This window comes from Mytilus galloprovincialis, chromosome 6 (genome assembly GCF_965363235.1).
Source record: "Mytilus galloprovincialis chromosome 6, xbMytGall1.hap1.1, whole genome shotgun sequence".
Taxonomy (NCBI): Eukaryota; Metazoa; Mollusca; class Bivalvia; order Mytilida; family Mytilidae; genus Mytilus; species Mytilus galloprovincialis.
In genome coordinates this window covers 83,601,953-83,664,270 of record NC_134843.1, presented here as the reverse complement: position 1 = coordinate 83,664,270, position 62,318 = coordinate 83,601,953, and the positions used below count along the sequence as shown (strand labels likewise).

Here is a 62,318-nt window from a genome sequence, read left to right as displayed (position 1 = left end):
AATTTCTTTAGGTTCACTAATTATATTATAGTAATACGAGTGAAAACATCACCAAGGATTCATAAAAATGAGGTCAAGGTCAGATGAAACCACAAAAAATTTACATTGACAAATGACCATGAAATGAGGTCATCAAGGTCACATCAACCATGCCAGACAAAAAATATTTACCTTACAAGCATTCCATAAATCATTGACCCATTGCTGTATCTGATAAACTGAGAAAACTAAAAACTTCACTGTCCAATCTAATGAACCATAAAAATGAGGTCAAAAGCATATGAAACCTGTCAAACAAACATGAACACCTCACAATCATTCCATGCACCTAATGTAACTATCAAGCTTATTGCTCATAGTATCTGATAACAAGCAATACAAAGTCCCCAAACCGTTAACATTTCATTGTCTTGGAACAAAATGCTAACTTGATCTATTATTTGTCATGTTGCAATCTATATAACAAATATCAAATCACTATTTTCAAGCATGATGAAATCATTAATGAGTGTTGAAAACTGATCATTTAAGTTAATTTTGTAGGTCCAAGGATCATAACTCTGCACAAAATTATCAGAATGGAACAAAATTTCAACTTGATCTGTAATATGTCATGATAAAACAATACACCTAATATCAAATCAAAATCTTCAAGCTTGATGAAAAAAAGTAGAAACTGATTTGTCTGACTGAAGGATGAACAGAGACAGACAGATGGACTGCAAACATAAAGTTTTTCTTGGCTTTATCCGCAGAATTAAAATGGAAACAATAAAAACCAGGTCAAGGTCAGAAGAAACCTACCAATCAGATGTGTACTCCTTACTTTCTATCATTACATACACAAAAATTTCAAATTTGTTCTATTTTATGTGGTAATTAGCATTAAGAATAAGTTTCATAACATTTGGTTGTGGCAAACTTAGGTTCAGAGAACTGAAACCTATTTGTGGACATACAGAAGAACAGATGGACAAGGGTTAAACTTAATTCCCTCTCTGCTCTGACTGGGACATAAAAACCATTTTTTTCAAGCAGTCATTAGACTATGGACATTTCCCAATGAAACTTTGTAACATAAGGTCTTCTGCCTTCTGAAATAAAAAGCTATATACAAATTTAATGTCGCTGCCCCAGATAGTAAATCAATACTGTTGTCCATCATATGGGGATTTTTGTTGCAGGCGAGACAAAACTTTAACCATGCTGAACCAAAATGTTGACAACACTATCAACGGAATCTAGGACTGCTATGTCTCACTTTTGCAACATAAATGACGTAAATAATTAATTTGGCTTTATAGCAAAAAAGAAAAAAACTAATTTTTTATATGTGTATTAATGATAAAATTCACATATTGACCAATAAATAATCTTTTTATAATGAATTAAATTAATGCTTAATTTTGGTCACAAAGTTGAAACGTAAATACATAAGACAAATTGTACATATTATATAACATTAAAACAAGAAATATTTAAAGTTTTGTTTCAGATGCAAGTTCCACAGCCTAATTGTCGTATGGTGATTGTATGCAGATCAATGTATACTCCTTTTCTGAAATAGAGAAAAATATATTATTCAGCAATGTGTTTCATAACGTGTATTCTAAATGAATATTTGTTTTTGTAAGATTGTCAGTCTTTGAAAAATTTCAATTGTCTTTTTTAAATAAAATATTTATTTAATAAATTGAGCAGTGTGTATGTTGTGAGGATTCTTTATACATTTTTTACCTCAATTCTAAAGAGTTGAACAACATTGTTCAATTAAATTTATTCACTCTAACATTATTATCTTCAGTTTAAAACATCACTGTGTAGTTTGGATAGTGTTTTTTTCTATTAAAACCTTTTCAATCTGTCTTTGGGAGAAAAAATTTTGAATAGTTTTCTGCATTGCATTACCAGGCCAAAACCCTTAGAGCAACACAATTGTGCATAAATTCATCTTGTTCAATCATACAAAAGGACTTGTTGGGGCTCAGGAAAAGTTTTATTTTGGATCTTTTTTACTGGTTTCTAAATATAAAGCATTTACAAAAATATATAAAAAATTCTATAAAGGTAGTATCACTATGATTGAAATTAGTGACAATATGAACTTAATCAATCTAAGAAGCATCTCATGCATGATAAGAAATGAGATGAAGTGTTGATCACTGTCTCTTATCTGTAAAATAAGCTGTAGTTGGAATAAGGATAAAAAGAGGAAGAAACACATGTGCGTGCATGAAAAAATATAGAAAAGTGTGTGTGCTTAAGTATAAATCGTGACATGTGTTTATATAAAAACATTGTTTGTGAGAATTAGCTGTGAAGTTATTAATTTACAATGTGTATATCTGTAAGCAGTAAGTTTCTGTACTGAGCAAGAAATGTAAGAAAATATGCATGCATACTATAAAACTAATCAAAATTAACTGCAGGATGATAATCCAAATAAACAATGTCTTAACACAAACTGTTCATATTTTCATAACATCATAAACATGTTAGAAAAGATTCAACAAAACTAAACAAATGGAGAAAACTAAATTGAATTCAAAGAAAACCTCAATTTGCCATCAGTAATAAATCATAACAAAATAAATGACCATAAATGTACATGTAAAATAAGACTTCAAACCAAAATATAACTGAAGAACTAGAATCAATCAAAATAAGGAAAAATTGTTTTCATAGAAAATCAAAACTTAAGGTAACAATTGCCCATTCTCAAAATTGAACTGTCATACAATTTTGCAAGCATCCATTCAAGTACCTTGTATACTTATGGGAAACAACTCTTACACCGCATCAGGATTCTGGATGACAATCAACAAATATTCATTTTCTGTATAAAAAGAGAAATATACATCTAAAGCAATGCTCTCAATTAAATGCATAGTTTTGAAATCATGCATTGTAAAATTTACATTGAATTTCTACATTACTTTTACAACATCTGATATTTTTTTATATCTTCATTTGGTTAATAATATAAATAATTATATAGATCTCATTTATTAGATTTCAATATTTTTTTTTTGTCTTTAAATGTTTTAATTATTATTTAAACTTTTTTAAATTTGCATAAAAACTATTTTTTGTTTTATTAGATGAGTTGTTCAACTCAAGCTTAGCATAACAGTTTTGATTATCTAGCCTAGCAACCACACAAAGTTTTTAAACACAATTATTAAAGCATGAATTACACACATTAAATTATCATATTTGTTTAAGAGTTGGTTTGGGAGGATGGAAACCCCTTTCTTAGAGTTTTCTTCTTAGTTTACGCAACTACATTGTAAAATCCCCTTTTAAATATTTCTGGATATACACCTAAATACATGGAGAATGAAGGGAAACAATAACGAAAGCTAACATTTCTCATGCTAACTAACAACACAATATTGGTAGCAAACTACAAGGTTATGATGTCCAATCTTTAAAACCCAATACAGAGACATTCGTAAATGAGAGCTGAGACCCATAGTCTTTAAGATAGTTATTAATCTGCTGTGAGCTTGGCACAGGCAATCCTCTCAGAATTTCTACCCCCTTATCATAATAATATATACCTTTATATAACACAAATTTTTTTTAAATGTCAGGGGGTGAAGAAATTCGGTTATATGCTGATTTCACGGCTGTCAAAACCCACTAAAACTTGTTATGTCGTAAATCTAAATTGATTTATCTTCACAATGGTGTTTAACACGCCTACTAAGATAAATCAATTAAGATTTACAACATGACAAATTTTAGTGGGGTTGTCAGTCGAGAAATCAACATATAACAGAATTTCGTCACCCCCTCGACCCCTGACATTTTTCTAAATTGTGAGTTAATTACCTTGTGTTATATAAGGGTGTTTAGAAAATTTTCTTTCTGAGACCAGTGCCTGTGGAGCTTGGTCATGGTAAGTAAAAGTATCTTATCTGATTAGAGTTAATCATCATGTTAATAAAATTAGTAAAAGCAAAAAATAAAAAATCAATCTGTGTTATAAATATTGTTAATATTGTTAAAATGTGTCATGTGTATGTGCACACAAATATATATAATAAATATACAATATACATAAGGCTACAAAACCTAAACCAAGAGCACATTTGAAAGCATATAAAACACTAATTTAACTAGCAAAGTTTGTTGTAAGTTGTTAAATTTGTATGTTAAAAAAGAGAAAGAAAGTCATGGTTTGTTTGTAAAGCATTAAAGTGGACAAAACATAGGCTCTGACATGTTATCATGGTTATGAAGCATTTAAAACTTGTGTATAATATCAGAATATTGTCTTTCAAACTAATTAATGAGTGACAAAGACTTTCTTTTTTAAGTTCTGATGATTCAATTATGCAAATTTTTTTAACCACTGACAAAATACAGTGTTCAATGTTTTTACCTGAATCATCAGAATGATACAATCAATGCAAATATTCAAAAGACTGTTACTATTATCTTTCTTGAAATATCTACTTTAATAGAAACAGACTATGAAAATGATGTTACTAGACTCATTTAATAAAACAATCTAGCTGTACACATACCAGGGGCAACCATAATTTCATGTTTTTTCGATCGTATCCTAAGGAATGTGAGGTCATTCTGTGGATCAATGTCACGGACTGTACTTCTGGCTTTTGATGTCAGTTGTGTGATCAGACCAGCATACTGTACTGTTGTAGAATTATCAAGGGTTGTTCTGATGGGAATACCTGAAAATAGATTAGGTCATACAAACATCTGTAATTCTTTATACAATTTTTTCAGGTACAAGCGATATGAAACCACATGTTTGTAAATTGATGATCATGAAGAACTTTAACTTGAAAATATTTTTTTTTCACTGATACCCTATTTATGTAAAAATCTGACTGAATAAAATAATCTGTTAGTAATATGAATATTGAAAGACTTGAAGCCCATTTTAAATGGTAAACGTATACATGGTATAAAACAAAGTGTTGAGTCCAGAAATAAATTCAACGAATCAATCACTGATGGTGGTATTCATGGTATTGATGTTTACAGGGTTTTATTTAGCTTTTGGAAAAGATGTACTTAGAATTGTTGAAAATATACTTCATAAGATGCAGGGTAGCAATTCAGTGGTTTTTTTTATCATTTGTAATCAAACTGAACAGTTAAAATTTTCAACACATTTCTGGTCTATCATATCTATGAATGATTACAAAAAAATGTGCATTTGACCATCCATTCAACAATGTTAGATATATCTGAGCATCATACCTTCCATATTAACAACAATAGTTCCAATGACCCCACGATGGCCTTGAATTCTCTTTAATGTTTCTTCTACTTCAGACTGAAATATAATAATAAAATAATGTAAAGATAAATTGGAGGTGAGTTATTTAATGTAGATGTCATATGAAGTACACTTTAGAAGTTTAGAGATTTCAAAGAAGTTTGGCAAGAACCATGGAGAGCCGTGAATCTAGGGGTAAGTGCATTGGACTAAATGTACTAACACAAACGTTCCTGGTGTGATTCCTTTTTTCCCATTCTGGGACGCAAATTTTCCGCCAGATGATATTTCATTCAGATAAAATTTTGCTTATCATACATGTATGTAAACACAAATTTCTCCATTTCCACACACCTCTCGAAGGCTTCAAGAGGTGCGTGGGAATGGTGAAAGAAGGGTTCTCCAGGTTAATCATGTTAATGGAAGAATCTACCAGTACATACATACATTTTTTACAATACTCGCTAATTGCTATAGCAATGACTGGCTTGTTATGATGTTATCAAATATTAAATACATGAACTTTTTGTATATCCATTTTAGGTAATCTTGTTTACAACTTGTCATTCAGTTTTACAAATGCTGTGTACATGGTGTAAGAGTTTAAATGTGGGTTATTTTTTTACAGAAAAAAAAGTATTGACATGCAATTCCAAGGGCAAAGATCTGTATACAAATCCTTGATGAGTCATACATCATTACATGGTCGATACTGCTCACCTGTTATCAAAATCCCTCATGGTTACAAATCAATGTTAAACAACTTTTGGTGAATATGTCCTTAACGGCGAGTTACACTAACGATATACAATCAACATAACTGGATTTTTTTCTCTCTTAAAAATAAAAGCTAAAAGGTGTCAAAAATATGAAAGTGTAGAATATTTCGTGTTTTTCTCATCTCTTTTCATTTTTTATATCAACTGCAAGTTAAGTTTCAGTGATTTAAGAAGATGGATTACTAAATCATCCTAAGTTTAAGATAAAGTGTATGTTATGCTTACCATTGTTGTGTGTGTTGTTTATGTTGTAGACTTGCTTGTGTTGAAAAAGATCTTTCCTTGGTTACAACTTTTGATTTGACATGCGTGAACTTGATTTCCGTTCTAATCACAATATAGCCTCCAAGAAAAAAATGATTATTTAATGATCTTGTTGTAAATGGTATAGTCTAAAAAATGTCTTTAATTTATTGTTCATGTTTATGAAATATGAGTGTAATAGGCCTATGCCTTTGTGTTCTCTTTGTAGGGCGCTCTTTGTACATAAGAAAAAACTATTATTTTTCTACTGTTTTTTATTTACAACTCTACATCTAGGTACCAGTAAAAAATGACAGGTGCGCGCGAAATTTTAAATGAACATTGTTCTTCTTGTAAGAGACTGGAAATTCTTATTGGAAGAGCTGGGAAGAAATTATGGAATAAATTTTTATTTTAATACTTAACTCTAGGATAGGTATCAGTGCATCGTAAGCCTATCTGGCTGGCTGTAATGTAATATTGTATCGATATGTATCTATTGTATATATACAGGTTGCACTATAATAAATCATTCATTCATATAGATCGAGTCAGAGACATATATATACACGTATATATAAATCCTTGATGGCGCGTAGCAACCCGGGCCGTACGCAAAACGCAGTTGCGTACACATCGAAAATTTGAAAGAAAAAAAAATGGTAAACCTAGTTAGAATAAAACAAGAGTAATAAAATAAATTAAAAAGTATGTTAATAATCACTTTCATTTTTGGAAGATTTAAATAGAAGTAAAATACAGAGGCGGATTTAGGGGAAGGAGGGCAGGCCCCCCCCCCCCTTTTTTGAGAAAAAAATTGGTTGCTTATATAGGGAAGCACTGAAGCGTGACTGGAGCGGGCCCCCTCTTAGGTCAGTCAGTGGGCCCCTACTTATGAAAATTTCTGGATCCGCCACTGAAATATGACGTTCTAAAGACACTGGTGGTAAGCGACAATGGGAGACAACTCTATGGATAAGCACGGCTTTTCTTTTCCGATATTCGTGCATGCAGTAAAAGGTTTATATGAGCCAAACCCTTGTCTCATACATACTAATCTTCAGTGCGTTGATAGTGGAACAAAATTTGATGCATCAAAACATTCCAATTTTCGTAAAATAGTAACTTAAATTTGTGATTGTCGTAACTCTTCAGAACGAATCAGGCGAGCCAAGAGTTTTAAACGTCTCTTATATTATATGATATATTTGTGAAGATTTTGTTGTTTTTTTTTTACATACAACGTATAATATAGCAATTTCAATCTGTGTAACACTTATCAATTCAAAATTCAAAATTTTAAAAAGTTTTCAAATATTATTTTTGGTGAATTTTGATTAAAGTTTGATTTAAAATTCCAAATTTTTAAATGTTTTGGACCGAATAAAGCAAGTCAAGAGTTTTAAACGTGTCTTTTATCGTATGAATGTATTATATTATATATTTGTCAAGTTGTTTTCACCAAGTAATAAAAACTAAAAGGGGTGAAGTGTGGGAGGTTTTTTTTTTTTTTTTTTTTTTTTGGGGGGGGGGGGGGGGGGTACCTTTAAAGTGCGAAACGGAAGAAAAAAATTTAAAATTAACCAAGAGGCAAAATTGGACATCACATGAAATAACAGTATCCTGTTTTTTCTTCTTCAGATTTTAGATCTATTGAAAATATAAACCTATCTAAAACTATTTGAGGATGTACCTACTAGGTGGATTTTTTTTTTTTTTAAAATATACAATTTAAAATTGCATGATACATTTAATAAGTCAAAAGAGCAATTAGTAAGAAATCAGAATAAGCTAAAAACATTGATAGATTATGGAGGTCGTTATATATCGAGACTAGATCATACCCGTGAATTCGCATGCCCCGTACCTGAATTAAAGAACATACGCTTTATTTTAGCCTGGATATTTAGAAATCGTTTTGTCGTTTGATGAAATCAAGCTGATTATAAGGGCTCAGTTATGTCCAATGACGAAGTTCATGTATGATTATTACCCGTGGTTATATCAAGTTAAATCCTGAATACGTCTATTAATTGATACCATGCCAAATTGCCTTCGTTGAAATTATTCAAGGCAGTTGCTATTTGTCCGGCTAGCCTTCTTCATACTAGTATATAGTTTTATGTGGATAACGAATATTAAGAAAAAAAATCATAATCATATATACCATATATTTCATATAAGAAGAGAGAAGAAATTACTTGTAAAGCAAACTTGGTAGTGTTTGACTCGTGCATTTTAAGTTAACGTAAAGGATTTTGTCTAGCTGAAAATTGTACAAAATTATTATGTTTTAGCTGTCCCCCCCCCCCCCCAAAAAAAAATATAATTCGTTAGTGGGTCGGGGTGACACGGTGTGCTCCTTTCCCCAAAGTCCTCTTTTCTGTTTTGCTCCTGATCCCATCTTTGTCCCGTGTATTTTTATTACCCCACTTTTTATAATCCTATATCCAACATCCCCACTTCAAGTTTTTAACCTCAATCCCCCCTATATACCACTTCAAGGGCTGCTTGCAAGATTCATTTTCGGAATATGACTATGGTAAATTTTATTCAGTTAGACATGCAGTGGTAAATGCCTTTCTCTACTACTCTTGCTTTGAACATCTAGTCCGGGGCACCATTTACACAGCTGTAGCAAGTCGAATAATTTTGTAAAACTATAGTTCTCCGATCAATTATCTTATATTTCCCATTTTCCTTGTGATTTCAATTTTTTGAATCCCTTTTATAAGATTATATCATTCTTTGAAGTTCAAACTATCGTGTTCCATTGTCAAATTCCGAAAACTGAAAAATATATCCCAAGGATTGATATGCAGGATGAAAATAATGTGTATGTTATATATGTTTATATTGTATAAATGTATTTGATTTCATTCAACAAATTTATTTATGACCTGCATGTATACGTGTCGCTTAAACACGGTTGTGATATTAATCATCCGTGCTATTTGCTCTATCATCTATGGGCATATGCAACTATTCCAGTCATAATTAGGTTCGATAACTCTGTATGTGACTGGTTTAATTAGGAATATGTAAAATGTACTGGTTACCCGTGTAATGATTTAAAATATATATATATATATAGATATTTCATCTTTGTTACCATCCATCCGTGGTTTCCTTTTGTTAATATAAAATATTATCATTGAAATGATTTCATAAACAATCGTATAATACTAATATTATTATAATAGAAAATTAGTCTAATATATATATATTAGGTCTTGTCAAAACTTACATCGTGATTAGGCCACGTTGCCATGTTTGTTTTCTTTGATCACGTTGATGACTTAATTAATATCTCCACAATCTAGCTTTATCCTTAATTATCATACGAGTTACAATAAACGTGTCATATTTAATTGCAATACAAACAGTTAAATCTAATTGAAATATGTGCATGTGCAAAATAAGTGTCGAACATCGTCTACGTTTGAAAATTATTTGGTCGCCATTTTGTTTTATGTAACTTCGAAATTTTATCGAAACAAATAGCACGTATCCACTTTAACAGAGGGAAACAATGTTTAATTCTATGCTGCATTAAGGTAAGACAATTATTGAAAAGACATGCATCTAACAATTTTTCGATTTTCATCGTTTAAATCTTCAAAAATATATATTCCCATGTCGCCCCACGCTATCAATGTACATGTAAACTGCATGGTTGGTGCATGCAAATCTTTTTTTTAGTGTGAGATACTGTTTCTAATAAATATATTGAAGAACATGTGAACAAAGAAATTTCTAAAGTACAAAAAGACACCCTTTGATAAATATTTGAAATATTACTTTTTGATTTATAACTAAATGAATACCGGCATGTCGTGTCGTTGTGAACCTCCAACAGTGGCCGCCATTTTGAAAATATTGCTGAAGACTGCAAAAATAAGAACTTTTCAACCAAATTTCGAAGCAAAAAGTTTAATACCTGAACTGATATGGTTTGCGATTTCATTTAAATGAATATGTTTTCGATCTTTTTAGGGGTTGGGAGGATATAAGTAACAATAAATTAGTTGAGAAAATTGATTTTACAAAAAGGTCCCATTACAATTTTATCGAGAATTAACGAAGATGTCAACGGAGGCTGTGTGGCTATGTCACCTCAATTTTCAAACTTATTTCGAAGCACGAAATCATATTTCTGAACTGAAACTTAAAACATATTTAATTGTAAATAATTATTAACTGTAAAAGGCGGGGTTGGGAGGGAAAATATACATTATAACAAAAAAGTTATGACCGTTTTATCTATGTACCCCGTTCACTTTCATTGATAATCAATCGTCCATTCATGATATACAACTTGTTATGATATTGTAATTATTATGTTTATTTATGTTGGCCTAATTTGTGTTGTATGGCCTGATAGTTGTTTACCAAATAATCTTATAACTGTGCAGTTTAGGAATCGCTGGAACAATCACAGAATGATTGGAACTTTCTAGAATGATCCTTATAAAAGATGCGTAATTTAAACTTCTACGTTATTCCAGAAACTTCCGTTGTAACTTTCCAGGATTTTCGACAATGTTCCATTATAGAGTGTTCTAGAATTTTCCATGACAACACTATATATACAGACACTAAAGTTAAACTCTCATAATTAAACTTGGACATAGACATTGATAGACATTAGTATTCACAGCATTTGGATTGACATTTTTATTCTACAAACAACATCATACTGGATTATGACATTAGTAGTGAACGTAATATTCAAATTGGATTCCGAAAGATTTCCGGATACAGATAAAGATAACAGATTGGACTCATATTTTGACAGTTAAGTTAACAGTAATATTTGTGTAATACCTTTTGTAAACATTTGTATAATAAATCTTGTTAATTTTTATAATTGATTTGTGTCTTTTGTTGGCTACAATTTAAAGGCGATTTCTGGCCGTAACAGAAATTGGGGGCTCGGGATACTGAAAATATATTATTCAAAATTTATTCAATATTTTTATTATAACTAGCCAACAAAATTCTACAAAATGGCATTTGATGCCGGTAAATTTTTGAAAACGCCAGACCTGGAGAGTTTTGATAATTTAAAGAAAGACGAATTAGTGTTGCTTGCTAAACATCTGAAGTTAAATTTTAAAGTATCTATGAGAAAACAAATTATAAAAAATTTGGTTATAGACAAATTAGTTGACGCAGAAATTTTAGGTGAAGAGGCTCTTGAACTTAAGGTCGAAAATGTAGATGCCTTTAAATTAAAACAGCTTGAATTAGAACATGAATTTAAATTAAAACAAGCAGAACTGGAAATGAAGGAAAGGTTAGAAATGGAAAAGAAAGAAAAAGAAGATGAATTTAAATTAAAAGAACTGGAAATGAAGGAGAGGGAGAAAATAAAAGAACTTGAAATGAGAGAAAGGCTAGAGATGGAAAAACTGAAAATTGAAATAATTAAAGAAGAAAGCAACTCTAAAGGTCAGTCGAAATCAGATTGTTTTGATGCAGCAAAAAATATACGTTTGGTTCCCAGATTTTGTGAAAAAACAGTTGATAAATATTTTCCACAGTTTGAGAAAATTGCTCGTAATTTAAATTGGCCAAAGCCGTATTGGACTACAATGCTACAAAGTGTTTTCGAGGGTAAAGCCGCTGAAATATACTCTGCACTTCCATCAGAAAAAAGTTCCAATTATGACACGGTGAAACAGGAAGTTTTGAAAGCTTATGAGCTAGTACCAGAAGCATATAGACAGAAATTTAGATCTTATAAAAAGTTTGATTCACAAACCTATGTGGAATTTGCTCGGGAAAAAGAAGATCTATTTGATAAATGGCTTACTTCAAAGAAAACAGATAACAATTTTGATAACCTAAGACAATTGATGTTATTAGAAGAGTTCAAACAATGTGTTCATTTAGACTTAAAAACACATTTAGACGACAAAACTGTTGAGTCAATACATGATGCAGCTGTTATTTCAGATAATTATACTCTTTCACATAAAAGAAGTTTCAAGGGTCAAAATGTTAATACTTCCAGTGGAAATTACAAAAATCAAAGCACTGAGCATACTGATAGTAAGCCTGTTCCACAGAATAAGAGTCAGTCCAGTTATAATATGTCTAGTCCAAAATTTGATACTTTTGAGAAGAAGTCACTGACTTGTGCTTATTGTAAGAAGATTGGTCACCTGATGGCTGATTGTTTTAGACTCCAGAAGAAGAATGAACGAGATAATAAGCCGAAGACCAGTGCTTGTACGACACCTTATATTACCAGTACATTGGAATGCCCTGCGCGTCAGGCTTTTAAGTCCAGTTTTTGTGATTACATGGAGGAATACCAACCCTTTATGTCTGATGGGTTTGTTTCTATTGTTGATGATACCACTCTTCAGCCTATTAAGATTTTACGGGACACTGGAGCTTCTCAGTCTTTATTGTTAGAAGGTGTGTTGCCTTTGTCCGAGAAGACTTCTGTTGGTGCCTCCGTTTTGTTACAAGGCGTAGAGTTAGGTTGTATAGATGTTCCTCTCCATCGTATTTATCTGAAGTCAGATTTGATAACTGGACCAGTTGTTGTAGGTGTTCGTCCTAATCTCCCTGTTGAGGGTGTTACCTTATTGCTAGGAAATGATCTAGCTAGGAACAAAGTGGTTGCTGAACCAATTGTTACCAGTGAACCGGTGGTGGATGTTAAATCACCTGAAGATGATGCTGAATTGTATCCAGCTTGTGTTGTTACTAGGGCGATGGCTAGAAAACAACAAAATGAGATTTTGCAAGAAGACAAGTTTGATTACATGGACCTTTCTGACACTTTTATAGCTGACATTGAAGGTCCTGGTAGCTCAGAAAAGGCAATTACAAGACCACCTAATGTTAATAAGAATGTAATTATGCCATGGCCAGACGTAAACAGCCATTCATTAAACAGAAAGAACCTTTTGGAAGAACAAAATAAAGACCCTGAGGTTCTTCAGCTCAACCAGCGGGCTCAACCACAGGAGGAAGCAGACAAAGTGGCCGAATGCTATTACCATCAGGACGGCATTTTAATGAGGAAGTGGAGGCCTCCTGATGCTACCCCAGAAGAGGAATGGAGAGTGGTACACCAAGTGGTGGTGCCTAAAGTTTATAGGCAAGAAATTATTGGTCTTGCCCATGACACCCCCTTGGCTGGACACTTAGGTATAAGAAAGACTTGCCGTAAGATCTTGCAGCATTTCTACTGGCCAAGACTTAGAAATGATGTTGCAGAATACTGCAAATCCTGTCATATATGCCAGGTTGTTGGTAAGCCTAACCAGAAAATACCACCAGCACCACTTCTGCCTATTCCAGCCTTTGACGAACCTTTCAGCAGAGTTCTAATTGACTGCGTTGGACCTTTACCAAAGACCAAAACTGGAAATGCGTATTTATTGACAATCATGTGTACATCCACTCGCTTTCCTGAGGCTATTCCGCTAAGAAATATCAAGACACCTACTATTGTCAAAGCACTTATCAAATTTTTCACATTAGTAGGACTTCCTAAGTCTATACAGTCCGACCAGGGATCAAATTTCATGTCAGGTTTATTTCAGCAAGTCGTGTACCAGCTAGGAATTGCTCAGTATAGATCAAGTGCGTACCATCCAGAATCTCAAGGTGCCTTAGAACGTTTTCATCAAACATTGAAGAACATGATTAGAACTTTTTGTCTTCAATTTGACAGAGACTGGGATGATGGAGTTCACTTTCTACTTTTTGCAGTCCGAGAGGCTGTTCAAGAATCCCTTGGATTTAGTCCCTTTGAGTTGGTATTTGGCCATACTGTAAGGGGACCGTTAAAATTGATTAAGGAAAAGTGGCTTACTGAACATACTGACTTGAATCTTTTAGACTATGTATCTAGATTTAAAGAAAAATTATATACTGCTTGTCAAATTGCTCAGAAAAACTTAAAAAATGTACAGAACAAGATGAAAATATGGTATGATAAAGATGCCAGGGACAGAGTTTTTGAGCCTGGTGATAGGGTACTTGTATTTTTGCCAGTCCCTGGACATCCTTTACAGGCTAAATATTGTGGTCCTTATACAATAGAGAGTAAAATTAATGATTTGAATTATATTGTAAAAACTCCAGGTCGGCGCAAACAAAATAGAGTGTGTCATATTAATATGTTAAAACCATATTTTGAGCGTACTAATGTTCTATGTGATAGTAAACCAGTTGCCACTTTAGGCATGGTTAAATTTGAGAACAATCATGACAAACCAGATGTAATTGAACCACCTTTTAGTTCTAAAACTTTGGAAGAGACAGTTAGATTGAAAAATTCAGAAATTTTGTCAAATTTAGACTCAAAACTTGCACATCTGTCTTTTGATCATAGAGAAGAAATAAAAACTTTGGTATTTTCTTTTAAAAATCTTTTTCCAGATGTGCCAAACAAAACCACTGCTGTTTGTCATGATGTTGATGTAGGAGATGCTTCTCCAATTAAGCAACATCCTTACAGGCTCAATCCACTCAAACTTGAAGTTATGAGAAAAGAAATTAAATATATGCTTGACAATGATATTATTGAGCCGAGTAACAGTGAATGGAGCTCTCCTTGTCTCCTTGTGCCAAAACCAGATAAAACTTTTCGTTTCGTGACTGATTTCAGAAAAGTAAATTCAGTCTCAAAATCTGATTCCTATCCGATTCCAAGGATAGACGATTGTATTGACAATATTGGTCAAGCAAAATTTGTGAGCAAATTTGATTTATTGAAAGGTTATTGGCAAGTTCCATTGACACAGAGAGCTCGTGAAATATCAGCTTTTGTTACACCAGATGGCTTATTTCAATATACTGTAATGCCATTTGGCATGAAAAGTGCTCCAGCTACATTTCAAAGAATGATCAATAATGTTATAAAAGATTTAGACTGTTGTTATGCTTATATTGATGATCTTATTGTATGTAGTGATAGCTGGGAACAGCATGTAACACATTTGTATGATACTTTTGATAGATTGTCACATTCAAATTTGACTGTTAATCTTGGTAAAAGTGAATTTTGTCAGGCCACTGTTGATTATTTAGGGCATACAGTTGGCCAAGGTCAAGTAAAACCTATTATGGCTAAAGTGGAAGCTATTTCCAAATTTCCACCTCCTACAAATAGAAAACAACTTATGAGATATTTAGGCATGATAGGATTTTACAGGAAATTCTGTTCAAATTTTGCTACTGTTGTTCAACCATTGACTCATCTTTTACGAAAAGATTCTAAATTTATCTGGAGTGAAAATTGTCAAAAAGCTTTTGAAAATAGCAAATCACTTTTAATTAATAGTCCAGTTCTGATTACTCCAGACTTTGAAAAACAATTTAAACTTGCCGTTGATGCAAGCGATGTAGGAATTGGAGCTGTTTTATATCAAGAGACAGATGATAATGTTGAAAAACCTATATCATATTTTTCTAAGAAATTAGATAAACATCAGAAAAATTATTCAACTATTGAAAAAGAGTGTTTTGCAATGTTGTCAGCACTTCAACATTTTGATGTATATTTGAATCCCACTGTTTATCCTATTCTTGTTTATACTGATCATAATCCTCTCACCTTCATGCATAAAATGAGAAACAAGAATCAGAGGTTGACTAGGTGGAGTTTATTGTTACAGGAATATGATGTAATTGTAAAACATATTAAGGGTAAAGATAATGTAATAGCTGATGCTTTATCTAGACCTTATTAAATCACTTTGTATATATTATGTATTTTTGTTCATATTATTCATGATAAGTTTTTGTTACACTAAAACTTCTTTTAAGGGGGGAGGTGTTATGATATTGTAATTATTATGTTTATTTATGTTGGCCTAATTTGTGTTGTATGGCCTGATAGTTGTTTACCAAATAATCTTATAACTGTGCAGTTTAGGAATCACTGGAACAATCACAGAATGATTGGAACTTTCTAGAATGATCCTTATAAAAGATGCGTAATTTAAACTTCTACGTTATTCCAGAAACTTCCGTTGTAACTTTCCAGGATTTTCGACAATGTTCCATTATAGAGTGTTCTAGAATTTTCCATGACAACACTATATATACAGACACTAAAGTTAAACTCTCATAATTAAACTTGGACATAGACATTGATAGACATTAGTATTCACAGCATTTGGATTGACATTTTTATTCTACAAACAACATCATACTGGATTATGACATTAGTAGTGAACGTAATATTCAAATTGGATTCCGAAAGATTTCCGGATACAGATAAAGATAACAGATTGGACTCATATTTTGACAGTTAAGTTAACAGTAATATTTGTGTAATACCTTTTGTAAACATTTGTATAATAAATCTTGTTAATTTTTATAATTGATTTGTGTCTTTTGTTGGCTACAATTTAAAGGCGATTTCTGGCCGTAACAAACTTAAGGGAGCTACCATTCGATTTTTATGGGGGGGCTAGGATGAAATTTGAAAAAAATAGGCAGGACAGGAGTTTTGAGTAAAAAAAAAGGCAGGATGAGCATCTTGGCAAAAAAAAAAGTCAGGATATCATGACAATTTGGGTAAAAAAAGTCAGGATAAACTAGTAAAAAAAAAGGCAGGACCGAATAGAGTAAAAAATAAAAAGGCAGGACAGAGATTACAACTAAAAAAAAAAGCAGGACAAAATTTTTCATCCTAGCCCCCCCCCATAAAAATCAAATGGTAGCTCCCTAAGTGTAAAAGTCACGTGATGACCGATATAGTTGGATATGATGTTTGAATAATATCGGAGTGGCTACTTGTCCGGCCATTGCAATGCGCATGTCATATAATGTGAATTCAGGAGTGCGTGTAATATTATTTTATCTTCAGTAGCACCAAGGGGGCGCGTGTAATCCGATCACTGATTTTCAATTTTAATAGCATGGCTGAAAACGGCGATATCCGTGTGATAGTTGCCGCAGTACATTCAGTTTTACCTTTTAATGTTATCCTGGCTACAAACTAGTATCTTAAGTTAAAATCAGCGTGTGTAGCAGTATAAAATATATATCAACGATATTACTACTTTCGAGGTTAACACAATGTTCATTGCGACACCATGGATTCAGTTTCCCGCAATCCGTACCAATGTACCAATTTAACTTAGAAAAATAAAAAATTCTATTGATGAATGTATTTTCTCGATAAAAACTTACCATTTAAATTGCATAGTTAGGATTTTGCAATGTATATAGTGGGTTGAGACTGATTATATAGGTAACAAACCTATTTAAATTAAAGTCTGTTTTACGTATCAAAAATTGTGTAACTACATAAAATCTACGTGGTCAATCAGATCACATATTGTTACTTAATGATATTTGCTGTCTTGTAATGATTTATATGTATTGATCTCTGCTGTTTATCATTTGTCATGTTGTAAATATGTTTTTCGTTGCTATAGCATATATATGCTTTTTGCAATAAAGTATTCATTCATTCATTCATTCAGTTAAAATATTTATATTATTGGTGGTGGCACTATATATACTTTTAATTGTACCTATAGTAATATATAAACAAGCTCTACCCGCACTTCACAGTAGAAGGTTTTTTTCTCATTTTTTTTTTAATTTATTTATTTTCAAAAGTTGACAAGTTACTCATGAAAATAAGATTTCTGTGAGCTCATTTTAAGTCCCAGGAAATCGCGAGAATTCAGGATGTTGCACCATTCACTTCAGAGCTTCCAGACCCCTCGCATTATGACTTTCTTCCCCGGCATTGAGTTCTGAACTGAGAACATAATTATGTTGCCGGTTACTAAGAGTTTGGATTTTAATAAATTTTAATAAAATATATCAAGAAATATCAATACTTAATATCAATTATACAAATAACAGTAATGACATATTAAGATGCTTAAATTAAAGGGGATAAACAAATAACTGTAAAAAGTATACTGTAGTTTTTTTAAACAATCTTTGAACAATGATCGTTATAATTAATTCAGCTTAAACAAGCTGTAGTGAGTGTTCAGATGATTACATATTTATGAAAGTCGAGTTATCTCTCTTGCATAGCTGAGTACCAAACATTCACAATTTGTATACTCTAATGTTTACATCCTCCTCTTGCACATACTTCATTCAAAACCCTGTGGGCCTCCTTTACCCCTTTCGATGCTGCATGTGCTATAAGCTGATGTGATTCTCTGAAAATAACAAATACAAAGATACATGACATGCATTGAAATTCGTATAAATATTTTTTTTCGAAATCTATACTATTAAACGAGAAGACCTCATTTTGTGTGTCGCTCCTCTTCCTTCCACAGTTAATCAATCATCTTGCCTCTGTGTCCTATAGGTAACATGCATTTGTCATCCATTCTTATGATTATTCAGATTGAGTTAGTTTGGGAGAAAAACGACAAAAAAGGAGTCCGGATATGATTCCGTCATCGGACTAACTTTTAGTCATAGATAAGACTTCCGGTTTGAAACGTGCACAAATACAACCAATGGTATGATAGATAACAAAAATGAAAAAATAAATACGCCAATCAGAGCGTTCTTCATATCATGGGGTTTTGATCGCAAGAACCACAATTATTATACCTCCTTATAGAGAACAATAATTTTTCGCAACAATCTACATGTAAACTACGATTATACTACTTGAATATATAGAGACTCTGTATTCCTCTACTGTTTTCCTTGAATATTTACTTTTTAAGGGGTCATACCAGTTCCATATATATATTAAAAAAAAGTAAAAAGTGATACAAGTGCAACCAATCATATGATGGATAACAAAAATGAAAAATAAATAAGCCATTCAGAGCGTTCTCCATATCATGGTGTTTAGATCGCAAGAATCACAACTATTATACCTCCTTATAGAGGACAATTATTTTTCGCGTTTATGTACATGTAAACTACGATTATACTACTTTAATATATATAGAGACTCTCTGTATTCTCTCTACTGCTTTCTTTGAATGTTTACTATTTAAGGGGTCATACCACTTGCCTATATATTAAAATAAGTAGAACATGCTCAACTTCATCCAAAACTACCTCGACCAAAAACTTTAACCGGAAGCGGGACAAACGGGGCATAAATTGTTGAAAGAGAAAATAGTGATTTGGCAAAAATGAAAGTAAGGTAGAGATTAGAGGCAGGCAGGACCTTTTTCGAGGCGTCGGGATAGGTGTTTTTAAGCTCGGGATTTGGGGATTGATCCATACGGGATCCCGGAATATATTTTTCGATTTCGGGATTTCGGGATCAGGACCCCTCCGACCACCCCTCAAATAAGCCTTAGTCGGTCATTTATACATGATTCATATCCTACCACTGGCATGTAAATAAGGCTCTCAAAAGAAAAAGCACTGATAGGATTGTCCTAGAAGCATATCTTATTAGACTAATAATCGTCTATATATAAGATAAGATAAGATATTTAGATAAGATAAGATATTTTTATTTCCAATTATGGGCCCCAAAGGGCATAAACATTACAACATCAATATTTTTTTTATAATACAATACAAACAATGAGATAAAAAAAAAAAGTTAAACGAGAACTATTTAAGTGCTTAAAGAATACGTAGATAAAGAATCTATAGTATGTTGGTTTTTTTTAATACTAATGCATTTTATTACAAGTGTAGTTGATATAGATAACAAACAAGCAGCCCAAAAAGAAAAAAAAAAAGAAAAATAGATATCCACATATGTATAGTACACAAAAAGTTGGATCAATTAAATATATGAGGCTTGTACAGGGTATATTGGGATACGGGATATTTGCCATTTTAATTTTAGGGATACGGGATATTTGTCCTAAAAGTAAATGGGGTATGGGATATTGATGCATTTATAAGGATATTGAATTTTTAACATTTCACTTGATAAAATTGCCCCAAAAAGTTTAATATTAAAGGTCATTTTAGTGCTTTGTTGATTTGAATTGAGTTAATGGTCGTTTTATTTAAAAGTCATCCAAAGCCAGGCGAAAAGTATTAATCTATTTTCGATATTTATATGCTCATATGTACTGATAATTTTAAAAGTATTTGTTTTGCTTTCCATACTTTGTTCCTTATTGTAAATTTTCCGTTTTTGGATGGTGATGTTCCTTTGGCACTATCTTACAGTGTTTGTATATCACAACACCTCCGCTATGCCCTTGTCTGTTGTAACGTTTTGGATTTTAATGAACGAAATTTATGTATTACTGGTAAATTATTAAGTCAGTAAATTCTAGATTTGGTTTTGAAGTTTGGTTCTACCTGTAAAAAATTTATTTCAAACGGGATAGCACATCCTCATTTTTACGGAGATGTTGTCTACCGTGCCATTGGATGTTGGATGTGTAATGATTGATAATTTAGTCTCAGATGCATTACTTTTTATTAGTTGTAATTGGCTTTGAACTAGCTGTCAGTAACTGCAAGTACTCTCAGATCTGTACTTATATAGTGTCTTTTTGTTGATGGGATGTACAAGTACTCGGTCACGTCCACTCTCTGTTTTTGTTAGATGTATTTCTAGTTGTATCCATCTGATGAGTTAAGCCTTTTTCAACTGATTTGTATAATTCGTTCTTATGTTGTACTGTTACACCACTGTCCCAGGATAAGGGGAGGGTTGGGATCCCGCTGACATGTTTAGCCTCGCCACATTCTGTATGTATGTGCCTGTCCAAAGTCGGGAGTCTCTAATTCAGTGGTTGTCGTTTGTTGCTGTGTTACATATTTGTTTTTGTTCATTTTTTTATACATAAATTAGGCCGTTAGTTTTCTCGTTTGAATTGTTCTACATTTGTCATTTCGGGTCTTTTTATAGCTAACTATGAGGTATGAGCTTTGCTCATTGTTGAGGGTCGTACGGTGACCTATAGTTGTTAATTTATGTGTCACGTGGTCTCTTGTGAAGAGTTGTCTCATAGGCAATCATACCACATCTTTTTTTTATATTATATGCTCATATGCATTGATAATTTTCTTGAAATAATCATAGATTTTTGTTAGATGTATCCATCTGATGAGTTAAGCCTTATTGTTGTCAATGTTTTCATTTGTTTTGATGCTTTATATGATTACAGGATATTTTATAGTGTTTTACCTCTTATTTTTTACGTGGCGTGGCGAGGATCGTCAGAGGTCTCCACGTTTCACAGATTATTCTGATGTGCAACGGCTGTTTTGCCAGACAAGCTGGGGCCGAGGGACGTCAGAGCACGTCCCATATCAAAAAGTAGATATTTCGCTGTATAAACTATGTTAATAACGAATAATTACTAAATAATCAATGTAAATTAATATATTTTCTTTCTATTACTGGTGTTGTGAGGAAGGAAATTAAAAAAAAAGTAACAAAAATATTGGGATCTATGTAATTCATAAAGTTCAAGATCACAGAGTCAAATGTTGTGTTATTTCTTTGCAAAACAAGGGCTGTTCAAATTTTGCCTGCTGTAAAAATATTGCAACAGTTAAGTGTAATGTAGGTACATTAGCAGAAAGCTTTCTTGTGTTAAATTTTGAGTTATTGAACTTGCATGCTCAATATCCACTTTTTGATATGGACGTGCTCTGACGTCCACAGTCTGAGCTTGTCTGGCAAAACAGCCGTTGGATGTCATAGCAATCTTGAACAAGAGACAGGGTTGCGTCCTTCTGTTCTTTCCAAAATAGGTTAACGTGTAGGATGAAGTTTGTTATCAATGAAAGAAGAATGCTATCAAAATTATATTTTACAGTCATATGCATCACGGTTTGAACAATTAAAAAAAAAGTCTGAAATTAGACCCCTTACACTAAATTTATCGTTTAACATCACATAAAAGAGATTGTTATACAAGGCTCTAAGATGGAACACTTCTTCTTTTGGACACATACATTGGATATTCTTATTTAACACTAGAAATATGCACTAAATTTTCTTTAACACAGTTTGTTTTCCCAGAGTCAAAATTATCGACGTTGTGATGATAAGGAAAACTAGAGGCTCTAAAGAGCCTGTGTCGCTCACCTTGGTCTATGTGAATATTAAACAAAGGAAGCAGATGGATTCATGACAAAATTGTGTTTTGGTGATGGTGATGTGTTTGTACGTCTTACTTTACTGAACATTATTGCTGCTTACAGTTACATGTATCTCTATCTATAATGAACTTGGCCCAGTAGTTTCAGTGGAAAATGTTAGTAAAAATTTACAAATTTTATAAAAATTGTTAAAAATTGACTATAAAGGACAATAACTCCTTAGGGGGTCAATTGATCATTTCAGTCATGTTGACTTATTTGTAAATCTTACTTTGCTGTACATTATTGCTGTTTAAAGTTTATCTCTATCTATAATAATATTCAAGATAATAACCCAAAACAGTAAAATTTCCTTAAAATTACCAATTTAGGGGCAGCAATCCAACAACGGGTTGTCCGATTCATCTCACAATTTCAGGGCAGATAGATTTTGACCTGATAAACAATTTTACCCAATGTCAGATTTGCTCTAAATGCTTTGGTTTTTGAGTTGTAAGCCAAAAAACTGCATTTTACCCCTATGTTCTATTTTTAACCATGGCGGCCATCTTGGTTGGATGGCCGGGTCACCGGACACATTCTTTAAACTAGATAACCCAAAGATGATTGTGGCCAAGTTTGGATTAATTTGGTCCAGTAGTTTCAGAGAAGAAGATTTTTGTAAAAGATTACTAAGATTTACGAAAAATGGTTAAAAATTGACTATAAAGGGCAATAACTCCTAAAGGGGTCAACTGACCATTTCGGTCATGTTGACTTATTTGTAAATCTAACTTTGCTGAACATTATTGCTGTAAACAGTTTATCTCTATCTATAATAATATTCAAGATAATAACCAAAAACAGTAAAATTTCCTTAAAATTAACAATTCAGGGGCAGCAACCCAACAACGGGTTGTCTGATTCATCTGAAAATTTCAGGGCAGATAGATCTTGACCTGATAAACAATTTTATCCTATCAGATTTGCTCTAAATGCTTTGGTTTTTGAGTTATAAGCCAAAAACTGCATTTTACCCCTATGTTCTTTTTTAGCCATGGCGGCCATCTTGGTTGGATGGCCGGGTCACCGGACACCTTTTTTAAACTAGATACCCCAAAGATGATTGTGGCCAAGTTTGGTTTAATTTGGCCCAGTAGTTTCAGAGGAGAAGATTTTTGTAAAAGATTACTAAGATTTACGAAAAATGGTTAAAAATTGACTATAAAGGGCAATAACTCCTAAAGGGGTCAACTGACCATTTCGGTCACGTTGACCTATTTGTAAATCTTTCTTTGCTGAACATTATTGCTGTTTATAGTTTATCTCTATCTATAATAATATTCAAGATAATAACCAAAAACAGCAAAATTTCCTTAAAATTACCAATTCAGGGGCAGCAACCCAACAACGAGTTGTCTGATTCATCTGAAAATTTCAGGGCAGATAGATCTTGACCTGATAAACAATTTTACCCCTATGTCAGATTTGCTCTTAATGCTTTGGTTTTTGAGTTAAAAGCCAAAAACTGCATTTTACCCCTATGTTCTATTTTTAGCCATGGTGGCCATCTTGGTTGGTTGGCTTGGTTTTTTAAACTAGATACCCCAATGATGATTGTGACCAAGTTTGGTTAAATTTGGCCCAGTAGTTTCAGAGGAGAAGATTTTTGTAAAAGTTAACGACGACGGACGACGGACGCCAAGTGATGAGAAAAGCTCACTTGGCCCTTCGGCCCAGGTGAGCTAAAAATGGGCTTGGGATTGAATTTATAATGATTTTTTGGGATATTTCAAAATAGTTTTAGGGATATGGGATATTTGTAAAAAATATTTATTGGGATATTAGGGGTAAACATTATAGGGATACGGGATATTGGGATAAAAACTTAATGGGATATGGGATATTGATACCCCCCCCCCCCCCCCCCCAACAAGCCTCATATATAATAACTAGCCAAAAAGAAAGTAGAAATTAAACATGTCCATGACTCATCCTGTGTCAGCAGCAAATAGGAAAGCATTATGGTTTCCTAAAGGCAGCTGACACCAGGGGACGATACCTTATGGGCCATAGGCATGTAAAATGTGTGTAAATGTCTCTTTCCTACCTGTATCAAAAGCAAACAAGGAAGCATCATAGGTAACTTGAATGCAGTTGATACCAGGGGACGATGCCTCAAGGATATAAGTGAACATTTGAATAAATAATATATCTTAACAATTATTTTTTTTTTTAATCGGCTAGTATGTTTGTGATATTCAGATGAATATAATTTTCTATGTCCAATCAAATGTATATACACACATAGATTTCCTTTAACTAATCTTCACTAAGGAAGATGTTTGTATATAAAATTACATATTATTTTAAGTAACTCAACATTTTCTACACTAAATAACCAGATAATTTTGCTTTGACTGTTCATATGATTAAAATAAGAATTATATTGTGCAATACTAGCTAACATACAATTTCTATCATCCTCAAATTTGTTACAATCAAATAGAAAATGAGCCTCATCTTCGACAGTATTGGAAGAACATTTATTACATATTCTGTTAATTCGGGGAATACCCTGATATCTACCTAATTCTATTTGTAATCTATGAGAAGATACACGTAATTTAGTAAAACTTCTTCTAAGTTCAAAATTCTTGATCAATGTTAGATATTTTTCAAAACCAAAATTTGTTTTATATAAAAGGTAGGTTTTCAGTTTACTGTCTGAAAATTTATCTATTTGTTTTTTCCAACAGCTAATAAACAATATTGATAGCTTGGTTTGTATATATTTCTTAAATTTGTATAAGGATTCACAAAATGGAGCATTTATGGCATTTGTATAGTCAATACCAAGTATTTTAAAAACAACATTTATTGAACCATACCATGATGTTATATTCATGTGATGTAGTGTCTTTGATTGTGTATATGCCTCTTTTAATAGAGGAAAATTATTACCTAAATTCTCTAATCTATACCAGTACAATAACATTCCTTTTATAATATTAAAATATATTGGAAATCTTCCAAGTTCAGATAACACTGCAGCATTTGTTGTTTTCTTGTGTACCCCAAGTATAAATTTACAAAATTTTATATGAAGTTTCTCACAGGGTAAACCTGAATATAATTTTTCAAAAGATATATCTTCCTTCTTACATTTTGAGGAAAGAGAATTAAACATCCCCCATATTTCGCTACCATATAATAAAATAGGTTTTACAGTGTGGTCAAAAACATGAATACTTGTTTTTACATCAGGATTAAGTGATAAAAGATCTTTCCTTAATTTGAAATGAGCTTTCAGGGATTTTTTGTATAGTTCATTTTGAGCATAACTGAATGAACCAGATGAGCTTAAATATAAACCTAGGTATTTGTATTTTGAAACACATTCCAGATTTATATTCTGAAATGTGAATATCTGTTTTACATGTCTGCCTGCCTTGCTGAAAATCAGCACCTTTGTCTTATTAGTATTCACATTGAGACACCAATCTTTGCAAAATTTATCAAGCATTCCCAGCTTTTCTCGTAGTCCTTCAGCTGATGTAGATAATAAAACAATATCATCAGCATACATTAAACAATGTAGATCTTTGTCATTGACATTAACTGGGTCTCTAGTATCTGACAAATATCTGGGCAAATCATTTATGAATATCTTGAATAAATTCGGACTGAGGTTGTCACCTTGTTTGACTCCAATATCTAATGGGAAAAAATCACTTACTTGATTTTGAATTTTGACACATGATTTGCTAATTTCATACATACTTTTAATAATGTTATAAAAATAAGACCCAGCCCCAATATCTAGTAGTTTAATCTTGATCCCTGTATGTATAACAGTATCAAAAGCCTTCTGAAAATCAACAAAACAGGCAAACAGTCTACCTTTTTTGAATTACAGTATTTGTTAATAAGACAGTTTAAAATAAACATATGATCTGCAGTTCTGGCTTTCCTTGTGAATCCAATTTGACTATCATGTATAATATTATGTTCCTGAAGAAATTTGTCCAGTCTTAGACTTAATATTCTATTAAAAAGCTTTCCAATTGCACTTGTTATTGTTATTCCTCTATAATTGTTAGGGTCACTTGTATCGTTGCTTTTAAAAATTGGTGTAATATAACCTTCAGCCCAAGATGTTGGGTATATACCTGAAGACAGACAAGTATTAAACATCTGTTGAAAACTTTTTAAAAGGAAAGTCTGTCCATTCTTTATCATATTATTACTAATGTTATCCAAGCCTGATGATTTATTGCATTTTAAGTGTGAAATGGCTTTGGATATTTCAGACTCAGTGATAAAGGAGTCCAACTCGTTGAAACATTTTGAGTTTTCTAACTGTTTCAGTTTTTCACATAGCTCTGTATATCTACTTTGAAATTCACCTTTCAGTTGTGACAACTTTTGGAAATGTGATATCAAAGTTGATGGTTGTACTCCACATTTTTTTTTAGTTTCATTTTTTTCCTGTAGTTCATTAATTAAGTTCCAATACAGTTTTGGATTCTCTTCGTGCAAGGAGTCCAGCTGACTAATCAATGATTGTTTGTATTGTTTGTATTTATATTTCCTTAGTTTGGAGTATTCACGATTCAGTTTATAAAAGTGATTTTTGATAATTGGATCATATGGAAATCTTGAATAAATTTTTCCATAATTAAGCAAGTTAGTTCGAGCTTGTTGTAAACTTGCGTCAAACCACTTTTTGTTTTATAAGCAGTTACATTTATTTCATATTTGAAACGGTGCAAATTTTTAATTTGATTGGACTTAAAATTACCAAAAGAAACATTGTAGCAAAGGGGAAGAATAATTGTGGTCTGAGGCCAGACACACGAAAATAATTGAATTTAACAGAAAGGAAACAAATATCGGACTTTGGAAAAAGGGACAGGGAAAAAGGGAGAAAGCTTTTGATACCTTTTATGAAATTCTCCATACATAATATCTTTTACAAAAAATCATCCTACAACAGTTCGCAAGCTGTATATGCCCGCGATTTCGCGGGTGTGTTCTAGTTATAATAAATTAGGGACTGGATAGCCTTAGGGAGGGGATAGTTCTGCCCCCCCTCCCATTATTGACCATTATTCTCTTTTCTCTAAACTGTAAACACCACCCATATCATCATAGATGGATCGGTAGGAATATATCTTTTTAATGAGCACGCACCATACACCAGTAAAAGTTTATATATTATAGCAAATGAATCAGTAAAAGCTACTTACAAGAAGATTATTGTATCAGTGTTTAGACCTGATTAATTATTTTTTTTCTCTTTTTCTTACCCTGGTTTCAGTCCAGTTTTGTAGCCCTTCATGTGGCCAATAGCTAAATTATAAGATGCGTGTGGATGTCCTTGGTCCGAAGCTTTTCTATTGAAAAAAAAACAGAATATATCATACCAACAGTATATTGTTGTATTCAAATAAAATATTGGGAATATATAAACTGACAGAATACTAAACATCAATATCATATAAGTGGACCATAATTCGCTTTTAAATTGGTTTACATTTATATAGAGAGAATTGTGTTTTCTTTATTGACAATAAAGCCACGTTGTCGATATCATATACAACAACCGATCGACGTCTTTATGAAAGGACTACATAAGAGATGTAGCCGGCTTTACGATCAATAATACAGCAACACAAAGACAAAAAGACATATATGTTAATCTCTTAAAGACTGACTCGTCCCAAGTCAAACAAATGGGGAATATATTTTAGGGAAATCAAACGATCAATCATATATAATATTAAGTAAAATTGCTTTGTTAATCATAATCTTAGTTTAATATGTAAAATCCTGCATTGAATGTTTTAAGGATTATTTCAAAAGTTCAGTGTAGGATAAAAAAAAAAAACTTAATTCACATAGTTTTTTCATTGACTCCCCCCCCCCTTTTTTCACCCCTTCTGAACTAATTTTGGTGGAAATTGATCTACCAATATAGATATATGTAAAAAACAAACAAAACTTGCAGCAATTTTAACCCCCCCTTTCCCCAACCCCAAACTATTTGAATAAAGTGTGTTATCCTACAATGAACTTTTGATGTCAGAACAACTTTGACCACTTGGCCATCGAGGACGCACGACCAATAGTATGTTTCAATTCAGATTATCTTTTTCAACTGATTTTTATAGTTAGTTCTTATGGTGTACTGTTACACCACTGTCCCAGATTAGGGGAGGGTTGCGATCCCGCTAACCCGTTTTACCCCGCCACATTCTTTATGTATGTGCCTGTCCCAAGTCAGGAGCCTGTAATTCCGTGGTTGTCGTTTGTCTATGTATTACATATTTGTTTTTCGTTCATTTTTTTGTTCTTAAATTAGGTCGTTAGTTTTCTCGTTTTAACTATATAGTTGTTAATTTCTGTGCCATGTTGGTCTCTAGTGGAGAGTTGTCTCATTGGCAATCATACCACATCTTCTTTTTTATATCTATCTTCTAGCATATATACTGACTGCTACCAATTATATATAACTTTTTGGAAAACACGCAGTATTATACATTTGTATTAACATTTCACATGCAGTAATATTTATATACTTACTTAAACCATTCCATAGCTTTGCCTTCGTGTTTGTCAACCCCTTTCCCTGTTGAAAGAAAAAAATATACCAAACACGAGGCTCTCTTGAGGATAGGTCACTCACCTGGCAACATAGCAGCAATAATAAAAATAATAAAAATCTTTCTCCAATGTTTTTTTTTCTTTACTTTTTTCACTTCACATGTTCGTCTATACAACTCGTTAAACCGTGTTTCAAGGACAACTGTCCAAGGAGTGATCAGATAATTTCGTTCAAATGAGGACTTTGGTGGAATATTATCCAATGACCATATTTCTTCTTCAATTTTAACTGTTCCTCGAGCTCTTTAGACAAATGATAAAACCGTAAAGCAAAGGGATAATAACTCTTCGAATCGTTAAACGAGTTCTGTAGATCATATAGTGCTTATAATTTGAATTATCATATACTTAGACTTAATAACATATGATTTTTACCGTATGATAATAGTATTAAATTAAAGTATTTTCTATATTTTTCGAATTGGTGCTTAGCGGGCTGATATGAAAAGTTTATCACATGCTTCGATTGTTATCACATGCCTTTCCGTAACGTTATCACATGGCATTCCGGTGATACTCGGCAAATTCCGGAAAATACACCTTAATGCTACGTTTTCAGTGAAAAACATTACAAAGTAGTGTACAAAACAATTATATGAATGCTGGAAAGTATATTGTGTAAAATAATTAAATTAAATTAAAAAAAAATATTAAATAAATGCATTTTTTAAGTTTTTCTGAAACATAATTTAGAAAGTTACTTTAAAAAAAGTTGACTTTTCCAAACAATTTTCATTATGTATATTGTTGAATTATTTTTTTGTGGATTCGTCCATATTAAAATGCTTTTTTTTCTCTCTGTTGAGGCATATGATAGAAAGATTTCTTATTGAATGTATCAAATTTTGGGTCCGACGTCCGTGAACTTTTTACTCTTTCAAGATCTTTTCGGAAACCACGTAGAAGGATCAATATATGAATCTGTTATTTTTCTCTACTGTTGAAGCATATGATAAAAAGATCATAACATGTCATTTTTCATATCGCATGTATTATCAGCCCTCGGTCAATATCAGCCCTCGAGCCATGCGGCTCTTGGGCTGATATTGAACCTAGGGCTGATAATACATGCGATATGAAAAATGCCATGTAATAATCTGATATTATATATTTTTGCGCTATACTTATAATTTTCAAGATATTAGCCTATTATTATAGCTACTCAAAAAGTGAAAATTTAGGAAAATGCATTTCAGGTTCAATAATTAATTGTATATTCAGGCGATTTCGTCCCACGGCAAATTTCCGACGGTAGATGTTGAATGTTTGATCCCTATATTTATATATGTTCTATATTAGCAACAATCGACCATTTCTGTAATTTACATTTTTCATCTATACATGTTGACGACGGACCGACGGGCAGTCGGACATCGGTATACTGACGTATGACATTTGAAAAATATCACGCTTTTAGCGCAAACAATATTTTTTCAAGGGGACACTCAGGAACTCACGAAAACCACGAGGTCATGCTTGAAAATAGTTTCGATCCATCAGGTTTCAAAAGTGGGTGCTTCTTGTTAGAGTCTTGTTACCACTATCAGAGGATACTCTACCCAAAAAAAAGCCAAACGCACTGCAGTCCTTACAGAAGATAGAATTGTAACGTACGGCTTGGTTTATAAATACGTGCAAACTTAACCGTTGTTACTAAGTCGGGATATGAGATCGTTCATATTCAATATTAAGGGTTTCTTCATTTGGATGTGCACATTCTATGAGGACCATTAACATGGTCGAGATTCAAAGTGAGGGTTGAGATATAATTAAACAAACCATACTTTAATAATCCCGTGATAAATTCATGTGTCGATCGATCTCAAGTGAAGTGTGAACCCTCGGACGTCAGTTTTGTTTTGTACATCATATAATCATTATTGTATTTGGAGAATTTGTCGTTGAATGCAGATCCGTTTGTTAGTTTCTATTCAAGTTTATCCACATATTTTGCATTCAAAAGTATTGATATTGTTGAAGATTTTATAAAGACATATTTGGGACCCTTTATAGTAGCTTGCTGTTCGGTGTGAACCAAGGCTCCGTGTTGAATTCCACACCTTGACCTATAATGGTTTACTTTTATAATTGTCAGTGTATATAAAGTGCGAATCCAGCGAGTTCATTTTCACTATCATATGCCAGTATGTTTATTGTAAAATAAAGGATCATGGGAAAACTGTATTTGTTTACGTTTCGAAAATACCAAAATAATTGATTTGAAGTTAAGTTTCAACATATTTTCATTGTGATAATGTACAAACTTATCATTAAAATTCAAATAAGTGTTATAAAAGCAACATAATATAGCATATCGATTATTGAAAGCGATCCATTTTAACTATAGATGCGATGAATTATCACTATTAGTGCAATCATTTCTGATGTAGAATTTTCGAAGATGCGAGGAATTTTTATTGTAGATTTCTGTGATAAATGAGACATCAAGAGAAAGAGAAAGAATCATTTTATTTCGACGATATCAAGATTTTTTTTTTTGGATTTTTTCAATGTGAAGATATTACAAACGCCATAGCATATATATACGGTGGTATTGGATTATTTAAATTCTAACTTCGCCAGTATTTCTCACAGACAATCCTTATAATGTTTAAAGGACAAACGTAATTGAAGACTCATGGGTGCAGTGGCGGATCCAGGGGGAGGGTTCCGGGGATTGGAACCCCCTTTTTTTGACGATCAATGCATTTGAATGGGGACATATAGTTTGAACCCCGTCCCCTTTTGTCCTTGGTTAGGACCCCCCTTTTTTAAATGGCTGGATCCGCCCCTGGTGGCTGTTATCTGCTCTTTGGTTGGGTTGTTGTCTCTTGGACATATTCCCCATTTCCATCCTCTATTTTTTTTAAATTCATCCGGTATTATGAAAACGAACATTTGTAGTGTACTATAGCTAAGACTCTCAAACATTAACTAAAACTACGGATTAACTGGTTAATTGGTCGAACGACTATCCGAGTAACCGGTTAGGCAAAATTGTACGATTTGACAACACTCATATTAAGCCCATAATAAATATATTAGAAAAGTAGTGTGTTTTTTTTTATACCGTTCCGTTTCGGTTTGAGCCATAGATACTGAGATATAAGAAGATGTCATATGTGACAATGAGACAACTCTCCATCCGAGTCACAATTTATAAAAGTAGAACCATTACAGGTCAAAATACGGTCTTCAACATGGAGTCTTGGATCACACCGAACAGCAAGTTATAAAGGGCCCAGTGTAAAACCTTTCAAACGGGAAACCAACGGTTTAATCTATACCAAGATGTACGTAATTAGTGATGAAGTGTCATGGAAAAGAAAATAAATAAAACCAAGGATAATGGTCCTTCAATTTATAAGAAATTACATGGAATACATTTGAAATAAATGTTATTTCTATTGAATTTATTAGAGTGTTAAATCAAACTTTCCTCCGCAAGTTAAACTTTATCAAATCCCGCTTCACTTACTTTATCTATTGTTTGAGCAAGTCGGCTAAATTAAGGCTTTAATAGATAAAGAAAATTAAAATTCATATAGTGAAAATGCACCGCATATACAATACTAATGAATCGCTTTACAGTGAAAATGAAAGTATAGTATCATTATTCGACAGTAAACATGCATGACTCGCATAAAGAAAGCATCATAGTGGAATTTAGTTCAATATAAAGAAACCGAATGACAAAACCTATTCTACGTAGTACAACTTTAATGATTGAGTTGAAATGAATATATTTCTGCAACAACATCTTACCTGCTAGTTTTAAATCACCTGCACGATCTGTTCGTGAAAAGTCCTAAATATTCACCTATTTCGGTATATATTTCACAGCTGGATGGCTTTAGGCGCGATAAAACCCCGTTCGCATCTCTTATATTGTCTTACTATTATTATTTATTTCTAAACATATACATTTGAACTAATTTTCTTCATTTTCTTCAAAAATAAAAAATAAATCGTCTATTTAATCGTTTATTTATCATTCTACATCAGAAATGCATGGCATATACAGTGAAAATGATATTTTAGGATCCGCACTGTACATACACTGATTGTGACTTGCATGGATGAAGAGTTGCCTCATTGGCACTCATACCACGTCTTCCTATATATCTTTAATATATTTTCGTTTATCTCATTAGGTTGCAATATCATTATCTCCTGTTATCTATATATATTAATCCCTAGAAATTTGTTCATACCATGAAGATATCGTTGTCCGACTTGATGTTGAGCTTGTGGATACCCCAGCCATCCATATGCATAAGTGACGTGGAAATGCAGGTGATCGAAATAATAGTACGCATAAAGTGCAAACAGTAAAGTCCCAATCACCACCATTGCCTGTAAATAGAAATATGTTTTAAAAGAAACACTATAAACTCTTGAAAAGGTAAAATTGAGACTGAAACAAAAATCTTTGGTAACCAAAACAAGATCCAAAAGTTTTTAAAGACAAGACAACAAACTTAAAAATGAAGCGAACACGAACCCGTGAAATAAATGGGTTGATCTCCGAGGTAGCTTATAATGCTCTGCGCAATGCTTGGTTAACGCGTGCTCCTGAGATAAAAGAGGGGCGAAAGATACCAGAGAGACAGACAAACTAATAGGTCGAATATAAACTGACAACGACATTGCTAAAAATGAAAAAGACAAACAGACAAATAATAGAACACAAGACACAATATAGGAAACTAAAGACTAAGCAACACGAATCCCACCAAAAACTGGGAGTGGTATTAGGTGCTCCGGAAGGGTAAGCAGATCCTGCTTCACATCTGTGAAACGGTTATTCCATAACGGTCAACCAACTTATCATGGCTTCCGTAAAATTTACGAAGGGATGATTTCAACTTCACCATTTGGAACTATTGGCCTTATAATTCGATGGGATAGAACTTTAACATAGTCACCATTTTTTAAATTATTTATTGAGAGAACATCATCTATATAGCGAAAAGTAAGGTTAAAGGATGTTGCTAACTTCTTATCTTTCTTCCCAAGAGGTTCCTGTATGAAGTCAGCATCATAGTAATAAAGAAACAAGTCGGCAAGGAGAGGGGCACAGTTAGTTCCCATTGGAACATACCTACCGTCTTTTCAAAAAGACGTCCTCCAAACGTAACAAATATGTTGTCAATCAAGAAATCAGCATATTGCTAATGTCAGTTTCAGGGAATTTTTTTGTTTGAATCAGTGCAATCCTTTACAAAGTAGGATTTATCCCTCCCTAAGACAGGATACTTGTATCTACGTGGACCTTTTTTTTTTTATGAAACAAAGCAATACCAACTCTTTCAATTTGTCTTTTAGTTTAGAAAAGGGAATATTGAGGTAAAAGAGTAGAAAAGTCAATGGCAAATGTTTTAATACTATTGCAAGATGAATAAGTCTTATATTGTATGTACTCTAAAAGATCTTTGTTTTTTTTTTTTTTTTGTATCCACATCTGATTCACGTCACCTCAGAAGAATAGGCAGTTTCACAATAACTTTGAAGCCCGGTATTGCTAGCTGATAAATTAGATGTTAATAATTTAGAAAGAAGTTTCGTGGAGCACTTGGAAGACCCAGCAATATATCATTGTTTTTAAGGCCACTTATGTAGTTTAGGTGTCCAATACAGTGATGGGAGATCCAGTTCTTCATCTCTGGATGAAATTCCAAAGGAACATTACATAGAACAGACCTATGATTATCCAGGATTTCCTCTTTGGTAGCTAAGTGTCGTAAGGGAGTTTCCAAATAAGTTGTCAATACCTAATTCATTTATCAAGCAGTTTTGTGTTAACAAATACGTGGATAAAAATCCTTTTCGGAAACTGTTTTGAGATTGCATTTTATAAAATAGTCAGTGATAAATCCCTTCCTCAACTTGAACAAGACCCTGTACCCCAGACTATTAATCTTTAAAAAGTTTCAGTGTGGTACAGGATTGGATTGAGACCGATATGTATATGTTACTTAGCGTGTTACAATAACGATTATTGTGATAAAAAAAGATAGAGATCGAGCATGGTTGTTGAAAATAGTGAAAGTTGCCAAGCAAGTAAATAAGTAATAATACACTGTCACTATAAGTCACTATTCAATATTATGGACATTAATAAATACTTGTAGTACCTCAATAATTCTAACATAGAGCGGGTCCGGCTTCTTTTTTCTGGCTAAATAAACTTTTCCTCCATAAGGTAACGATGGATCCCACTCAGGGTCTTCATTTTCTGGTTGAATTAAACGTTGTCTAACTCCGGACGTTCTCAGACTTTCAGCCATGTTTCCTTCAAGTTTCAGCAACAAATTCTTTCAGCGCCATCTATCGATTGTTGTATTAGTTGTCAAGACGACGTCATTCAGGCACCTGTTTTTATTGGAATTTTAATGCACTGATCAATGACAATAAATAACAATGTATAATTTATTTACAATATTATTGATTAATGGTTTTTGCCCGTTATTTTCATCAGCTTTTTCCTCTACTGTAACATGTGCAAAAGCCAATAGTTTTATCTTAAAAATATTTAAAGTTAGTCTAAATAATTATGTCGTAACTTTTTTACGGCTTTTTGTAAAAAAAAACTAACTTAAAAGGGACGCCTTTGTCGTAGGAAGTCGTGTAACAGAAAAATCAAAAATAGCCTTTCTAGACGGCATTATTTGAAATAATATTTAAAGGTATACATAACATTGAATATTGAGGGTGTGTATGCGGTTTAAATAATGGCCGGTTTCGGGTGGGGAATGGACAATAAAATAATGGGGTGCTTACTAATGATTAATGAAAAATATACTGATTAAGAAAAGATCAATTAACGTCTTGTATACCGATATCAAGTAATTAAATTACATTACATTATTTAAAAAAAAAACAGCGAAATATAGTCTTAAAAATTAATATGAAAAATTATTTTTTAGCTAATATAGTTTCAATCCCAGTAATGTCATACAGACAGTTGAGGGACAGCACATATAAACTGCTACTACTTCCTATTATTTGGTATACGGGGATGTGCCAAAAATATGGGTCATAATTTTGCGAGATTTTATATAAAAATGACCCTCCTTTTTAATGACATCCTATATTAAAATGCATTTACGTTTGATAACTGTATATTGATTTGGGGTATGATCTACATATCATATATAAATATGCTATTCAGAATCCATGCGTATATATAACGATAAAATATATGTGCACCAAACGATGTCAATTCATATATAAAAACTTAAGGGTAGCTGGTATATTTATGAATAATGAGTGATGATGAGTTAGTGCTTATATAAGCATGGGTCATATTTTAAATATTGTATATAAGTATAGGTCATTCTTTCTTAAATATTTATATAACTATAGGTACTGAATTTCAGTGAATGTTATATTAAAATGGGTACGTTTTTTAAGGCAAAAATGGCACATCCCTACCAAAAAGATATTGAAGTTACCCCCCGTGACTACATGTTGTTATGAGGTTGCATGTATGCATGGATATAAGGGCAAGACAAAATAACTAGATTAAAAATCAGGTATGTTAAAACATGAGAAAAAACTTATAAGTTAACAACACTCTGTCTTGCCTTAGACCCCGTTCACACTAGGACATTTAAAGCGATTTAAACCAGATTGGTTCACTTTAGATCGATTTAAGAGATAATGTGAACGCTTTAAATCGGTCTGAACTAAAACACCAAAAGAGGTAGTTTAGTTTGAATTGATCTGAAGTAAACCGATCTTACTTTAAATGTGAACGCGTAGATCGGTTTAAACTAGTACGATTGAATCGAAAATAATGTTTGTGCATGTAAAGCGGCAAATCTATATCATTGGTTCATTGTTAAGCCCATATTTCTCTGTTAACAGACCTTTGTGTACATGGACGTTTTATAAAACAAAATGAAAACATGTATCGACGTAGCATGAATTTGCGAAATCTGTGTCTTCTTTTCTTATGTTAATTTTTTCTTTTCACTGAGGAACCACAGTATTTCGTCATGTTTTAACTGCGTTGCTGCATTTTTTTTTAATTAAAGAAACTAAACTTCAATAATACCAGTATCAAAATTTAAACTTGTGATTCAAGAGAAACAATAACTTTCAAGTGTTTGTATCAGTATATCAACACATTAATTTGATAAAATTTGATAAAGGTCAGATCGATTGTGGAGTGTGAACGCACTGGTTCAGATTAGACCGATATAGATCGTTTTGATTAGAGATAATGTGAACGTTAACTGGTTTTATTTATATCGATTCAAATAAGATCGATTAAAAAAATGCTAGTGTGAATGGCAGGGGCGGATGCAGGAATTTTCGAAAGGGGGGTGCTAACCCAGGGCACCCAGGGCAAAGGGGGGGGGGGTGCAAAACATATGTCCCGATACAAATGCATTGATCGGCAAAAATAAAGGGGGGTGCGCACCCCCGGAACCCCCCCCCCCCTGGATCCGCCACTGAACGGGGTCTAAGTATGCAGGGAAGTCAGTGGTGGATCCAGAAACTTCATGAAAAAGGGGGGGCACTGCGATCTACCTTAGAGGGTGCACATACCCGCTCCATTCTTACTTCAGCGATTCACTTTAACCAATCATTTTTTTCTACGAAAAGGAAGGGCCAGATACCCTTTCCCCTAAATATGCCAATGGAAGTGCGCACCTTTTAGGTCGAGATCAAACACTATCAAGCCGCTTAAGTCAAACACCGCATAATTTCCGTAAACATGTACATTATGTATATCATAATCAAAATCGTGGAGATTAATTCTTCCACAATCTGCAAAGTATAAAGTATGAGTACTGATATAATTCAACTACAAACGGTAGTCAGGCAGTCCGTCAATCATGTACCATGCATATTAGTCTATAAAAAAAATAACGTCCAAACATTCTTATTTTAAAATCATGCCGAAACTCTGTATCTGTAGAAATTAAACAAAAAGTGTATATATAATATACTCGCCTCTTTTATGTCTTTGGTTTATATTTTTAGACTGGTACTAAATATTAGGAGGACCCAAGTTTGTTTTTTTTTATCGTCTAACAGATTTTAGTTCCAACACTCAAATTTGTATCTTTCCAGTTCCTATGATCGTAAAATGATTGTTGGAGTGAAGTTACAGGTTATATAAAATTGGGGAAAAGGGGGGTGGGGGGAGGAGAGGCATGCATTTCCATTTTCATATATGGATCCATATCACGGCGGTCATATGAGATCATATGAGTCATTCGGTATATCAAGAAAAATGAAAATGACCGTGAAAGTTAAAATACATAACGGTGGATCAAGCATTGCGATCGGATCGTGAATGTAATAAGTTGTGTTTTTATTTCAAAATCTGTGGGAAAAAAACTACCTATCAAGAGATGGTTGACGTTATAAATATATGTTTCACAGATGACGACGGATATGTTCAAACTATATATATGATAGAGAGGGTGACCTTAATCGGGACTCCGGGGTCGCGTGCTTTTAAGCTCTGGATATCGGGATTGACCCTTTCGGGATCCGGGAATTCTTTTTTTTTTTTTGAATATCGGGATTTCCTGTTTTTTCAGCCCGGGATTTCGAAATCAGGACCTCTCTTACCCCCTTCGTTGATACACCGGCAAGTAATAAAGTTGCGTTATTTAAATTCAATTAAAGGTTTATTTACAATCGGCATGTTACATAACAAATACACATAGAGAGCTTTTATAACCGACAATTACATACAAAGTCATTTACATAATAATCATACACAATAAATACATTAAAACATAAAAGACATAGAACATACATTTCATGTACATTTAGCCGGGCTGCACTAATTTAAATACTATATATTATACACATGCATAAGCATAAGCACTAAGCTAAAAGCAACATAAAAACTAAAGCACAGCATTTCATAGTACAAATTATAAAAAGCTAAGCAAACACAAAAGTAGCACTATTATGTTTCAAGCTGTAACATAAAATAAATAAAACTAAGCACATGCACTGCAATGGCATGAGTTGCCATTCCATGAGTTTATTAGACTCTTTTATTGGGTAAAGATGATTCAGTTCTAAAGTGGTTTGGCAACTCATTCCATAGTTTGGCAGCAGAATATCTGAAAGATTTCAAGCCATACCTTGTTGTTCTTACGTCAGGTATTTCAGCTAAATTTTGGTATCTGAAAGAATATTTTGTTTTTTTTTAATATTTATAAGATCATGGAGGTATACTGGATTTTCATGATTGACTGTTCTAACGACCTCTATTGCCATGGTTCTTAGGCGTCACTTTAAGTGATGGCATTTTTTATTTTAATAGTAAGTCTTCATATGTGCTATTGTGATCCTGGTAAACGAAGCGAAGCGCTCGTTCTTGTACTTTTTAAATTTTTGTAGTGCTGGCCTAGCAGCAGAAATGCCAGGACAATGAGCAGAATAAAGGAGTGATATATTGTTAGTTTTCCAAGTTTGTTTAAGTACTTGTCAAGTCTTTTTAAAACATTTAGTTGTCTGGATGCTTTTTTGCAAATGTTTGATATATGCGTGTTGAAATTTAGTTTAAAGTCAATGGTGATGCCTAATAGTTTGACCTCTTTTTCACATTTTATTTTGTTACCTGCTAGTTCAAATGTAATGTTTTTGACCATTGTTTTTTTCCCAATTGCCAAAGCTTGTTCAGGGTTTGCCTTCATTTGATTGGAATAAAACCATTCTATCAGAGCCAAACTGACTTTTTCAAGTGTGGAGATAACGGTGTCTATATCTCTATTTGCATAAGATAATGTGTTGTCATCAGCGTAATTGTAAAGTGAACTGTGTGTGGTGAAGTGAAATATATCATTAATGAAAATGTTGAAAAGTATAGGACCAAGAATAGAAACTTGTGGTACTTCTTTGTATATGTTTTGTCAATTGCTCAGACTAGAACCAACTCGAACACATTGTTTCCTGTTAGATAAGTAATTTTTAAAGAGTTTTAATGAGAAAGTTAAGACCATATATGCTTCAAGCTTAAGCAGTAGAAGATCGTGAGGAAGACAATCGAAAGCCGTAGATAGATCCATTATTATTGAGCCAATAAACTTATTTTGATCAAGTGCCATTTTCCAGTCCTCGATGATTCTGAGTAGAGTAGTTTGACATCCGTATTTTGGTCGAAAAGCAGATAAGTATTGATGAAAGTGTGCGTAGAAGTATTCAACTAGCTGGTTGTAAATTGCTCTTTCAGGAAAATTTTGAAATTGCTGGAAGTATACTTACTGGTCTACAGTTGCCCACATCAGGTACATTGTTCTTTTTGTGCAATGGTACAACTTGTGCCTCTTTTAATTTGCCTGGAAAAGTGGCTGATTTTATAGTCTTGTTTATCAATTCAGTTATTGGTTTAGTGATAACTGGTTGTGCTAGTTTTAGGACTTTCACTGATATATGCCATCTATTCCTGTTGCTTTTTTTATGACGCTTCAGAGATTCCCTATATAAGCAACCAATTTTTTCCCAAAAAGGGGGGGGGGCCGGGCCCCCTGCCCCCCCCCCCCCCTAAATCCGCCTCTGGATGTTATTAATAGCAGGTGTGTTGTTGCCAATATCTTTAGCCACATTTATAAAAAAAATCATTGAAATGTTCTGCTACTTTCTTTTGGTCACTTATTATGGTTTCTTCGTCATATAGAATGCTATTTTTGGTGAAGTTGCTACCTTTTTTGTAATGAAAGGTTTAATAGTAGGCCAGAAATCAGATGTTTTGGTCCGCCTATATATATATATGCAGCGTTCGTAAAAGTATGTTTTAATGGATTTTTTCTTTATCTTATAAAAATGCAAACATATAAATGGTCATCAAAGAACTAAGAATTTAGTGAAGTTAATTGACTTTTTCTGTATATCTATTGTTTTAATAATACATGAACTTTTTTGTCGCTCAAAGTGTCTTCTTGTTGCTAATATTTCTTCTTGTCGCTTCGTGTCGCTATAATTCTTCTTGTTCCTAATTAGTGGGACCGAGAAAAAAAAACAAACACAACTTCCGTTATAGGTGGCGCTACATAACGCTACACTGACGACTTCCGTCTTGAATATTTTTGCTTGGCGTCTTACATTAATCTAAATTAATCGACGTCTAAATTGTTTAATTATAATGATAACAACCAGTTTTTAATCGTACAACATCAAATCATCAAAATGACACAGGTATTTCTTGTTATGCACATTTCTATATCTTCTGACACACTTTGGAAATGTACTACCGGCATGACTTTTTGTTATGGCGGCTAATTTGTTTTCGTTTTGTATTCCTTTTTCAGATGTATATATTGGTAGACAGTTTAAAATGATAATCATAATGAAAGAACTGTATGTCTATTGTGTTTTTTTTATATGTTTAATAAAGATTACGCAGTGTTGGCACGAAACACAGACTCGTAATTGAGTCGATTGACGCAAGGAACCCCTTTTTGTGTTCTGAATTGACCTCATCATTCAGTGATTTTTAACCGCGCTCGTGAAACATGAGGTTTCTTCATTTACTATAAGAAAATTATAAGCCAAGATAGTTAAAAACGTTGAACAAATTAGTAAATTGATGCTGTCAAGTCCACAATGGCTCATCTGGCTCTGAACTCTTCGTGTTGGTGCAGTTGCTTCTGTGTCTGGCAGTTGGAATCAATCTCTTAATAGTGTTGAAAACTCCCTTTGTTGCTCTGATCTATTGCCTCACATTGTTCTGCCTTCCTCGACCTAGTGTGTGTTGTTGACAATAACAATCAAAACCATAGTCAAAATAGATATGACGTCTTGAAAGCTATTATATTTGTTTTCTTTGACGCCTTACTTCTACGTCATAATGCTGAAGCCGCCATTTTCAGATGGACTTTGAGAGCATATTTTGCTCTCAACTTTAAGACCCAATTTGGACATCAAATTTTCATTGAAGGCTAAAAAATAATTGCATATATAAAAATTCTTACCTTTTATGTGTTTGTATGTGCAAAATATTTCCAATTAATCCATTCAGAAATAATAATATAAGTTCCATCCGATGCGGGAACATGTCGACTGCATTTTTTAAAACGTATAACTGTATAAGGCACCCGTCATGTTATTTCTTTGTTCAGTTTGGTAATGATCGAAGGTTGTTATGACTGAGGAAGAATGTCGGATATGATTTCTGACATACTTTTGTCATATTGGCCAATCTGCTCATGATGATGACCGTAAAAATTCTTCAGTGACCTTAATTTGATGATTCATAGCACTGTCTTAGAAACTTTTGAGAAAGCAGTATTCCTTGTACATCAAAGTCAACGTAATATGTAGCTCTAGAGTAACGCATCAATTGAGACACATATACTCCATGTGCTGGTGCCCAGGGCTTTCCCTTGAAATTGAAGTAGAAGGCTCAGTTTAAATTATAGGCGGCTGTAACATGCGTTCAGCAAAGCCGGACGCCCACCAAGCTATAAGCTTGGTGCCTTACGGCAGCGGGTCTTGGGGCCGCTCAAGTCCAGGCCACCAGAAGCTTTGGCATAAATAGAGCAAAATCCTGCATTCTCACAATCTCCTGGCACCTAATTTCATCTTTCAAATGACCATTTTTTATGTATGAAATTAAAGAAAGAAAAAAAAATCTCAAAGAAATTTCATTTTTTTTTTTTTATGTTATAGTTTTTTTATTTTTATTACCGTATGCTTAAAATTCATTTACTTTTAAAGGAGTTTTATTTATATAATGATTCGGGTTTGTTAGAAATCTTGATCGATTTATTTTGCATAACTACGTGCATTTGTAAACAAATCATGGACCCCCTTTTCTCTCTAAAGACTGTTACGCGTATTTAAATCATACAATTATTTCTCAATCATTGACAGAAAATTGATATATCCTCTGATTTTCTCTTTTTTTTTTTGGAAGCTGTTCAATAAGTAGGATACATAAATCATTTGGAAATGTTATTTATTTGAGGTCGAGTCGACAATATTCTACTTTCGTTTTTGACCTTGATCCCCTGAACACCACATGGGTTTTGAACTTCAAAAGATACTGTTTTCCAGATTTTGAACAATATGATCTACTACACTTTCTTTAATTTGACTGATATTATTCCATAACAATAAGATTGTCATCCTATCTGATTGTCTTCACGTTTTAAAAGCCAAAAAAAAAGCTAACGAATTAATGACCATCGGAACGTTTCTATTGTTATCTTTCAATGACAACCGGAACGTCTCTCTTGTTATCTTTGAAAAGAAACGATGCATTCGGACTTTAAATAGACAACCAATCACTAACCTGAATTCATGTGAACTATATTTAGCCCAAGGTAAACACTGACTTTTCATCCTTGTTTATCGTGACCGCGACTTTGCGACAATACGTCTCGGCTGCCTGTAAACATTTGAAAAAGATATTTTTTTCTTTTTAAATTTATATTTTTGTCAGTGAAGTAGCCTGCACTTGAAGTCACCGCAAACGGCGGATTTCTGCCGGCTACCGGCTTCAATGGAAAGCCCTGGGTGCCACTGGGATGTTGCTACACAGAAATGGAAAGATGACTACAGGAAAATTAAAATCATTGCTATTGTCATAAATTTGGATATTTAAGCTACCATCAGTAGTCATAAGATTGCCCGTAGTCTGGGGCATATAAATAAGATTTATTTGTTTTGTCAATTTGATGGTTCCTGTCAAAAGAGTAGACTCATGATTTTGGGACACCTTTTGTTTCTGTCTTACAAGAATAATTCAGTAAAGAATTAAGAACCCACCAGAGGTGTTGTGTGAGTAACAAAATTATTAATGTTCAGCATTTTTTAATGGGTGTTTCAGTGTAAAGGGCCATAAAAATAACTGCCTACTCTTAATCTTTTAGTGTCCTGATGTGAAAAAGATTTTTTTAATAATCAGATAAGCATGAAGACTAAAAAAAAACATTTGAGACTTCAATTAAATCTTTTTGCATAAAAATAACCAGAACACACCCACGAAATCGCAGGCATATACAGCTTGTGAACTGTTGTAGGATGATGTTTGTAAAAGATAATAATGTATCATGGAGAATTTCAGGAAAGGTATCAAAAGCCTTCTCCCTTTTTCCAAAGTTCGATACATTTTTTGTATCTGTTTCCTTTCTGTTAAATTAAACTATTTTCGTGTTTCTGGCCTCAGACCACAATTATTATTCTCCTTTGCTACAATGCATAAAAGTCAAATTAAATTAAAAATTTGCCATGCTTCAAACAATAAATTAATGTAACTACTTATATATAGACCATTATTAGTCTAATAAAATATGCTTCTAGGACAATCGGATTCATCAGTGCTTTTTCTTTTGAGAGACTTGGGCTAATTTGAGGGGTGGTCGGAGGGGTCCTGATCCCGAAATCCCGGTCTTACAAACAGAAATCCCAAGATGCAGAATTTAAAGAAATTCATATCCCGAAATACCAAAATCGAAAAATATATTCCCGGATCCCGTATTGATCAATCCCCAGATCCCGAGCTTAAAAACAACCGATCCCGAAGTCCCAAAAAGGTCCTGTCTTCCTCTAGTCTCTACCCTACTTTCATTTTTGCCAAATAACTACTTTCACTTTCAACAATAAATTTGTATGTCCCATTTATGTGCAATATGTTTTCTAGTCTGTACATCCGTGCGTTGGTTCGTGACGTCCGTCAGTCTGTCGCGTTTCAGGTTAAAGTTTTTGGTCGAGGTAGTTTTTGATGAAGTTGAAGTCCAATCAACTCGAAACTTAGTAAATATAGTGCCGAGGTGGCATCTGTGTACTATGGACACATTCTTGTTTCCACATGTTTTACCTATTTTAATATATATGACCCCTTAAATAGTAAACATTTCAAAGAAAACAGTAGACAGAAAACAGAGAGGATCTATATAATAAAGTAGCATAATAGTGGTTTACATGTAGATAAAACGCGTAAAATAATTGTCCTCAGCTCTAAGGAGGTATAATAGTTGTGGTTCTTACGATCTAAACACCATGATATGGAGAACGCTCTGATGGGCTTATTTATTTTTCGATTTTTGTTAACTATCATACGATTGGTTGTTTTAAACCGGAAGTCTATCTTTGACGTAAAGTCAGTCTGATGACAGAATCAATATCCGGACTCCTTTTTTGTCGTTTTTCTCCAAAAATAACTATCTGAATAATCATAAGAATGGATGAGAAATGCGACTATGCATGTTACCTATAGAACACAGAGGCATGGTGATTAATTAATCGTGGAAGGAAGAGAAGCGACACACACAATGAGATCTTCTCGTTTAATAGTATAGATGTGTACCTACCTATTCACTGTCTCTACCTTCGGAAAGGGGTTTGCCCAAACCAAATATTTTTAAATGTGGCCTAATTTCCACATATTTATAGTCGCACAACAATACTACCAATGTTATCATGAATTGTCATTTGTCTAAACATATTTACATCGTTGTTTTACCTTGTAGACTGTGGGGAGGAGTTCTAAGATGTTGCAGCATGTCAACTACAGGATGCGATGCACCCTGCAGGACGGCCGTACATTTATAGGAACCTTCAAAGCTTTTGACAAGCACATGAACTTAATATTAGGAGACTGTGATGAGTTCCGTAAAATCAAACCAAAAAGCTCTAAAGGAAGTGATAAAGAAGAGAAGAGAGTTTTAGGCTTGGTATTGTTACGTGGAGAACATCTGGTTTCCATGACTGTTGAAGGGCCCCCTCCTGCAGAGGTAAAATACAAACTCATTTATAAATCACTGTGGAAGAAATATACAAGTAGTAACATCTGAGTAAAGTGAGATGTGGAGAATCAACTACATGTTCACAAGTTTTAGAAGTAGGATGTCAAATTTGAAAAAAGCATTAAAAGTTCTGTGCATCACAATTTAACTTATAGACAAAAAAGAGATATTTATACAAATAGCCATAAATGTAGGTACTTTGAATTAGTAATTAAATGTAAAAATTGTTTAAAGACACAAGAGAGTTACGCAAAATATTTATATAGTATAAAATGTAAGGACAGTCATAAATATTATTGACATTGTAAGCAATCGGCTCATTTGAAAATCTAAAAAAAATTTTGCAAAATTTTATTTTTTATTCTATTGACAGGAGGGTATCGCAAGAGTTCCTTTATCAGGAGCAGGCCCTGGTCAAGGTATGGGTAGAGCAGCTGGACGTGGTCTTGGTCCAGGAGGTGGTGGTGGACCAGGATTACAGGGTCCAGCTAGAGGGGTTGGTGGTCCATCCTATCAGAGTATGCAGCCAGGAGGACGTGGAGGTAAATTTTTGCTTACAAAGGCATATAAATAGGTTGAATGATTGAGTGTAGGCATAACTTAAAAGCATGATTGATAGGTAATATATATTGAATTATCTTGTTTGCTTTAGTGTTCCTATTGCATGCAGCTGTCAACAAACTTATACCACACTTAAGGGTAATTTATGATCCTTTTTTAGGAGTACATGTATGTTTGATAATCCACCTACCATGTGCTGGGTTGAAACACAAACAGTTGCATTTGATATAGTGAGGATAAAACCTTTGTTACACACTGTTGCTGAATTGGCTCTATAGCAATGTTTCTCTAACAGAAGTTTAATTATCCCATGATAACGACTGTAAAAATGTCATTTTTAAATCCAGATTTGTGCATATAAACTAGATGGAAATATATTGACTTCTTGGAGTTTCTACTATGTTATTTCTATACATTTTTTGTAAACTTAAATAAGATTTTGAAAGGAAATGGGGAATGTGTCAAAGTGACAACAACCCGACCACAGAGCAGAAAACAGCAAAAGGCCACCAATGGGTCTTCAATGTTACGTAGCATAATAACCTTTTAATTGTTATCTTTCAGGACCTCCTAGAGGACCTCCTGGCGGTGGATACAGAGGTGGTGGTGGAGGTGGAATGAGAGGAGGATACAGAGGTAATCACTGACATTAGAATGCATATTGACATTCACATGTCCTTAAGGGCTATTCCATTAAAGTGAATATGGGAGGGTACTTAGGACATTAAGGAAGGTACTTTCAAAATATTTCAACAAAGAACCAATTTCAGATTATTTTGCCTTACACTTGTTAATAGTAAATTAGATGCATAGGGGGGGGGGACACGACTTATTTTGATGGAATAGCACTTATTTTATATGGGAAAATTCTGAATTTACAGCCAAATTTCCTCTACTAAGAATTGTATATTGATGGGGTTATCTTGGGGGATAAAAATTCCTGTATATGCTGTCATTACTCATGGTATGTAGTGGCTGTTTTCTCAGCTGTGGTAACATGCGATTTTCTATAAATAGCTATCCCGCCAAAAAATGAAGGAATCCAGTTTGGATGTTACTTCATATTAATAATACATAGATCCTGGGTACAAGAGCAACTTTTAACACTATTATGCACTATGATTCTCAATTACAGTTGCCTTGAGTCCAGGTGCTAAAACAGACTGCCTTTCATCCCTCAATACCGGAACATATGTAGCCCTGACCACTTTTATGATCTGCGCTGTAGCAACTTGTTGATGGATCTTCTAAAATTTCAGCCATATACATTGATATATATAATAAATAATTTGTTTCTACTAATGCTATAGCAGTATATGTTTATTTAATTTTATTTATCTTTGTGATTGTAGGTGGTCCCAGATATTGAAAGAACAGAACACAATCCATCATGTATGAGAGAAGAAAGAATGTATCAGGACTATCATTTTAATGACTATTTGTGGACCATTTATAAATCATGTTTTTACTTTTACATGTTTTATGTCAGAGAAATCATCTCATTTCATTTCATGTTGTACATAGTAAAGAAATTACTTCTAAATATTTGTTTATAAGTTTGCCCTTCACCTTATGTATGTCCAAAGGTCAGTGTCAAATTGTCGGATACCTTTTATATTTTGTCTAATGTTTTTTTTGTCTGATATATTCATTTTATGTTGGGTTCTTATTTACATTTTATCTTCAAGCTTTTAACTTAAGTTTATGTAATATTGGTATTGCTTGATTGGATGTTAAGTGGTTCTGGCTGTGTCACAATCTTGTAAATATTGGCTTTATTTAGTATGTTGTATAATTTACACAATTATTTAATTGACCCTATTTTGTCCTCTAATAACGAAGGGAAATAAAGGTTTGCACTCTGTGCAGCAATTGTTTTCCACACTTCTTTCTTCATGCTTGAAGATATTGATTTGATATTTGGTGTATTGCTCTATCATGGCAAGTTATAGATCAAGTTCAAATTTTGTGTAGATTTATGGTCCTTGGGCTAAGGTAATTCACTCAAATAATCAGTTTTCCACACTATTTTTTGTCATGCTTGGAAGATATTGATTTGAAACTTGGTTTATAGTTTAATCATGACAAGTTACAGATCAATTTCCGATTTTGTGCAGAGTTATGGTTGTTGGACTTAAAAATTAACTCAAATAATAATTTTTCAGCACTTTTTTAGCTCACCTGGCCCGAAGGCCTTTTACAAAAATCTTCTCAGAAACTACTGGGTCAAATTTAACCAAACTTGGCCACAATCATCATTGGGGTTTCTAGTTTAAAAAATTGAGTCCTGTGACCCGGCCAACCAACCAAGATGGCCGCCATGGCTAGAAATAGAACATAGGGGAAAATGCAGTATTTGGCTTATAACTCATTTAGAGCAAATCTGACAATAGGTTAAATTGTTTATCAAGTGAAGATCTATCTGCTCTAATTTTCAGATGAATCGGACAACAAGTTGTTGGGTTGCTGCCCCTAAATTGGTAATTTTAAAGAAATTTTGTCGTTTTTGGTTATTATCTTGAATACTATTAGAGAGATATAAACTGTAAACAGAAATAATGTTCAGCAAAGTAAGATCTACAAATAAGTCAACATTACCTTACTGGTCAGTTGAGTCCTTAAGGAGTAATTGCCTTTAATAGTCAATTTTTACCTATTTTTTATAAATTTTTGTAATCTTTTATAAAAATCATCTCTGAAACTACAGAGCCAAATTTAACCAAACTTGACCACAATCATTGGGGTATCTAGTTTAAAAAATGTGCGATGACCTAGCCAACCAACCAACATGGCCACCATGGCAACATAGGGGTAAAATGTAGATTTTGGCTTATAACTCTGGAACCAAAGCATTTAAAGCAAATCTGACAATGGGTTAAATTGTTTATCAGGTCAATACCTATCTGCCCTGAAATTTTCAGATGAATTGGACAACCGGTTGTTGGGTTGCTGCCCCCAATTGGTAATATTTAAATAAATTTTGTCGTTTTTAACAGGATTTTTGTGACAAAAATGTCGATAATTGATTTGGGGATGTCGGGCGGGCGGCAAACAAATGTTGTCTGTGCATTTACTCATGAACCATTCATCCAAAGCTTTTAAAATTTTAATATGTTGTTACTGACAACAAATTTGACTTTTACCGTTCAGGAGTTATGGTTCTTGAAAGATTGAAAAATGGCGTTTCCAGTCATGTCCGTGCATTTACTCATGAACTGTTCAACCAAAGCTTTTCAAATTTTAATATGTTGTTACTGATGACAAAATGGAGGTCAAGTTTAATAATGTCGATTTTGACTTTTACTGTTCAGGAGTTATGGTTCTTGAAAGATAAAAAATGGCGTTTCCATTCTTTTTGCTGCATTAACTCATGAACCATTCAACCTAAGCTATTTCAAATTTTAATATGTTGATACTGATGACAAAATGCAGATCAAATTTGATATTGACGATTTTCACTTTCACCGTTCATCAGTTATGGTTCTTGTGATATTGCCAAGACACAAATAAATGTTAATAAACCCGGTTTGCTGTCGTTGTGACAGCCTCTTGTTGGTTATTATCTTGAATACTATTATAGATAGAGATAAACTGTAAACAGCAATAATGTTCAGCAAAGTAAGATCTACAAATTAGTCAACATGACCAAAATGGTCAGTTGACCCCTTAAGGAGTTATTGCCCTTTATAGTCCATTTTGAACAATTTTCATTAATTTGGTAAATGTTTGTAAAATAATTTCCTTACTAATGGCAAAGTTCATTATAGATAGAGACAATTGTTAGTAGCAAGAACGTTCAGTAAAGTAAGAACTTCAAACACATCACCATCACCAAAACACAATTTTGTCATGAATCCATCCGTGTCCTTTGTTTAATATGCACATAGACCAAGGTGAGCGACACAGGTTCTTAAGAGCCTTTAGTTTTGTTATTTGATATTTACTTGATGAATGTTGTATACTTAAGACCAGGACAAGTTATACATCAAGTTAGAATTTTTTACTAGGAGGGGACTGGATTGTTATGCAATACTCACTGAATGCTTGTTTTATAATTTTCTTACAGAAAAATCACACAGAAACTGGTAAACATTTTATGTGGCCAAAAATTTATCAGGAAGATGATCTACAAAAATTCTATTTGGATCAAAATCATTGGTGGATTTATTATTGTAGTAAAGGTTTTTGTACTTATTAAAGTGATGATTTTTACCAATTATTGCGTTGCAACAGAAATGAGGGCTTCTAGTGTTTTAGCTCACCTGGCCCTTTGCTCTTCCTCTTCTCATCACTTGGTGTCTGTCGTTCGTAAACTTTTACAAAAATCTTCTCTGAAAATACTGGGCAAAATTTAACCAAACTTGGCCACAATCACCATTAGGGTAACTAGTATAAAAAGTGTGTCCGGTGACCTGGCCAACCATTCCGATGGTCGTCATGGCTTAAAATAGAACATAGGGGTAAAATGTAGATTTTGGCTTATATCTCGGAAACCAAAGCTTTTAAAGCAAATCTGACATGTGGTAAAATTGTTTATCAGGTCAAGACACAGGCACTTGTCTCAGAAAAAAAAATCCTATATACCTTAATATAACAAAAGGTTCTTAACTTGCATTTTAGAAAAATGTCAGGCAGTGAAGAAATTCCGTTATATGCCGTTTTCAAGCCTGTCAACCACACTTAAACTTGTTATATCGTAAATCTAAATTGATTTATCTTTACAATGGTGTATAACACGCCTACATTTGTTGTTCCGTAGCAATCCTACCCAAGTATGTCAATCGTAATAATTTTGCCAACCACCAACCAGGGTGGCTCACATGGCTAAAAATAGTGAATAGGGTAAAATGCAGTTTTTATAAGACCGCAAAAATTTTAAAAATGTTGGTCGTACATTGGTATCACGTTGTCGTCAGCGTCGTCCGAAGACAAGTAACTAAGTTTGATTTTAACAAAAAATTAATTCTTGGGCTTCTTTGATATGCTGAATCTAAACATGTAATTAGATTTTTGATTATGGGCCAAGTTTTCAAGTTGGTCCAAATCAGGATCCAAAATTATTATATTAAGTATTGTGCAATAGCAAGAAATTTTCAATTGCTCAGTATTCAGCAATAGCAAGAAATCTCCAATTGCACAGTATTGCGCAATAGCAAGAAATATCTAATTGCACAATATTGCGCAATAGCAAGAAATTTTCAATTGGAGTTATCTTTCTTTGTCCAGAATAGTAGTTGAATCAACTTAAATCATTGTTTTATACAATATACAATGTTTATTCACTTTTACTACTGATAAATAAAAACAATCTTTACCATTCAGTGATAACAAGCACTTTTTTTACATTTTAATATTTTATGATGTATATAAATGAGTAGTTATTGTTGCAAACTCCATTAGAAATTTGAATTGAGATCAATTTTGGAATAAGGGAAAGGGGGATGTGAAAAAAAAATTGGGGAGGGGGGTTCAATTTTTCTCATATCAGATTTAATAAATAAAAAGAAAATTTCTTCAAACATTTATTTGAGAGGATTTATATTCAACAGCATAGTGAATTGCTCAAAGGCAAAAAAAATAAGTTCATTAGACCAGACCTATGCTGTGTCAACTATTTAATCACAATCCAAATTTAGAGCTGAATTAGATTGAGCTTGAATGTTGTGTCCATACTTGCCCCAAGCGTTCAGGGTTCAACCTCTGCGGTCGTATAAAGCTGCGTCCTGCGGAGCATCTGGTTCAAGTTTACCGACAGTAACTTGTGTTTAGGTGTATGGATCTCTGAAATAATACTACAAGGTTTCTTACTACAAAGGAAAGGCTGGAATTTAGTTTTGGGGTTTTTGCTCCAAGAGAGGTTGCAACAAGTTGGGGGCAAAAAAAAGGGCCCAAATAAGCATTTTTGTAGTTTCCAGTCAATAACTTGTGTTTAAGTGTATAAATCTCTCTAAAATCATACCACTAGTTTCCATACTACAAAGGGATGGTTATAAGGGGTTATGGCTCAAATCATTTAGTAATTTGGGGGGGGGGGGTCTGGTTAAAGGACAATTTAGACAATTTAAAAGCAGTGTAAGAGAGGTAATCTAATTCCATTTAAAGAACACTGTTATATATATGTTTGATTACCTCCTTTACACTGCTTGAAAATTATGTATTAAGAAAAGATGATTGTCTTGAGATGATTAGCTGTAAATAAAATTTAGAAGTTACTATTAATTATTATTAATTTTAACCATGACTGTATGTCATTTTATATTTTAATATTTTATGATGTATTTAAATGAGTATAGTTATTGTTGCAAACTCCATTAGAAATTTGAATTGAGATTATTTTTGGAATAAGGGAAAAATGGGGGGGGAACAAATTTGGGGGGAGGGGAACAATTTTTCTCATTAAAGATTTTAGAAATTAAAAAGGAAATATTTTCAAATATTTTTTTTTTGAGAGGATTTAAAATATTCAACAGCATGGTGAATTGCTCAAAACCAAAAACAATTAAGTTCATTAGACCCCATTCATTCTGTGTCAAAAACCTATGCTGTGTCAACTATTTAATCACGGTGTATCAAGGTTGAATGTTGTGTCCATACTAGCCCCAACTGTTCAGGGTTCGACCTCTGCGGTCGTATAAAGCTGCGCCTTGTGGAGCATCTGGCTGGCTCATATCTCTGAAACCAAATCTTTAAGAGCAAATCTTACAGGATAAAATTGTTCATTAAGATCTATATCTGCCCTGAAATTTTCAGACTATTCAGGCAACCATTTTTTTTATGTTGATAGAAGAATTTATAGTAATGGTTATAAGTAATTTGTTGTAACGAAATCCCAGACTTAATAATTTACCAATAATACATACATTACGTTCATTGAAGTGCAAAACATCAGACCAGCAACTGACATAGGCTAGCTAGAGAGTTTTAGTTGTCAGACCATCAATTCACGGTAAAAGTAGCTCTACTCTGACAGAAAATAGTGGTTTTGATTTGATTGTTTTACTACAAATTTGCAAAAATATAACTAGGTAAAAGAGAAATATATTTAAACCACTTTGAGGCAAAATTTACTGGTTTATGAGTTTGCAGTGAAAATAAGGATTAATGCGCTCCATAGTATACTAATTTAAGATTTCTAAAAAAATCGTTGAGTATTTTCAGTAAAACTTGGCTTCCGAAAGGCGGTTCTTCCTTTAAACATGGCTTGAAAATTGGCATTTAGATAGCAGAGACCCACCTTTTCTGGGGAAAATGGACAGAGCGGGGCCCATCTTATAAAAACTTCAGAATCCGCCACTGGAAAGGTCATACATAAACAGTTTAGGATATACTCCGTACCCGTTTCTATGAAGTTAAATGTAAAAGAAAGCTGTGAAAACTGTTAAATTTGGGTGAAGAGATAGGGATTTTGAACTGGTGGTCTGACAACTAGTAGGAACAACTCCGTCCAATAAGGAAAAATAAACAGATGGGAACAAAAAATTATCTCTTTTGTCGTAAATTTTAGTGTATCATGTTTCCCATGTAAAACAAATATTGAAAACTATTACTATTGAATTTTTATACCACCGAAAAAAAAGAATTTTTTTGGGGTTGGATATTGGTATCACGTTGTCATCAGCGTCGTCCGAAGACATATGGCTTAATAACTTTAGTATCGTAAATAGAAATCAATAAAATTTGAACACAAAGTTTAGAACTACTAAAGGAAAGTTGGAATTGATTTTTAGGGGTTATGGTCAATTGGTTTGGAATTAAGGGCCCAATAAGCATTTTTATACGACCGCAAATATAAAAAAAACTTGGTCGTATGTTTGTATCACGTCGTCGTCGTCAGCGTCGTCCGAAGACAGATGGTTTCCGGACAATAACTTTAGTACAAGAAAATAAAAATCAATAAAATTTAACACAATGTTTATAATCACAAAAAGAAGGTTGGGATTGATTTTGGGGGTTATGGTCCCAAAAGTTTAGGAAAAAAGGACCCAAATAAGCATTTTGTAGTTTCAAGTCAATAACTTGTGTTTAAGTGTATAATCTCTCTGAAATTATATCAAGTTTTCATACTTCAAAAGGATGGTTATAGGGGTTATGGCTCAAATCATATAGCAATTATGGGGGAAACGGGTTTTTCTGGTTAAAGGACAATTTAGACAATCTAAAAGCAGTGTAAGGTAGGTAATTCAATTCACTTTAAAGAACACCGTTAAATATATGTTTGATTACCTCCCTTACGCTGCTTGAAAATTATGTATTAAGAAATGATTATTGTCTTGAGATGATTAGCTGTAAATATATTTTTTAGAAGTAACTATTAATAGATATTAATTTTAACCACAATTGTATGTTATTTTAATATTTTATGATGTATCTGCATGATCTGAATGAGTAGTTATTGTTGCAAACTCAATCGCATTCGGACCAGCTAGAGATGCACAGGTACATGATAAATTATGGAAACAGTAAATAACCCGACGATATCCAAATTTCAGAAGTCGAGGTATTTCAAAGTGAGTGAATCGCATGAATTAAAATCTGATACACCGGATATGTCGACAGGGTAAGAGTCTCCTGCTATAGATATAAAAAGATGTGGTATGAGTGCCAATGAGACATATTTCCATCCAAGTCACACTATGTTAAAGTAAACCATTATAGGTCATATTACGGCCTTCAACACCGAGTCTTGGCTCACAACGAACAGAAAGCTATAAAGGGCCTGCATCACACGCCATACGTCTCCACTATATCAAAATTCAATCATTGAAGCAGTTTACAAACATTGCTGGGAAATCGTAGAAAATATTTCAGATTTTATTTTTATTTTTGCATTACTTATCATAAATATAGCAATCTTTTAAATATGGCCAGTTGAGAATGTAATATCAGTGGATCTTTTATGAAGGGTGTTCCTTTCTATGAATTAATATACATGTATGTTGCTTATGTTAATGTTAAACATTTATCATAATAGCTGCAAAGTTGACTTAAACCGGAGCTAAACGTTTTGCAGCTGTCTGAATACCATGTATTAATAAATTGCAGTGCTAATTTTTTACATTCATATCATTATTCATCTTCTTTTTAAATTATCATCCTGCTTTATGTCGAATGTTGTGTCAATGTTTCGTGTGTTTGCTGTACCGTAAAAATGCATTAAAAGATCCTATTCGCTGAAAAAGTATCTAAGGGGTTTCTGTTGCGATCTATTGTGTTAATTCGTTCTATTATTGTATAAGGACCAAGATCACTTAGATTCGACAAATCGTGTACTAACAAACAAAGAAAGCGATAGACAATGGAGAGTTACCTCACATTTCTTTATAGTTGTTGTTTACTTGGACTTGTATTAAATATTCCGATAGTCACAACCGAAAAGTATGAGTTGGTGCCCAAACAGAATCAGATGAACAATTTAACTGCTATGGACACTACTGTTTCTGATGCTATGATTCAATTTGTTCTTCTGGAGAACTGGAGTAGGGGTTGTAATATATCACAAACCGGTCTCACCGACTTCAATATTGTTTGTTTTATTAAAGGTAACTCTAATTTAAAGTTCGCAGATTTTAGAAATTTCACATCTCGGTTATCATTAAATATCAAATTGGACTTGTTTGTCATTTGTGATAATGGTCAAATACGCTTTCCTTGGCCGTTCAGAGCGGATAAACTAAATAGAATTTACATTAAAAACTGCATTATTAAGGATTACCTTACTGAATTTAAGAATTCACTAATAGACAGCATTCCTGATACAATAAAATATTTGCAAATAGAAAACGTCACTCTTATTCATAATGTTAGAGAATTATATGATTCACTGTCAAAAGCTAATTCCTCTCTAACAAAAGCTGCAGAATGCGGACCTGAAAATGCTTATTCTATAATCCAGAGAAGAACTAGGGATATATTTGAAGATATCCACAACGCATCTCATTTTACCGACTTCTTCAACGTTCTAACAGATCATAGCCATTATTTTAACATTCAAAAGAGAACGTGTATGTACAACAACCTCGAGGTTTTCGAATTAAGTGGAATGAAGAACTTGGAGAGGCGTTCTATCGATAAGATTGTTTATACAGACGTTGCTGATAATCTCAAAATTTTAAATTTCTCTGGTAATGGTATATATTACAGCCTACATAAACTACAAGGCTGGCGACTACGGTTCCCGAGGATGGAATATCTAGACTTTTCCGACAATAATATAAAGTCCCTTCCATTCATTCGAGATTATGGAAGGGGCATAAAAGGGATTAAGTCAGTAGGGATAATAGACGTAAGGCGCAATAAAATAACAGCTTTGACAAAAGCTATGATTGACTCGTTCTCAACTTACAAGTTTGTTAAAGTCGACATCAGTGAAAATCCGTTCTTATGTGATTGTGGTATAATTGAAGCTATGGAATACCGATCTTCAAAGACTATGCCAAAAGCTTATGATTATCTCGGGTCGCTACAGTGTGCAAACCCAATACACGTCCGTGGCCGTCAGCTGTTTAGTCTGTCTCGTGCAGACCTAAACTGCACGCGTAAAAAGGAGACGGTCATAAACGTATCTATACTAGCTATAAGTATAGTAGTAATAATAGTTTCCATTGTAACTTTCTTTGCAATCTATTTTAGAATTCTAATCAAAAAAATTGTATATACTAGACTAAATATAAAATGTCCATGTCAATTCAAGAATGGCATTAACGATATTTGAGACTGATGCTAACTGGGTCATGCGCACAGCCTAACCAATCAAAGCTAGAGTCGGATGACGCTGAGAAAGCATACAAGTTATGTCTTCATTATAGAGACTACACCATCGGTAATATTATGGCTGATAATATTTTTAACAGTGTCGAAAAAAACCAGCTTACAATCTTACTGGTTTCCATGCATTGTCGTTTGTTTATGTGGTTCATCAGTATATCTCGTTTCTCGTTTTTTATATAGATTAGACCGTTGGTTTTCCCGTTTGAATGGTATTACACTAGTAATTTTTGGGGCCCTTTATAGCTTGCTGTCGGTGTGAGCCAAGACTCTGTGTTGAAGACCGTACTTCGACCTCAGTAATAGTTTACTTTTACATATTGTGACTTGGATGGAGAGTTGTCTCATTGGCACTAGTAATCATACCACATCTTCCTATATCTATTGAGTTCATGAAAAGTCAATGGTGTCTGATGGATTTCCAAACGGCTATATTACAAAGTTTATAAAACTGTGTCAATTCATAATTTTGTTGAAGGATATGACAACTTTGGATGATATTGCTCCTGATTTGAAAGTTTTCTCAATTCATATATCTATCTTACAAATGAAGATTTTGCTTCTTTTGGGCCGACAAACTGAAATATGCAATATTAAGTTGACCAAATGAACAACTTTGGACAAAAAATCCTTGTATATGTGATTTTGTGGGTAGGCGTAAACGCGTGTATTTCAAATACTGTCTATATTATTACAGTTTATGGTTATTCCTTTGAAATCCCAATAATATATACTAATTGTCAAATCAAAGATATTTAAAGACGAATGTACAAAATCTAACCTTCATTGTTGAAAGGAGCTTTTTGTTTTTCTTTATGTAGTATACCAATAAAGCTATGTCATGTCATGTCAAATCAAATCAAATCAAATCATTTTATTGGTGTAAAAAAGGTATGTTGAAATTGGATAATAAATGAAGCGAAAATATATAATATTGCGGACAACAATGCAAAGTGTTTTCTCACGTGTATGATAACTTATAAAGTTCAGCTAAGAACACAGACAGACATCATAAAAATGCACACTCAATAAACACGGTGCATCGTGTTCTGTGTTTTTAAAATGTATACATATATTTTATTGAGGTTTGGTATAAACCACGTTAAATATCGATACTGTAAACAGGTAAATAGCATGAATAGTATACACACTGAGCTCAATTGATTTGATATGTTTTGGATTATTAAAATGTTACAAATTTTTCATCAATTGTGCAAATTAATATGCTTTTTCATTTTATATTGTGTATAATATATCATTATAATACTCTATGTACTTATAAATATGTTATTATTATTTTGACTGAGGACTCTCAGGAAGATTAGTTTTAACTAATGGGATCATCCTCTTGAAATAAAGATTATTTACCATTGTTAGTATTTGCGTGTTTTTTGTGTCTTTTTTTCTTCTTCTTTCGTTCATGATATTATCTTTTTTTTCTTTTGGTCATTGTGTTATCTTTTTTTAAGGCTTATACTATTTGTATTGACCCTTATATTCCCCCCTCCAGTTTTGCTGCTGTACTATTTGTCAAATTTCATGTCCTGGTTATTCCCCTTTGTCTACTATTGTAAAAGATCTAGAAATCGTATATAAATATGGGAGCCTAGAGCAAAAGCCAAAAAACAAAGCTTAACAAACAAGAACTTTTTTAAGCACTTTTGTTAACTACAATCTAGTATTAAATGAATTATATTATTCATAATCTTTATTGGTGGAAATTAAATACAACAAACACACACCTACCTGGATGTATCAGTGTTACAAAATACAAATCTGCCTTATCATTAGGAAAACCTTTAAAAAAATAAGACATTCCGCTAACGCCAGAGAGTTTTATGAATGTGCTAGGTGGGAATATTATTGTTTGGGTGGCTGATAAAACTACTTTTAACATAAATTTTCAAAAACTGATGATAAGTGGTTCGGTCATTTGAAACGTATCTTTTTCTTGATAATCCCATTTTCAAAAGTTTGAAATACGTGGTGTCTAAACAATATGTCAAGCTGTTAATTGTCCCAAGTCTTTAACAAGAATGTGTCCCTAGTACACGTATGCCCCATCCGCACTTTCATTTTCTATGTTCAATTGACCGTGATAATGGGGGGAAATCTCTAATTTGGCATTAAATTTAGAAAATCATATTTTAAGGAACATGTGTACCAAGTTTCAAGTTGATTGGACTTCAACTTCATAAAAAACTACCTCGACCAAATACTTTAACCTGAAGCGTGACGGACGAACGGACGAACGAAAGGGCGGACACACGAACGAACGGACGCACAGACCAGAAACATAATGCCCATAAATGGGGCATAACACTTCGGTTACTAGAAACTAAAATCTTCAAAATCTGCAATGAACATCAAATTATATCAACAACAACAAACAACCTTGATCCCACGAATGAGGCTCCTTACCTTGGGATCGGCAAGTAATAATGCTGAGAGGTTAAGCTATGTTGTTCTATAAATCTAAACTCTCACATTTTAAATCTTGATCAGTACTTGAACTAACAGTATATGCATAAATAAACATAAAGCAGAACGGTATAGGAAAAACCTTAACTTTACAATAATGTTCAGGTTATCAGATAAAAAAAAGAAACACAATAACAACTAAAACAATACTAAAGAATAACATATGTTACCAAGAACTCTAGTAACTATTGAAGTACACTAATTGTCTTACATTTGTTATTTCGGAGCCTTTATAGCCGACTATGTGATATGGGTTTTGTGCATTGTTGAACTCAGGTCGTTCGGTCATCTATAGTTGTTAATTTTTGTGTCATTTGATCTCTTGTGGAGAGTTGTCCCATTTGGTAATCATGACACATCTTCTTATTTTTATATTCAACTACCTAATCTCCTAATCATGCCGTCGTACTTTCTAATATCGGCGGTTGTACTTCATTGTAATGTGCGTACGGCACTGTCATAAATAAAGCTACATGAAGACACGATATACGCAGAACGATTTCACTTACTGTCGTTTCAGAAGAAATAAACATTTCATCCTGCTGTAAAACACAAATTAAGCGAATTAATTCTTCAAATTTTCTTTTGAAGTATGGAACCATGTAATAAAATTTCATAGAGATCCCTATACTCTTATACACAAATTATTGTTCTGAAATATGAAAAATGTTTGTTTTGGCCCGGGTTGTTTTTTTTTTTTTTTTGGTCCCTTATTGCTACACAGCTATTTAGAATATTTATCACTATGCCCATTATAAGAACGTGTTGACGGAAAATGCGTGAAATAGTTAGCTTTATAATTAATATGAACGTAACAACTTGAATTGGATGCGAAATGCCTTCTTTTTTTCAGTTCCTGCGAATTGAATTATGATACTTCTACAGTGAAACCCATTTAGGACCATAAATATAGACCAATTTGAATCAAGACCATGAATAGTCACGACCACCATTCGTGATCACAAATTTCTAAAACATTTTGGGATCATATATGGGCTTCCGTACTTAGTTTACCCAAATGCCTCTATCCATACTTTGATCTTCCACTGCATTATGTACAATTAAGAGAGATAAGACAACCGATGTATCGATTTACATCAGGTTTGGGTTCATGGTTTGGTTGGAAGGTGTTAAATTATTTTTTCTAATTAATATTATATTTTTTTAATTTTTTATTTATTTTGTTTATTTTTTTTTTTGGGGGGGGGGGGGGGGTACTTTTGGATTAATATTTAGTGTTGTTAACCGTATTTATGTTGTTTTCCATTTTGGTCATTTTGTGTGTGTGTTGGGGGGGGGGGGGGGGACGAAAAGGGTGAGACTTACGGACGTTTGTTGATTTATCAATGGTGTAACAAATCTGGGTTTATCGACAAGAACATGCACGACATATTTGCGTTACAATCAGAAACTGCAACTGTTGCTGATTTTGATACTTTTTATATTTTATAGATATAATTCACAATGAAAACATGAATACCCAGTATATTGTTTGTGTATTCTGAAGAAATAAATGACATATTGTCCTCATTAATAAATTAGTATTTCAAGAAGTTTAACGCACAAGACAGATAAATGAAAGTATAGCCCGGTGACATTTTTGTCGTTTATAAATAACTAATGAATGTATTGTGCCAAACTAAATTGAACACAGCATCTGTTTGGTTGCTATGGATCTCTGCCTGAGGCAAAGTTTCTTCATTTAAACGTGACCTATATGTAACTATGAAGCCTATAGCATAATGTAGAAAAAGCCGCGTTAATACGATTTTGCCTTGGGGTATAATACCCGCCAGTTCAATGCCGACGCCGGTAAAAGCTCATTTAAATGAAGAAGGCGGATCTGAGAAGCTTTAGAAAATTTTAGTGGTATATACATATTACAATAACAGGGGAAATTTAGTGAAGAAAGCAGATATTTCAGGTAAAGTTATGTTTGTTATACATTCATTGATCTTTTAGTTTATTTGTATTTTATTGTGTGTAGATTATCCGTTACGCTGTGAAACTTCATTAATTAATTATAGCTTATACAATTTTCATATTTCTTTTTGATAGAAAACAATCAATCAAATCTATCGTTGGTTTAACAGGGGATAATACATTGATCATAGTAAAATGTTGTATATATATCTCACTGATGCAAAATCACCCCTGCCCTTACAACTTTAATAGGAAATCAACAGTTTCCTAATTAGGAACCAGGTTTTCGTTGTTTTATCATCAAAATAACCAAACGAAATTTTGTTAACGATAATATATTTACATGTATTTATGTATTTTCAAATCGACCAGTTTATTATTTCCCACAGTGTGTCCCTCTTTGTCAATGAATAAATCTACCCGCAGGCTATTTGTCAAATTATAATGGTATTTATAAATGTCAATATTTAAGTGTTATAGCTTTATTTGTAATTTGAATATTCATGTTTAAACACATAAGTGACAAAACTCTCATTATTCTCTAGATAATGATTCAGTTAATATATATAAAATCATATGTTCTTAAAATATTTCAGATTATTCATTTTAAGATTATAAATAATTATTGCTCGAAGCCTATATATATGATTAGTACTATTGCTGTTACACCATTGCCATTTCTCTTCAAATACATCTTCTGTCCGCTACTCTCGTGTCATGATTAACATTCCGTCCAATTACCCGGAATTGAGCATCATCCACAATGTCAGTCGTTCCTGGTAGACTATAAATTCAAACTTTTAGGATGGAAACTTTTTAAAATTGTTATTTTTTTTTACTATAGACGGATGTAGTTGAATGCATTGGTGATTTTCATTTAGTAAGAAACGGAAACACAACCATTCAGAACATGTCAGATTG

General features: G+C 33.2%; 4 protein-coding genes across 5 annotated transcripts in view; 2 read left to right on the top strand and 2 right to left on the bottom strand.

The window, feature by feature from the left end:
- Positions 1-1,320: 1,320 nt before the first annotated feature.
- LOC143080535 (dynein light chain roadblock-type 2) lies at positions 1,321-6,389 on the bottom strand. 2 transcript variants are annotated; one of them, XM_076256419.1, is made up of 5 exons: positions 6,262-6,389; positions 5,239-5,314; positions 4,536-4,703; positions 2,765-2,836; positions 1,321-1,558 (listed from the first exon to the last, which is right to left on the bottom strand). In XM_076256419.1, exons 1-4 carry the CDS (start codon positions 6,262-6,264, stop codon positions 2,790-2,792), a joined length of 294 nt encoding a protein of 97 aa, XP_076112534.1. In that variant the 5' UTR covers positions 6,265-6,389; the 3' UTR covers positions 1,321-1,558; positions 2,765-2,789. The 2 variants fall into 2 exon arrangements, with proteins under 2 accessions (XP_076112534.1, XP_076112533.1); XM_076256418.1 differs by lacking the exon at positions 2,765-2,836.
- An 11,900-nt stretch (positions 6,390-18,289) lies between these two features.
- On the bottom strand, positions 18,290-35,293 carry LOC143080534 (uncharacterized). The gene is made up of 5 exons (XM_076256417.1): positions 35,079-35,293; positions 33,156-33,297; positions 28,861-28,906; positions 27,585-27,671; positions 18,290-18,449 (listed from the first exon to the last, which is right to left on the bottom strand). The coding sequence occupies exons 1-5, from the start codon at positions 35,229-35,231 to the stop codon at positions 18,350-18,352; spliced, it is 528 nt and encodes a 175-aa protein (XP_076112532.1). The 5' UTR covers positions 35,232-35,293; the 3' UTR covers positions 18,290-18,349.
- A 5,651-nt stretch (positions 35,294-40,944) lies between these two features.
- On the top strand, positions 40,945-47,772 carry LOC143080533 (small nuclear ribonucleoprotein-associated protein B'-like). The gene is made up of 5 exons (XM_076256415.1): positions 40,945-41,115; positions 45,393-45,656; positions 46,042-46,210; positions 46,794-46,865; positions 47,582-47,772. Exons 1-5 carry the CDS (start codon positions 41,107-41,109, stop codon positions 47,596-47,598), a joined length of 531 nt encoding a protein of 176 aa, XP_076112530.1. The 5' UTR covers positions 40,945-41,106; the 3' UTR covers positions 47,599-47,772.
- A 13,401-nt stretch (positions 47,773-61,173) lies between these two features.
- LOC143080532 (BTB/POZ domain-containing protein kctd15-like) overlaps positions 61,174-62,318 on the top strand; it is an 11,865-nt gene continuing 10,720 nt past the window's right edge. Inside the window, exon 1 of the mRNA XM_076256414.1 lies at positions 61,174-61,398. The gene's annotated coding sequence lies outside the window, so the exon portion shown is untranslated. The remainder of the gene's footprint in view (positions 61,399-62,318) is intronic.

Excerpts from the sequence above, each read along its gene's own strand:
- LOC143080535 (XM_076256419.1), bottom strand. Across the intron at positions 4,704-5,238 it reads TATTGTTGTTAATATGGAAG|GTATTCCCATCAGAACAACC; the intron begins GTATGATGCTCA and ends ATCTATTTTCAG. Across the intron at positions 2,837-4,535 it reads TGAAATTATGGTTGCCCCTG|AAAATGAATATTTGTTGATT; the intron begins GTATGTGTACAG and ends CTTTTTATACAG.
- LOC143080534 (XM_076256417.1), bottom strand. The coding sequence starts at position 35,231 with ATGGCTGAAAGTCTGAGAACGTCCGGAGTTAGACAACGTTTAATTCAA. Across the intron at positions 33,298-35,078 it reads TCTATGTTAGAATTATTGAG|GCAATGGTGGTGATTGGGAC; the intron begins GTACTACAAGTA and ends TTCTATTTACAG. Across the intron at positions 18,450-27,584 it reads AAAACTGGACTGAAACCAGG|AGAATCACATCAGCTTATAG; the intron begins GTAAGAAAAAGA and ends TGTTATTTTCAG.
- LOC143080533 (XM_076256415.1), top strand. Across the intron at positions 45,657-46,041 it reads AAGGGCCCCCTCCTGCAGAG|GAGGGTATCGCAAGAGTTCC; the intron begins GTAAAATACAAA and ends TTCTATTGACAG. Across the intron at positions 46,211-46,793 it reads GCAGCCAGGAGGACGTGGAG|GACCTCCTAGAGGACCTCCT; the intron begins GTAAATTTTTGC and ends GTTATCTTTCAG.